Below are 72089 nucleotides of genomic sequence, written 5' to 3' on the forward strand. Positions count from 1 at the left end.
CATGAAAAGTAAACTATTGCAGAATAGTATTTCATATTATGTTGAACATAAAAAAAAAGAAATGGGTGTTTTTGTTCAAACAACAAAGAGTGACCCTTTAAAGCAAAGCAAACTAGGTTGAGACATGTAATAATAAAGTGTTCCCTTTGGTATTCGTGGCTCGTTAAACTCTATATGAAAAACACATCTTCTATGAAACGCGACCAATGGGCCACATTGAAGATGTGCTTATCTTCAAACACTCCTACATATAAGCAGGCCAAACTAGGGCACATGTGGCTCCTTTGATTTAGCAAAAGAAGCTTCCATCAAACAAAAAGATATTGTTCTTTAAAATTAATACTGTAAAATCAATAATTAGCAAGGCACGTTCTGGTAAGTCCCCATTTATGTATTTCAATATAGCTCTAACTGTATAAACAGTTGCTGTTTGTGAATGTATAGTTACAAAACAAAATGTGATGTGCCATTTGTCATCTAATATCGCAGACATGCAAGGATATATGAGATGTTCTCTCTATCATTCATGATAAAAAGCTTAATTTTTAAGTAGAGTATTTTTTTTAACATTGTGTACAATAGAACATTATCTTTGTACGTAACAACTTTCAATAAAGAAGGAGATATTTTTATATTACTGGCAAGACAATGTATTCATTAATATTTTCTTATTTAGTTTTTCACATATTGGGGCATACTGGATTGAATGTGTGTGTAAGAATGAGTAAAGTTTAACGAGCCACCAATACCAAAGGGAACAGATTATTATTACCTAATAGGTGGTTCTGTCCCTTTGCTAATAGAATAAGTCCACTTTGCTATAAATGTCTGTTCTTTCCAAAATAAATAGATTGGATGATAACATCCCAGTTATAGGATGCTTCTAGATCCAGACATCAATCTATTAATTCATTAAAGTGCAATTATGTCAAAACGGTAGGTATCAAAGGAAGACCCATCTACAGCACCTCGAATTTGTGGAAAGCAAGACCTGAAAATGGCCGATCTCCCGGGCAGAGACATTAAGAAAATGTATTGCAGGCAAAGTGGTTCATAGAATGATGTTCGGGGGGGGGGGGGGGGGGGGGGGGGGGGGGGGAAGCACGCATCATCCAGAAAATTTGCAGTCTCATTTCTAAATCAGAAACTTTAACCTGGTGCTCCGAAGATAACAGCAGGTAATATGCACATGAATAAACCAGGATCTCTGTATTTGTCAAACATGTCAAAAAGAATCTACATTGTCACTTCAAAGTAGCTTAAAGAGTATTTACCTTAAAAAGCTGAACGAAAAAGGTTAGCCTATTAAGTCTTTGTAGTTTTTCCCCAACAGTGCATAACAGCAATATCAGAACAGATACCAAAGCAATCAGAAATTGCTAAAAACCTATACGTTTAAGTATTTGAACCCCCAGGTTTGGAATCCGTGGCCTTTTTCCATCCTATGGTCCAATTGCAATCTGGTTTTAATTTAACGGGTTGTATGTGCTAGAGTGATGATTTTTTAAGTCATAAAGGTAACAGCTTGTCTAGAAGAACATAATGAGATTAGATTTGATTTTTACAACCCAAAGGGTATAACAATGGGAACAATTTGGCTACTGCTTCCTATTGGAAGAAAGCTTTGGACCCCTGGAAATGAGGCAACTTAAGTTCTGGTTGACTGAACAACTAGAGGACTTTCATTTGAATAAAAAACAAAGCATTGTTGTATTCTGGAAAATCTGTGCTTTATAGCTTTCGAAGGACTGATTTAACATGGAGATGGTGGTGATGAAACTAAAAGGTCCTTTAACAAGATAGGTAGCTTTTAAAATGCTTGCCTGTTAATGCAAAAAATATATGTATATATTAATTTTGATTCAAGGATAAATCCAACACTTAGTCCTGTGTGACTAAGGTGAATTCATGAAGTCCAAAGCCAAGAACGTTTATGCAGGCAAAAATTAGATCAAAAGAGAATATTCAAAACTTGCAAAAATAATGTCAGTTGCGGAGACTAGAAAGTGCCACTGGCAGAATGTTTATCTCCCCATGGAAGAAAGCTGCTTTTTGAACGTCTTATTGTGATCCACTCCCTTTGGACTCTTTGTCCAAAACATAAGAGAATTCTTAACCGAATGACCAAGTCTCTTGACTTTTTCTAAAGCACAAGGCAGTTGTAACAAGTGCCAAAAACCCACATAGTTTAGTAATAACTGAAATTCTTTATCAGTTAGTCCCTTGCATCTATGATTCTAGAACCCGGCGGTTCAGCACAAGTCCTCTTTTAGACTGGTACAGAATGCTTTATTGCAAAGGAGTCTATGCCCAACAAGTGCTTTGTTGAATGTCCCCTTGAAAAATGGCAGAAAAAAATTGCTTAGGAAGAGAAACTATGGTCAAAGATTGTAAACTGGATAGTCAGTAAACTGTAGCTTGATGTCGCACAGATGTTCACGAGCTGGCTTTTAAGGAATTTGCTGCAATTTAGCCATTGCCAGCATACCATTTTCTTGAGGTTTATCAGGTGGAGATGTCAGTGTGATGTTTCTGTTGAACTTGAAGAAACCAGAGGAAAAAAGACTTCCAGAGAGGTTTTCGAACTGGTTGACCAACACATGAATGTCTTAAAAGATGGACTGATCCATGGTATTACATATGTAAATTCTATGCAGTTTTGTTTTTGTGCATAACAGTACCAGGAAACACCAAGATCAATATGGAAGAAGAGGAGGATGCTTCAGGTACTGATTTTTGTGCTTTTAATTTCTCCTCCACCCCCGCCCCAAACACCCTTGTGAATCAAATTGGTAAATTAAGACAATTGATATGCTCAAGGATAGTATACCCTCTTTAGAATTTAGTGGCACTAAGGACCATGGAGCAGCCCAGCTAAATATCCAAATGAGCAATTTGGTTGAACGCCCAACAGTCTTCTTGGGATATGACAATAGCTCAACTAGCTCACGTCCAAAAGTACCTGTACGGTACCTTTCTAATCTTGCTGGGGAGTGAGTAAGTACCAATGCTTTACAGCCAAGCTTGGTAATTCTAAAGGGAAATTGCACAAAAGGAGGCAGCCCCTAAAGTAATACAGATAATTACTTCACCAGCAACAAAAATAGTCTCACCCACAGTGCAAAAGCTTGTGAACCAAAAAGAAGGCCCCTGGTACAAGCCAAAGTACAGTAGAGACAAATTAGCAGCATGGAGCATTTCTCATGGGAAGGTACTAAGTGAATCAGAATCCCAAAACTGCTTTACACACACAGCGCATTGCTTGATTCCAATTATAGGCAATAGGTAGCAAAAGGCGGCACGTTTTAAAATCCCAATCAATGAGCAGAACAATAAAATTCACTATTAGCCTGAAACAAATAAAAACACAAGTAAATTGCACAAAAATGGAAGGGGGGAGCAAAAGAAGTATATTGGTTAAAGATTTAACAGAAGCTGGTTAAGAAAATTATTGCAACACGTAGGGGCAGGCCCTAGTTGTTCAAAGGGACTGCTTTGTTCTTGAGTAGCTTTTCCAAGTCCTGCCTGTGGTGGGGGTAAGAAGATAGAATATTTGACAAAGTAATGCCTGAAGAGCCTTTTTTGCTCCAAGAAAGATCTAAAACCTTAAAACTGTAAAATACTTTTAAAAGATTGGTTCCAATAAATATAATCCTATCACTCAAACAAGATGTTAGGTAATCTTTCTGGGGTGTTGGATGGAATTGTGCAAAATCTCAAAGCAAGAGCAAGTGAGCAACGTAATAAGATATCTGGCAGGTATGCAGAGCAATCTTGATACTTGACCTTACATAATTACAAGTATAGAGACTCTGTAATCCCCATATGTAGAATAAAATCCTGTGAAGCCAAGAATACATAAGATAACTTTTGCAGGGTATCATTGCAATGTGTGCAAGCTTCGCAGATTTGGCCACAATCTTGTTGTGTAGACCATGCCAAACCAATCTAAATGTATTACTAGTTATGCAGCAACATTTCCTAGTTCACACCATGCGGTACACTGTCAAAATGCTGCAATCAGGTTGTTTCCAGGAAACAGGTATATAGGCTTGAGTACCTCTTATGTGCAAGGTAACATTTACTTAAATCAGATGTGAAATTAGGCTGTACGCCGCCTTTACAATTCAGTTTAAAAAAAATGCAGGCATTTTAAAGCTGTATTCCTTTGCAGGTGGTAGTACGTTAGACCCATTTGAATAATTTAATACATTTGGACCATCTGACATCAAATCAGTATGCACTCACTTGTGGCAAAAACTGTTTCAATTAATTACTTCAAATGTTGGCATTAAAACAGTATATTAAATCAACATTTTATTCCATGTACAATAACGTACATAAATTTCGTGGTCACAAAAGAGACCAGCAGTAAGGAAAGAGGTATATTTACAATGGCACAACAAAGTAAACCCATTCCCAGCCCGTTCACAATCATTCACAACCTTCTGATATACTGTTTTGTGCTTTCAGCCCAACACTGATGAGGCAGAACTTTTTACTAATTTTTGAACAAATACTTCAATGCTTTATAAAACATCAATCCCCATCCGAGTCAGTATCATTTAGATATTCTTCCTCAGCAAAGGTCCGGCGCGGTTCAACTGTCCACTCCTCTTCATCACAGTCTGTGCTGTCATCATAGTCTACATTCAATACATTTAATTCGTTTCCGGCGGCGGCAGCTCCAGCCTGACCAGCCAATGCATTCTCCTGTTCTTGTACAGCCAGTTCATTCTCCTGTTCTTGTACAGCCAGTGCATTCTCCTGTTCTTGTACAACAATCTCCTGGTGATTATCTACAGGCGCACCTTCCTTGGAGTCATCCTCGATATACACTTTCTGGTGGCACATTGGGCAAGTGTCTTGAATATATAACCACTTTCGAAGGCAAAGTGCATGAAAATAATGATGGCATGGAGTAATACGAGCTGCTGTTTGGAACTCATGGTAACATATGGCACACACATCATCTATTTCACTTAGTTGTGTCCCCTTTACTTCAGGAAGAGAGTTGATTTTTTTAACAGCAGTCCTACGATTCATAAAAGTCTTCCATCCATTCTTTGCTTGCAAGTAGATGTTGAAGTAAGCATGCAGACACATCATACAAGCCCGGATCTTACTGCCTGACTCAAACATCATTGTGTAAGCTCCATTACCAAACATGATTACCCCAAATACAAACTCAATAATATTGCCAGTTGAACGTACATAGTAGACATAATCATCAAGCTTCTCCCAAAGCACGTTATAGTACCCATCCACCATGAACAATGTGTAGACAGTTAGAGAAACAATTACTTTCAGACACAGTTCAACGCAAAATGCTGTCACCGCAAACAACCACGTATTTAGTGCATAGTAATGCCACAGCACATAGCTGAGAAAAATGGGAAGAACAAAAAGGCAAGTGGAGACCAACAACACTGGGAAATGTCTGCGAAATGAGGACACGTGGGAGGCACTAAGAGACATCAAAACAGGATCAGTCATTCCATGGACAAAATGCAAGATTGCAGTTAACAAAAGGCACATGTTTCGACTTAAGCGAACAAGCCGTTCCTCTGGTTTTAGCCCGCTCAAACCAGTCTGCAGAGCCAAAATAAAAAACAGCACAGGTGCCACAAAACCTAGTCTCTTGTCCTCCTCTTCTGTGGATCCAATAAAAGACAAAATCCCTAAGCCCAAATAATGTGCTATTGACGAAATCACAGCACTCATCCCCATGACAGTTAAGGTAGAATCACAGCCACTGATTATCAGATTGCACACCACATCCCAAAAGTCATTCCACGATATTAAGTAGGGTGTACTATTTTCAGCTATCTTCAGCACATACACCAACATGACAGCTTGTGCAGCAAGTCTAGTTAACCAGAAGACTCGCAGTACATCTGGCAGACGGATCCTTTTCCATGTATCTTCAATCAGCAACTGTAATCCATAAACACGATACATATGCTTTATCAGAAGATAAATGTACCTTGTGGAGTAGTAGAACTTTTTCATTTTCAGAATTAAGCACATGGCAGTCTGTAATGTCAAAACAAGAGCCGAAATTAAAACTAAAATCTTTTGTAGGTGCGGTGCTAATCCAAGGATCAAACCTGTTACAGGAAGCAACAGATTGAGGATGATTAGATGGGAGTAGTTTGACTGTAGCTGGAGCAGCGTCACATAACCAATTCCAAAGAACAGCTGAAGTATAGCAAGTGCCATCCACACTGAGGGTCCATTGGAGAGGTCGACGTCTAGCCCAAATGCTTCTTTGTAATAGGCATGGTAAATGTTCAAGTGCAAAGTAGTGTAATAATTCACAGATACCGAAGTGGCAGCAAGAAGAAATGCAAGGCTGAACGTATAAAACTTGAAAAGTGCTTGTTGCGATAATACCAAGACAACACTGGATAGGAATACAGCTAAAAGAAAAAAAAACAAAAGAAAATTGTTACGTCACGGGCTAAAACTTGACATGCCATTTATCACATAAAAGGTATAGCACAGACAACACCAGCATAATATTCTGTGGGAACTGCTGGCACTCTAATCACTTCAATAATTCCTTAAATATCATTTTTATTTGATTCAGGACACCAGAAAGGTCAACAAAAATTCAATTAAAAAAATTAAGATTTAAGAAATATAGCACCCATAACTAAAATTAGAGCAGTCAACTAATACAGTTCATTGCATTTGTGGTGGCAAAGATATAGGACAATGCTACTTTCGCATGGTAAATTTTGTTAACAATCAGTGGGTTATGAATGAAAGTGCCTTTTGAAACACTGATGGGTTTAGGCACTAAATAAGTCATTATAGAAGCCCACGTCACTCATCCTTGCATTCATGTATCTATCTGTTCATCAACTGAATCATTTTTGCATTCACTCTCTGACACAGCCCATGTCTTGTGGGCGAGATTGGGGATGCTGAAGTTCAGCATAGCTGTCTGCTCGCTCAATGGAAATAAATGTTTTTCAGCCATTTTACAATTTTAGTAGGGGAGGGGGGGGGGGGGGGCTCTCATCCAGCAGCAGGGTAGTGGTTGTTTTGCCAGCAGAGGCATCATTCCCACCAGCCTCCTTGCCGGACTCAGGATGTGCTTGGTGTACCCCAGCAGAGCAGGTAGTGGGGTGCAGTCAACTTCAGTCTCTGCTATGTCTACTATAGTGTGGAAGGCATCCACCCAGTACTGTTGAATAGGTGGGCATACCCATGCTAGGTGACAAGGAAGCGGGCGGGGTGACATTGGCAACTGGCACAATGTGCCAATTTCTCTTGGCCTAGTGTGAGTTAGTACTGCAAGGAGCAGTATAATCTCTTAATAAAAGTACAAACTCAACAACATAAGCAAAATAAATTAAAAAAGAAGGACAACAAACATGCTGTTGACTTACCATGACTGGTATATTTGTGTTATAACAAACCTAAACATAGCAGCAGCTGTCAATCTTATCAAAGGTAAGGTAAATAGCTATGGTTATTTTCAAGTTACAGCATAGCCACAACATTTAGAACCAATGAGTTAGCCATCATGGAATAGTAAAGCAATGATATGGAACGGAGAACAGCATTCTATATTGGTCTATTGGTTTACAGGAAATGGCCATGTGAGATGACATGAGTGGCAAGCAACATTAACACTGTCTAGAGACATGTAGTGTCCTCTTAAATATTAAAATAAAAAAAGATGCAAATAAATGAAGGGGGAACTATAAAAGGAGAAAACTGAAGGACTGAGCAATCCTCTCAGACAATCAAAAGCACTCATTTTCAGGTGGATGCACATGCTATCAGAAAATGCAGGTATTCAAAAAGGCAAGAAAGCCAATAGTGGATGTGGAATGAACCATTAGCTCATGAAGTACACTGTCACAGATGGAAGACGAGTCTACGTGACATTCAGAGAAACCAATGACAAAATAGAGCTGACCCATAAGCCTTTTATGGATATATATGGATGCATGTATTATGCAATGATTTAATTTTTAGTACAAGATTCTGGCAAAGAGCTAAGAAGAGATTCTAGCAACAATTATTACAGTGAAAATCTTCTACCCCTAGAGTTTGTCAGAGGCGGTAATCAACACCAAAATCCTTTCCTACAAAAGTAATCTAACATTTCATGCAACAAAATACCAGTCTGTAAGAGGGGTCTTGAACCTTGTCTGCACTGAGAGCTACTTGTGCTCAATGAAAAACATGGCGTTGTTTATATATATATATATATATAGGATATATTTTTAGAAATATAAATGCAAATCAGTCTTGACCCTGCGTCTCATGGGAACAGTCCAGCCCGAACTACCAGGCCAGGTCTTCCCTGGACGGGAAACAAGCTTCCTGGGACTGGTTTCAATGGATCACCCTCATCAGCCAGGATAGTTTGAATCCAGTGGCAAAGTGAGAAAGGGACCCACGTCTTGGCATACACTGCCAACTAACAGAAGGAGATGATGGACGGAGAGCTGAAACTTTTCAGACACTCACCTCCAATCACAGATCTGGGTTGAATCCATCATCGTTCTTTAGATCACATCGCCACCCCAGTTTGGACCCAGCCATATGCAAATCAGTCTTGACCCTGTGCCCCATGGGAACAGTCCAGCCCGAACGGCCAAGCCAGGTCCTCCTTGGACCGCAAACAAGCATCTTTTTGCAATTGTTCTTTTTGTCCTTGAAGATAGAGGCCTGCAGACTCCCTACAAAACTGTGCAGGTGGTGCTCAGCCCACCGGGAATCTTAGAAAACGAAAACATAGATACAGAGAGTTCAGAGTTTCTCTACCATGTTAGTCAAGCCTGAAAAACAGTAATTATCCGCAGATAGTAACAAATCAATGCCTTAATGTGGTCAACAAAATAATTAAGTCAGAAGCTTTTATGGTCAAATATCACTTTATCAGGGCGTGTACCTGTGAGGCTTTCAAACATTCCTGCAACAGATCTAATCTCTGTTCCCCTAAGCCCTGTAATTTATAGCATGGACTCCAGGCCGACAGGCCTAGTTTAACATTAAACCGTGGGTTAGACTTTTACCTTTACAGCCCCACTCCCATCCAAGGTCACCCTGAACACAATGCACAGCCCATTTTATATACCTTGGATCTCAGTGCACCTTGGGCTTTCATGAGCAAAATATGTTACAAATGCCCCCCATAAAACAGGTATGAACAGCAGAGAGTACCTGAATGGTGGGAATCTGCCAGCAAGAAGCATCTAAGCCAGGCACGGCAGGCACTAGTAAGAGCAGCGGGGCAGGGTGGGGACGGGGCTGGGCGATGGGGAAGGGAGGTCGACAGAGGACGGGATAGGTACAATTGAATGGATGGAGCCACTTGCCTTGCGCTCACTGCATCACCGACTCGGTGATGCGGCGGGCGCGGGGTGGGTGGTTTTATTTATTTATTTTATTTCACCTGTCCTGTCATCTGTCGACTCCCCGCTCACTGCCCTGCCCCAGCCCCACTGCTCTTTATATTGTCGGCCACGCTTGATCTAGGCACTAGTACAGATTGGTGCAGTTGCTTTACCGAAACCCATGTGTTACTTTGGAGCCACATGAGTTATTTGTTTATCTCAGAATGTGTCGCGTGAAGCGATCTGAACCCAGGTGTCTTATTGTGAGAGGTCTATGTGTGACATTGAAGGACTTTTTAGTGAGCGGCCTCTTTAGGCTACGACAACATACCCCTCACATGACATCTCACATTTAGTAGTCGGTATTAGATGTTTAGGAAAACTGCGCAATGCATCACCCCTTATTTATTTTTCATAATGTGCATAACACGTAGGTGAAGAGCCTGTGTTATTCCCTTCTGTATATGATTATTTCACTTACTCCCCTTATATCACTATGCTCCTTCATATAGCCCACTCCTCGTTCACTCAGGTGTTTATAAATTAGCTGTTATATGTGCACTATTTGATTCAATGCCTATTATACTCCCCATGTTTGACTCATTTTTTGATTTGTTACCTTTCCCTATAATTGTAAAGCGCTCCGATATCCTTCGGGATCAAGTTCGCGCTATATAAAACTTTATAAATAAATATATATAAATATATAAATATAAATAAATAAATAAAATAATTCAACCAAGCAAAAGCTTTCTAATGTAATAAGCTAGGCTACTCACAGGTGGGCTACTCAGAGGTAGCTGGAGAGCTACTGGTTGGACATCCTGATATAGAGAAATAACAATCAAACCTTAAATACTTATGGTCTCGAACATATGTTTTTTTTTTTTAAATCAATTTGTCAGGCCTGAGTTTCTCACAAGTTTCCAGTCGTTGTTGGCTGAAGTTGGCTGAACCGACAGCTATAGTCTCTCAGCGAGAGCGCGCTTTTCGCAGCCAGAGCTAAAAAGGACCAAAAAAAAAAACAATAGGAGAAACAGAAATTGAAATAAGACTTCTACACAGCCCGATTAATGGAAAAAGACACAGGACTACTCTGATGGATATAATGTCCATTCCAAGGTGGTGGCCATCTTGGACTGTCTCCATCTCTATCTATACAGATATTGTGGCTCTAATGCTGCGAAGTTGGAATCTGGCTGTATAAAAAGGGCCAAAAATCAAAAGGCATGTGTACTTGAGCGAACAGCTGCAACCTGGCCCAAACTACTGCAGATGCTGGAAACGTCTGCGTATTCGCAAGCTACAGATGGTCACACTGGCAATGTGTTGAACTTTAAGATGGATCACTACCCCTGCCTCAATGCGCTCTTCCCTTATCCTCACGCTCTCCCCCCCCTTCCCCCACTACTTTATCTCCTCCCCTAATGTATTGCCGACTGTTTGATTTAAAGTTTACTTGTTGTTCTTTTTCTGGTATATTGTTGAACCACATTGTTGCGCTTCCTTTTGTCTCCCCTGTCGTCTCCTCCCGCATCCTCCATTTATGTCTCTCCTTCCCTCCTCTCTCAATGTATTGAGACCAAACTATTTTGTCTGATGCCCGAAGTAGCTACCTGGTTTAGCTATAGGGGAGATGGGCCATCGATTCCCTCCTTGATCGTCACCTACCCAGTCGGTCTTTAGACAGACTTTCTTTCGTCTCTACGGTTGTCTTCCCTTATCCTCACTTTCCCTCCTCCCCTACCCCCCACTACACTCTCTCTCTCCTTTCTCTCCTCCCCTAATGTATTGCTGATTGTTTGATATATTGATTACCTGTTGATCTTTTTCTGGTATATTGTTGGACCACATTGTTGCACTTCCTTTCGCCTCTCGTGTCGTCTCCTACTGCATCCTCCCTCTATTTAAGTCACTCCTTCCCTCCTCTCTCAATGCATTGAGACTGAACTATTTTGTCTGATGCCCAATGGAGCTACTTGGTTTAGCTATAGGGGAGATGGGCCGTGGATTTCCTCCTTGATCGTCACCTACCCAGTCGGTCTTTAGGCAGACTTCTTTTTGTCTCTTCCCTAACTCCTATCCCCTCTCCCTTGAATATCTACCCTTGCCTGTTTCGCAGCCTACCCCCCTGTCCTTTGTGCCCTTTGACTAAGCACTCCTCCTCCCCTTGTTGGAGAAAGATCCAATATTTATACTCTGGAGTCTCAGCGAACCCGCTGAGTGAGTCCACTGCTCCAAGGGAGCCACTCACACTTGAGGTATGGTATGGCACCCCTTGCCAAAGTACTCCCTCTCCCCTTTTTGGGGAAGGATCCAGTGTGTAGGACTTGGAGTTTTAGAGACCCCTCTGAAAGAGTCCACTGCGTAAAGGGAGCCTCTCGCAACAGAGATAGGGAAGTGATACCACTTCCCCTGGGATCACAGCTTACTGGACTTGACGTTGCCTTGACTCGTTTACCGGTTTGTTTCCCCGTCACCCTTCCCCTCCTCTTCCCATGCTGTGTCTCTCACCCTCCCCTCCTCTTTACCTCCTTCATTATCTGTCTACTTTCCCCTGCTCCAATCCCCCCTCCCCTGAATCTCTCACCTTGCCTGCTGTTCCCCTTACGTATTTGTGCTTCTTGTTTATCTCGACCCTACATTTAACTATGTTGCCATGCTCTAATGAATTGTGTAACCTTTGTAACGATGTAACCTGTAACTATGATCTGATGCTCATGTAAAGCACTCTGATACCTCCAGGTCTAGCCAGCGCTATATAAAACTTTTTAAAATAAAAAAATTAGGCAGGGGTGCTACTACGGATTCTGCTTGACTTCCTACTGCATGCAGGAAAGTTACCCTTTTGGCATGGTTGCCCCCTCCCACTTTTTGCCTGACATCTGATGCAACCTGACTTGATGTGCCCTGGGTCCCTGCCAATTAGGCTCCCAGGGCGCGTGTTCTTTCCCAAGACTTTACCTTTGCATCCACAATTGGCACATCCCTGGCCACAGGTAAGTCAAGGTACCATGGGTACCAATGGCACTGTGACCAGGGAAGGCCTCAGCACCCATTGTGTCATCCTTAGATGCCCTGCACCTTAACACACCCACACTACCACTGCAGGCTGCGTGTTTTGGTGCAGGGAAGAGTTGACATGGCACGAATCCCTGTGTGCCATGACTGCAATACACTGCCTGAGGCCTAGGTAAGTCACCCTTCTAGCAGGGAGCAATAACTCTAAGGTGAGGGTACAGAAGCATTAGCTCTGTACCCCTACAGTGTCTAAGTTCATTCTTTGACATTTTAAGTTTAGTAAAGCCATAAAGAGAATATGTCTGATTTGGTCACTACGAACTCAACGCCATAAAGGCTTTACTAAAAACTGGTAATTTAGATAGCAACGGTCTCAGCACATTAAACCCAAACTGATGCCAGTGTGAGATTTAATGTAAAATGCACCCAAAGGGCATTGCAGAGATGTCTCCTGAAAATCTACCAGCACTGGTGTGGTTCCTGAATGATTTATGATTTAATGTAAAATGCACCTAAAGGGCATTGCAGAGATGTCTCCTGAAAATCTACCAGCACTGGTGTGGTTCCTGAATGAGTACCTGCCATTTATATGAGAAAAAAGGTACCCCCTGAGTTAACTATATGGTCCAAGAGCAAGTGGGAACGACAACAATCATCAAAGAAAGCTCCTGTCGGACCTGTATTACTTTACAGAATGGCCTCCAATAGGCTAATACTCAAGGCAGGTACACAACACAACTCTGACCAACTAATTATTCTCAAAAAAATTATAAATGTTATTATTTTAGGTGAACAAAATATTTTTTATAATATTTTTATATAATTTTTTTATTTATATCAATTCAATTTGTCGCACAATAAACACCATGTCAGTAGTTACTAACAAAGACAAATTGGAAATTACATTACAACATCGTGAAATGCATGACCTATAATCCCACATTCAACCATCCATAAGCCATACTATCCAGTCATAACCATCTCATACACGGGGCGTGGCTACGGCATGTTGCGAGATGGCTGCCTGATGAAGGAGCTCCCCAGGCCAGGCTAAACAATCAGGCTAATCCCACTCTAAATTCCTATCCTCAGCTCGATAAAAACACTTGTACCGTCAGTTGGACAGGTCCTGATCACGCGGCTGTGATCTGCACATTCGGCCTCCGGTGCAAGCTCTTGAACTGAGTGGTGACGATATACGACGGAGTTGGTGAGAAAATGGCCGCCGACATCTGAGGCGCGACCAAGGGACCAGATCCTATTAAGGGGACGAGGGGCCGCTGTGACTCGGCCGGCAGCATGACTGGCGTGACACCAGGCTGGAACGGCTGTGTAGAGCGGCGCTGGTGCATCTACCGGCCCGATCGCAGAGCAGCGTCGGCCAGAGTCCTGTGGAGCGGGCGGCTGAGCGGCTTTTCTGGGAGGACGTCTGTGATCGCTGATACAAAGGATGCCCCCACCCCAGAGTGAGGCACACATGAGGCAAGAGCAGTGGGGCCTGAATTGACTGGCATTGAGCTTGATATTCTGGTGCGGTCCGGGCCTCCTCAGACGCAGCGACGGCGTGGGGCCCCTGTTGCTGCAATCATTTTGGCCTGTGTGGGGGCTCTGGGCCTAACTTGCTCCCTCCATCCGGGGCACTCTCTCCTTGTACTGTAATTGCGAAGGAATGGGGGGTACGGAGGTCGGGGCAACGGGTATCGCCCAACTCACCGCTGGCAGTGAATATGGGGGGCTGATTTTGGGCTATGCGGGCCTTCTGGATCTGCGCTGCTCTTGCACTGCGGATGGGTCGGGGTCTTCTTCTCCTATTGGCACATCTGACCGGTGGCTAATACTACGTGTATCACCCTGTGGCTGTACTCCTGCCATACATCTGCCTATTACTGGGGGGGGTCTGACTGCTGACAGCGGCTGGGGTCAGGCTCGGCGCTGCCGCTGATTCCTCCTGCTTGTCCTGGAGCTCTCGCACCTGGGTGCTGGCCCGAATTTGCCAGCCTGTGCTTCCTGGGACGGTGGCGGAAAGGACTGGGCACACGCTTCTAACTGGGGCGCATGAACTCCTGACTCGACCCCCCCTTGCCGGTATGCGATCAGCCTAGGCCTACAATAGACAGTGCAACCTGCCACAACGAGACAATACACACCACGAAGTGCGCCACTACCTCACGACCATGGGTAAAACTGACCCCGAGCAGCCCAAGCTTCCATTTGAAATTAAGCGCCACACAAGCACTATAGAAACGCAAATGGAGTCGGGCACCGCCCAGGGCCCGACTGAGGATGTAGATGACCCAGAGGAAAACAGGAGGTCTATTTTACTGGAGATGCGCACTGGCCTTAAAAGTATGGACAGTAAAATCGATGCCCTCACGTCCAACTTAGATGCAGTCAAGAAAAAAGTGGATGCGCATGAAACCAGACTAGATGTGCTGGAAAACCGGCTGTCGGACACAGGACTCCACTGCTGAAGCGAGGACACAGATTCTAAACATGGAGAGGGTGCTGGAGGTCATTAAGATGAAGAATGAAGATTTGGAGGCGCGCTCAAGACAGAATAACCCTCGAATAATTGGCCTTCCGGAATTGACAGCGATCTCGAAAATGGAGACCTTCATTGATCATCTTCTCCGCAAGTTGTTTGGTTCGGCGCAGTCTCCGGTAATGATCGTATAGAGGGCGCGCCGGTCACTCGGTCCTCGACCGGCTCCAGGGACGGCAAGGCACCCGATAATAGCACGCCTCCTCAACTACGCGGACAGGGACGCTATTCTTCGAGAGGCGAGAACCAAAAGCCCCGTTACTCATCAAGGCAACACCCTGTCCTGCTTTCCGGACTACACCCCAACAGTGCAGACTACACCCCAACAGTGCAGGCCGCACGCAGAGAGTTCTAGCCAGTAAAAAGGATTTTGCAGTCTACCTCTTTTCGATATGCAATGCTATACCCTGCTAAATTGAAAATCACTCACAATGGTCAAACATTTCTTTACAGACTCCAAATCGGCTCAGATTGTAGTTCTATATAAAGATTGGGGTAGATATTGGGATGGGGAAGGGTTTGTTTTCTCAACCTAATTGGGAGTTTGTAGTGGGAGGGAGGTGGGCAGGGGGGGTACCGTGCGTCTGCAACCAGCCAATGTACATGTGTAGACATGAAAAAAGTTGTTTATTGCGATTGTATTGACACCAAGTTTGAGCACTGTGTTTTTAACTCAACGTACTATGACAGTCATATGTTTAATCCACTTGTGTACTCCACTACTAAAAAGACCTATGGATGAGGACTATAGACGGCTAACGTGGAACATTAGAGGGCTAAACTCTCCTAAGAAAACCTGACATGTGTTTGCATACCTAAATCGCCATGGTACCCAGATCGCATTTTTACAAGAAACACACCTGACCAAGGCCTCAGCTACAAACATTGCGCTCAAATGGGCGGGGTTCAAACTATCTTCATCATACCCATCCTACGCCAGGGGAGTCATCATTATGGTCAAGAAAGGAGTCCTGTTCACACCTCACAAGACTTCCACTGATGATGAAAGCCGATGTGCAATGGTCCAGGGTAAACTAGGAGACTAGTTAATCACTCACATAACTATGTACAGTCCCATAGCAGATGAACCAGAAATGTTTCAAAGTATGTACAGCATACTCAGATGCCCGAGACAGCCATAGTGTGGGGGTGGGGTGGGGGGTGGGGAGGACCTCAACACGTATCTAGACCCTGCTCTGGATAAATCTAATCCACAGAGACAGCCATAGTGTGGGGGGGGGGGGGGGGGGAAGGACCTCAACACACACGTATCTATACCCTGCTCTGGATAAATCTAATCCACATAGACAGCCATAGTGTGGGGGGAGGACCTTAAAACGTATCTAGACCCTGCTCTGGATAAATCTAATCCACAGAGACAGCTATAGTGTTGGGGGGGGGGGGGGGGGGGAGGACCTTAACACGTATCTAGACCCTGCTCTGGATAAATATAATCCACAGAGCAATTACAGCCTAAAGTGGCCCGGAGTGTTAACCAGGCTAGGTTGGAGTATGGACAGGTGGATGTCTGGAGACTGCGCAATAACACAGCTAAGGAGGGTATGCACGCCACACCTGCACATAACAGCTGGTCTAGGATAGATTATTGGCTTCTTAGTGAGGTTGCGACGGAGTGGGTGACTGAGGCCGCCAACTGCCCGCACACGCTCTCTGATCACAACCAGTTACAGCTAACTCTACGTATCCTACTTCCACACGTCACCCATTCACATGGCGCTTCCGATCGGAGGCACTACTTAACCCCCTGTAGAACTATACAATCCGCAAGGCAGTAGAAAACTACTTTCTAGACAATAAGGGCAATGTTGGTAGTGCTGCCACACTCTGGGAAGCGTTTAAAGTAATGAGTCGGGGAGTCTGTATGAGCACCACAGCAGGTATACTGAAGGATCTAAGAACACAACTCAGCAAACTAGAGGACACACTGAAAACCCTACCCCAGACACGCTAGCACGTATTCAAGCACTGATTCTGGAATATGGCGCGGCATTGGAAATTCACTATATTTCGCGCAGACATGTGGCCAGGCGATATGGTGAGGGCGGCAGACCGTGCCGCATTCTGCCTGGGAAAATCAACGCACGCGAGGACCATTATCATATAGATAAAATAGTCGATACCCAAGATAGGGAGCACTACACTCCACTGGACATAATGGAACAGTTCAGAAAGTACTATGCTAATACGTATGCTTCTTGAGGGGCAGGCCCAGAGTCCGGAGTTGAGGAGTATCTAGACGACATTGCTTGTGCGTGGCTAGCGGAGGGTCACCGGGAGTACTTGAGTCAACCGATAGATGAGGCGGATATAAAGGTCGCGATCTATGCTCTACCGAATGCAAAAGCACTGGGACCAGATGGTCTAACCGTGGAATTTTATAAAGCCTACGGGGACCCCCTTGCTCCATATTTTTTAGAGATGTATGCTGAGGCACACTATGCTGGCATACTGCCCCCGTCCCTCCAGAAGGCTCTCATCAACCTTCTAAAGAAAGACAAGGCCCCTGAGGCATGTGAATCCTATTGCCCCGTCGATGATCAATACTGACGCAAAAATATTTGCCAACATTTTAGCCACGAAACTCCAGCCATTGATGCAGTGTTTGGTTCTACCAGACCAATCGGGATTCATCCCGGAGCGAGTCACCTCTCACAACCTTCGGACCATGTTTGCTATGATGCACGTTCTCGACCCTAACTTGCGTGCTGCGGCGGTCATGCTCAACACGGCCAAAGCGTTCGACTCTATAGAATGGAACTATCCGTTTCGCATTCTTCAGCGTATGGGATTCTCCCTACTGTTTCTTGGGTGGGTCAGGATATTGTATACCGACCCATCGGCAAGAATTCAGGTTGGGGGATTAATGTCAGAGGCTTTTTCTATCGAGCGAGGCACCCGCCAGGGATGTCCCTTGTCGTCATTGCTCTTTGCAATTGAGCCCATGGCGTGCGTGATACGCCAAAGGCACAGAGAGACTGCTTTAAATTTCAACCACCGGCTAGTCAGTATCTCGCTGTACGCCGATGACATGGTGTTATTTCTGAGAGAACCGGCTTGATACCTGGAGCAGGTGCTACGGGAATAATTAGATTCGGGCTAATTTCAGTCAACTGGGATAAGTCCATTATTGTCCCCCTGATGGCAGTCACCCCTGCACCACCTCTGGAATACCCGATAGTATGGACAGCAGATCCTATCAAGTACTTGGGAGTCTGGGTTCATCGTGACCCAGAGAGACAGTTGTAAGGGAGAACTATGGGAGGACCGTTTGGCGCTGGATCACAAAATAGATACATGGACAGCATTACCGAGGTCCTTGGCGGATCGCATTGCTATTATCAAAATGGTAGAACTGCTCTGTTTTATTTATCTCTTCTTTAACATCCCAATAAAACTGACAGGGATTTTTTTTACTACACTACGTACCTCTGCTCAGTTTGATTTGGGCGGGCAAGCAGGACCGAGTGGCCTGGGACACCATCACTTCAGACTATGCCATGGGGGTGGGGGGGTGGGGGGGGGGGGGGGGGGGGGAGTGGAAATTCAGTGTGCCGGATATAGAGATATATATATATAGATATATATATATATATAGATATATATATAGATATATATATATATAGATATATATATATATAGATATAGATATAGATATATATATATATATATATATATATAGATATATAGATATATATATATATATAGATATATATATATATATATAGATATATATATAGATATATATATTACCTACTGGCGGTCGCCAGTAGGTATATATAGTTAGGATTTTTTCCCTATGGGATTTCTGAAAATTCTATGCCTAATAACTTTTGCGTTCGTGGACGGAATTGGCTGAAATTTTCAGGAAAATGGCACATTTTGTTTCTGAGCAGACCTTGAAAATTTGGGGGGGTTTTGAGGAGGGGGGGCCGAGAAAAAAGGGGGGTCCCAAAACGCCTTTTTCCCATGTTAATTTCCATAGGGCGGTTGGACTCACTTTTAGCCCGAACGGCTGAATGGATTTTCACGAAACTTGGCAAAATTGTAGGGACTGTTAGCCCGATGTGCCTTTGCTAGGTCTCAATATATGTGCTTCAGTGGATTTTGAGAAATTAACGTTTAAATCAAGATATATATCTGTAACAGCGCTCCGGGCAGCGATCCGGTTCGCGAACCTTTCGCGTAACGGAACTTTGCGATGAGAAGCTGATTGGCCCTCCGGTGTCTGTCAACATTCTAAACAGTCCGGAGCGGCCGCCATCTTGTCTCTCGGTAGGATCGAGAGACAAGAGGAGGCCAAAACAAAGGGGGAAATTACCATAAGGGGGCATAGTAGATCCTCGTTGACCCCCTAGGTTTCATGTGGAGGTTTTAAAAGGGCCTAGGAGGGTCCAAAAAAAAAAATTTTTTTTTGCGTGGTAAGCGCCAAGTTCGCGAACCGGATAGCTTTCTGGGCAGCGAACTTTATGGATAAAAGAATGAAAGACTTTTCTAATACTGTATGTTAATTGTTTGTTGTTTTTCTTGTTTTTTTTTGTTTTCTTTATTTATTTATTTTTTTTATTATGATTGTGTTTCATACTTTATTAAATTTTCTAACATTTCATTGTCAGAAATGTCATAATTTATTATAGGGTGTAATTGTTTTTCATTTTGAAGCAAGTTGTCTACTGCTTCAACACATTGTAGAAGTTCGTGGTCTCTACTGTCATCCATAAAGTCATCAAGTTTGTCTTGGCTGCTCTCCTTCAGTTCAATCGAAAATGAAACTTGCTGCTCGCCTTCCATTTTGCCTGAAATTTGGATTAAAAAAATATATATTAGTAGAGATAGGGCACTGTTGGGATTAATTTTAGATAGGCAGTTTTTATCAGTGAATTTATCTTTTGGCAGTGTATAGTATGAGAGTGGAAATAGGACTAAAAAAAAGTGTATGTGATTTAACCAAGACACTACTACTACAGAGGGATAGTGTATATGTAGCAGAAAAAGTCTACTATATTAAGTCATAGTGCACAATATATTAAATTATAACTTACCTTCACAAAGAAGTTGAAGTTTTTTGAAGCTTTTGAAATAGGAGGTACAACAAGAAGTAGTAGTCAAAATGGCTGTGTTTCCTTCTCTCCCTTTATATATATACAGGTATATAACCAATCAAATGTCAGGTAATAAAAGTAGAAAATGAAAGTAACATTTTCATTGGTTGTCAATTCCAACAATTCAGATGTGTTTTGTGAAGTAATTTACCTCACGGTACTTGGAGAGGTCTACAGGCTAAATGGCTAAATGGAATTTCAATGAAATTTGTGAGAATGGAAGGGATTGTTATGTAGTATGAGCTAATCTATATTTGGTGAGAGTGTTTCTAGTCGTTATTCTGTAAATTACTTTCCCGCCTTTTTTTAGGACCGCTTTCCGGGAAGCTGCCCGGTTAGCGAACCTTAAGCGTCACGGGAGTCCACCATTTTGTGTTTCGTTCGCATTAAGATACAAGATGGAGGGCAAATAATGTTTAGAATGGGTAGAAGGGGTCATGGTAGACTTATCTTGACCCCCTAGGTTTTCTGAGCGTGGCTGAGGAGGCTTATATGTGCGGAAAAAAAATTTTTTTTAAAAAAATTCCGCGAGGTTAGCTTTCGGTTAGCGAACCGGGTAGCGCTCCGGGGAGCGAATTTTGTGGAAAATTAGTGAAAAAAGTTAGAGAAAAATAATAATTGTGAGTGATCAGATGTAGGGTAGCTCTGAGAAGAGCTTTTGGGTTTATGGTACATTTAGGTACTTATAAGTAGGTACCAATGCAGAGTCTTAAATTCAGAATGAAAATTCTGTTGCCCTCATCTGAGAAGTGAACTCCATCTCCTCTGTAGATATCTTGCATGTAGTAACGCAAGTTATTGTTGTACAGAGAGCCCATTCCATGGTCTCTCATGTAAGCTGAAACAGATTTGTTTACATGCTTCCTCGCTTTCTCAATTTGTGGACAAAATTGGTTGGACCACCTCCATTTCTGTCTTTGGCATATATTGGAATATACCAAGGCAGTTTGAGGAAAAAGTGCCATTAATTGCTCCAAGGTGTCCTTTAAAAGCATTTCCAGACCTACCCCTGTCAAAGTGCCCAAATCATTACCTCCACAGTGCACTATTAACAGGTCAGGTTTTGGCAAATGCATAAAGGTTTTCACCAATGGTATCAATTGGTGACATTTTAATCCTCTTTGGCCCAACCACTTAATTTCCACATCTTGTAAATTGAGGTTGTGTAAATTTCTGCTCTCAGCATACCTTTGAGCCCAGTGGATGTAACTATGTCCAACAATCCAGACGTTAAACATGGTGGAAGAAGGTTGTTCTGCAGTCAGATGAAGTGTGGTAATGAAAGGGCAGTTGAAACAGTAGGAGTTTCTAAAGAAAAAAAACTGTGGATTTACAATGCTAATGATTCATTAGCAGTGATTGGTGCATTTCCATTTCTGAAAACAGAAAGTTAGGGTGCATGGATGTGTTCTTTGAAAGATGTAATTTGAATGGTCAAGGAAGAAACATTTAATGAAAGATTGCACTGGATACGCAGGTGCACTGAGAGTTCAGAGTTCAATTGAAACATTGTTGTGTGAATTTGCAAACATGAGAGGTCTTCCAGGAGGTGGTTGCTATGGAAACAAGGCAGACAGGGCAGAGGGGGGAAGGGTTTTGATTTGAAAAAAGTGAGGGAAGAGGTATGATTGGCTAATATGAGAGATATGTGAAAAGAATATCTGTATTTCTGTGCTTTCAATAGCTGCAGCCTTTGGAGTGCATCCTTTTTCTTCTGCTGAAGACAATTTGGTGTATTTCTGAGACTGTTTTCAAAACTCAAAAAATATTTGCTAAGGTGAGAAAAGATTTATTTAATTTAGATAGAGAATAGTATGATTTAAGGAGAAAATGATGAAGAAAGCTGTGTTTTTAAAATGTGGTTTTGTCTCTAGTGATATACTAATAGAATTAGTTTCAAAGAGAAATTATAATTGCATATTTGGTGTAACATTCTGGCATGCAGTTACACAAGATATTGTAATACATGGAGGCCATTTCATGGTCTGTTATGTAAGCTGAAACAGATATGTTGCTTTTAAAAACGATTTAAGAAATCAATTACATTTCTAGATATGTACTGCTAGAGCTTCATAGGTTGTTTTGGGCCATATTTATAAGGTATTTGAGTGTCTAAGATGTTGTGTTCGCCTTTTAAAATGTAAAGTGTTCCTCATGGGACAAGTGTCTTGTAAATACGCTCCCACTTGTGCTTGGCAAATTTAGATTTTGATTATGGGAGTTACCTAGCCATGTTAATAGTGTCCCAAAAATGGTGCTAGGGCATTCCAGAAAACACTTTCATGTGTCTCAAGGACATTTTTAGTCATTTCTTCATGAATGCAGGTATACAATTGATTTATATGCTGTGTTTAAAAACGAATTTTGAAATGAATTAAATTTCAGGATATGTACTGTTAGAGCTTCATAGGTTGTTTGGGGTCATATTTAGAAGGCATTTTAGTGTCTTTGAAGTTATTTTTCCCTTTTTAAATGGAAAGCGTTCCTCATGGGGCCCTGAGCAGTTCTTAGCCATGTTATTTAATTGGAAGTGGATAACATGGCTAAGAGCATTTGCTGGAAAATGCATGAATATCGCTGATTTTTCTGCTATATTCATGCATTGTGGCCGTTTTTTTCACATTGCTTCATAGGTTGTTTGGGTTCATATTTAGAAGGCATTTTAGTGTCTTTGATGTTATTTTTCCCTTTTTAAATGGAAAGCGTTCCTCATGGTGCCCTGAGCAGTTCTTAGCCATGTTATTTAATAGGAAGTGGATAACATGGCTAAGAGCATTTGTTGGAAAATGCATGAATATCGCTGATTTTTCTGCTATATTCATGCATTGCGGCAGTTTTTTTTCACATTGCTTCATAGGTTGTTTGGGTTCATATTTAGAAGGCATTTTAGTGTCTTTGATGTTATTTTTCCCTTTTTAAATGGAAAGCGTTCCTCATGGTGCCCTGAGCAGTTCTTAGCCATGTTATTTAATTGGAAGTGGATAACATGGCTAAGAGCATTTGCTGGAAAATGCATGAATATCGCTGATTTTTCTGCTATATTCATGCATTGTGGCCGTTTTTTTCACATTGCTTCATAGGTTGTTTGGGTTCATATTTAGAAGGTATTTTAGTGTCTTTGATGTTATTTTTCCCTTTTTAAATGGAAAGCGTTCCTCATGGGGCCCTGAGCAGTTCTTAGCCATGTTATTTAATTGGAAGTGGATAACATGGCTAAGAGCATTTGCTGGAAAATGCATGAATATCGCTGATTTTTCTGCTATATTCATGCATTGTGGCCGTTTTTTTCACATTGCTTCATAGGTTGTTTGGGTTCATATTTAGAAGGTATTTTAGTGTCTTTGATGTTATTTTTCCCTTTTTAAATGGAAAGCGTTCCTCATGGGGCCCTGAGCAGTTCTTAGCCATGTTATTTAATTGGAAGTGGATAACATGGCTAAGAGCATTTGCTGGAAAATGCATGAATATCGCTGATTTTTCTGCTATATTCATGCATTGTGGCCGTTTTTTTCACATTGCTTCATAGGTTGTTTGGGTTCATATTTAGAAGGTATTTTAGTGTCTTTGATGTTATTTTTCCCTTTTTAAATGGAAAGCGTTCCTCATGGGGCCCTGAGCAGTTCTTAGCCATGTTATTTAATTGGAAGTGGATAACATGGCTAAGAGCATTTGCTGGAAAATGCATGAATATCGCTGATTTTTCTGCTATATTCATGCATTGTGGCCGTTTTTTTCACATTGCTTCATAGGTTGTTTGGGTTCATATTTAGAAGGTATTTTAGTGTCTTTGATGTTATTTTTCCCTTTTTAAATGGAAAGCGTTCCTCATGGGGCCCTGAGCAGTTCTTAGCCATGTTATTTAATTGGAAGTGGATAACATGGCTAAGAGCATTTGCTGGAAAATGCATGAATATCGCTGATTTTTCTGCTATATTCATGCATTGTGGCCGTTTTTTTCACATTGCTTCATAGGTTGTTTGGGTTCATATTTAGAAGGTATTTTAGTGTCTTTGATGTTATTTTTCCCTTTTTAAATGGAAAGCGTTCCTCATGGGGCCCTGAGCAGTTCTTAGCCATGTTATTTAATTGGAAGTGGATAACATGGCTAAGAGCATTTGCTGGAAAATGCATGAATATCGCTGATTTTTCTGCTATATTCATGCATTGTGGCCGTTTTTTTCACATTGCTTCATAGGTTGTTTGGGTTCATATTTAGAAGGTATTTTAGTGTCTTTGATGTTATTTTTCCCTTTTTAAATGGAAAGCGTTCCTCATGGGGCCCTGAGCAGTTCTTAGCCATGTTATTTAATAGGAAGTGGATAACATGGCTAAGAGCATTTGCTGGAAAATGCATGAATATCGCTGATTTTTCTGCTATATTCATGCATTGTGGCCGTTTTTTTCACATTGCTTCATAGGTTGTTTGGGTTCATATTTAGAAGGCATTTTAGTGTCTTTGATGTTATTTTTCCCTTTTTAAATGGAAAGCGTTCCTCATGGGGCCCTGAGCAGTTCTTAGCCATGTTATTTAATAGGAAGTGGATAACATGGCTAAGAGCATTTGTTGGAAAATGCATGAATATCGCTGATTTTTCTGCGTTATTCATGCATTGCAGGCCTTTTTTTATCACATTTGCAAGCATTTCTTAGCCATGTTATCCAATGGGAGGTGGATAACATGGCTAAGAGCATTTGCTTCAAAGGTTGTTTGGGGTTATATACCATTTTTGGGAAATTATTAACATGCCTATCTAACTCCCATAATCAAAATCTAAATTTGCCAACCGCAGGTGGGAGCGTATTTACAATAAATTTGCACCATGAAGAATGTAAAATAGCATACTAGATACTCAAATAACTTATAAATATGATCCAAAACATCTTATGAAGCACTAGTAGTGCATATTTCCAGAAATGTATTGGTTTTCATTTAATGATTTACTTCATTGGTAGGCCTTCACATGTTTTTTTACCTTGGTTTTTTTTCAGTGAAAATCTTATCTGCAACCATGTGTTGGCCTCACCTCAAATAAACAAAACAGGTGATGGACTGAATGTGGATCAATGACACACATTCACCCCAGTCCAAAGATCTGGGCCTAAACAAACCTTTAGATAGGCTACATCTTATCGTCATCCTGAATTAATGATTTAAAATATTAGGGAGTGATTTATGAGTGTTGTATGCCTGTTTTGTACCATTGAGTGTCATTTTTGTGATGCAGTGCTGGTGGAAAATATTTGCTATGTTAAATAATTAGTACAGCATTAAGTTTTAGATGACTGTTATTTATTTACTGTTTGGTAATAGTGGTTAATAACATTTTATATTATATTTTTTCACAGATTCAACTGCAGATTCTTTCATAGTTTGGAAAATGCCTTCCAGAAGTCGAATACGAAAGGCTAGAAAACGTCAAAGACAGCAGGATGATGTTTTATTGCAGCAGTCCTCTTCCCCAAATACTTGTCAAAACACCAAGAAAGGTCCGGGTAAGAGCACGAAATCATTCTTAAGAAATATTTGTAGTAAAAAAAATTTTGCTCAAAAAAATGTGTCTCTTAACAAAAAGAGAAGTAATTTAAATGGAAAGGAGAGACCCATCACAAATGTTACTGGTAGAGGAAGAGATAACTCTGTGCATGATAGTAGAAGGAAACAACAGTTTAGGGACATTCGACAACGAATGTTCCGTAATAGGATATTAGTTAATTTATTGAAAAATATTAAAAAGAAAGGCCAACAGAAAGCGGCATTTTATAGGAAGAAGAAAAATGTAGAGAAAATTATTGATCATGCTTTTGAAATCAAGCGAAAGTTGTTTATTTTGGTAATCAATAGAATTAGGAAACTAAGCAAGGTAATTTCTGATTTCAAAACAAAAAGTAGATGGAAGAGAGTAGTAAATCGTACTAACTTTTGTGAAGTTTTTTCTGGAGAATGGATGCATAGTTCAAGTTCTGAGGCATTTTTTAATGAGGAGACTTATTTTCAGGATAATGATTTGGTGCATGCAGTTGACATCAGTGGTCGAGCTTATGAAGTGAAGGATGGTTGTCCAGTTGAAAAAGAACTACTTGTGACAACAGAGACAGAAGAGGCGCTAAGTGATGAGGTTTTAGGAAGACGTCCTAAGGGTCCTGTGTACATTTGGAAGTGTAGTTCTATTTGCAGTGTGCGACAGGTTTCCATCAATTTGCTATGTGATTTTATACGGACATTTAATAAGAAAAGTTTGAAGCAGAAAATGAAGTTGTTGCAAGATTTAGATCCTTGCAGAGTGAGACAAATGACAGGTTTGCGTGGTCATTCACTGGCTTGTCTTTCCAGGAGAGTATGCCAGAGTGTTTTTCATCATTTCAGGATGCTAGCAGTGCATCATAATAAAGTGAGAAAATTAGTGAGAATGTTGTATTATGCTAAGAGTCCAGCAATTATGCTTAAACAGTTATGTGCTGCTCTTTTGCATGGTTCTGAAATAGATGTGAAGAATCTTTGTGAAGAAATTGAGTTTTGTTACTTTGGTAGTAAAGATGAGAATGTTCAAATTGACCCTGAAGTAGAGGGTAATGTGGAAGATAATGTACAGGTTTCCAGTACAGATAATTTTCAGAAGGAAATTGCCACGTTTCAGGTGAAATCAAGTGAGAGGCCTAATTTCACTTGTGTATGTTGTCGACGCACTTATTATAAGAATCAGACTAAGGTAGTGGATTTATATGCAAAAAGTGAAAGGGAAAATAATAGTGAATGGAAGGATTTAGCCACATACTTGATGGTAGAAAATTATTTTGATTTGGGATCGGATCAACGTGTGTGTACTTATTGTTGTAATAAATTAAACCAAAACCAGATGCCTGCTAGGGCAGTTCATAATAATCTGGAATTGGTTGAGATTCCTTCTGAATTGAAGGATTTAAATACTTATGAATCTATTTTGATTCAAAGTATCCATCCCTTTCAGGCTATTGTAAGAATGGAGCCAAAGACAGGGAAATTGCCTCCAGCAGATTTACAGAGAGGATTAAAGGGAAGAGTTGTTTATTTGCCTCTAGATTTGAACAAAAACATTAACACAATTGGAATAGAAAAAGTGGAAGAGGAACCTCTGGTTATCTTGGTTAATGGGGTTCCGACAAAGAATAAGAAAATATGGCAAGATTTAGTGGATGTTAGGAAAGTCAAAAAGGCAACAGTGTATTTGAAGAAAAATAATAAGTACTATAAGAATGTATATGTTGCAGAAGAGGAAGTAAGTGATGAAGAGGATAGCGATTTGTGTGCTGGCCAAATTGAGAAAGTAGAGGCCTCTAAAAGTGAAGAAATATATGAACATTATAGTGTTCATCCTTTGCATTCCAAGGAAGTGATGGGGAATGCTATTGAGTTGTTTCAAATGAAACAAGCCAAAGGGAGTCCCATTAGTGTTTGGGAGGAAAGTTTGGAAGCTCGGTGTTTCCCACAGCTATTTCCCACAGGTCAAGGAGGAAGATATGATGAGCGACCTCGTGAAATTCCTGCGTCTGAATACCGGACTTTACGATTGTATGCAGAAGATCCTAGGTTTCGGCAATGCATTCCCTATTTGTTTCATCTCCTGTTTGAAAGCGATCTGTCTGGACTGTCATATGCAGTGAACCACATCTTAAAAAGTGGTATACAGATGCGAAACATCTCGGCAAGTGACTTTATGCATAAAGTCAATGTCCAAGACAGTATTTTGGATTCTCACTTAATTAATCTCATGGCGTGTCAGCGTGGTACTAATGAGTACTGGTACCGTCGTCATGGTGACTTAAAATGTATGCTGAGGAACTTAGGAACTCCGACATGGTTCCTCACTCTGAGCTGTGCCGAGTATGGCTGGGATGACTTACTTGAATTTCTACGAGAGGCAAATGGAAATATTGAAAACATTGAATTCAAGACACCTGGAGAACTGTGTTCTTTGGATCCTGTGAATGTATGCAGGTACTTCAATCATAGATTTGAAGCTATGATGTCTTTCATCACAAATAAAAAGAATCCACCTCTTGGAGAGGTGTTGGATTTCTTCTGGAGAAAGGAGTACCAAGCAAGAGGTGCCCCTCATATACATATGTTGCTGTGGATCAAGGATGCACCTAAATTTGGAACAGATCCGGATGACTTAGTGATGAATTTCATCGAACAGTATTCTACGTGTGCTGTTCCAAACGCAACGGAGAAGAAAAGTCTAAGAGAACAAGTTCTACGTTTCCAAAGCCATCGTTGTGGAAAGTACTGTCGTCGTAAATTCAGAAACAAGGACAAGTTCTACACCAAATGTCGTTTCAACTTTCCACGACCGGTGATTTCTAAAGGAAGAGTGAACAGTTTGATGTCTTCGCTGCGACATAATGTGACGAGGAAATCACCCAAGAATACATACAATTTGAAAAGGAACGAAGAGTCCAAGTACATCAATGACTACAACCCAGTGATTTTGTCCATGTGGAATGCCAACATGGATATACAGTTTGTGGCTGACAACTGTATGGCTGTGGCTCGGTATGTGACATCTTACATCACCAAAAAAGAAAAGACCGAACTGAAGGATATGTGGGAGGACATTTCCCATGAAAAGAGCCTCAGCAAGAAGTTGTACAGTTTCAGTCTGAAGATGTTGTCGCATCGAGAAATCGGAGCTTACGAATGTTCTGATCGATTGTCTTCAGCAAGTCTCTATGCCAAATCCAGGAGTCTCGTTTGGGCGAGTCTTGGTCTTGCTGCAACGCGAAATCGAGTTCTTAAACCTGTTCGGGAAATTGAGTATTTGGCAGAAAAGGAACCAAACAGTACCGACATTTTGAAGACCAACATGTTGGATACATATTATCCAAATCGAAGCAGTCACCTTGATAATATTTGTCTATATGAGGTTCTCCAAAATTATATATTCAAGAGGAACATCAAAGAAGATATTGAGAAAGGAGTGTATGCTGTAATTGGAAGTGAGGGATGCCTGGTCAAGCAAAGAAAATGCCAATTAGTAAACCATCGAAAATTAAGTGGCGAATCTCCAGAAAAAAAGGAGTTTTTCTATTTAGCACTTTTGCAACTTTTCAAGCCTTGGCGTGCAGAAGAGGAACTGCTTGGAGATTTCCTCTGTTACGAAGACTCTTTCAATGCAGCCAAGGAGTCCATAGAATGTCCTGCTTTTTCTAAATATCAAGAAATGCTAACTTTGGAAATTGAGCAGGAAGCAACGATTGCAGCCGAGATTGCCAGAGACAGTTCTCAGGACAGTCAGAGTTCTGTTTCATTGAGTCAAGATCCACTTGGAGGACCTATTATCGAAAATGAAGCTGCCACTGCTATGAATGAAGTAGAAAGAGCCATGGCACATGCTCAGGAGGATTCAGTTAACTTACAAGACTTGGAAAAACAACTCAACGTTGAGCAGAGGAAAATATATGATGAAGTTACCAAGGAAATTGAGCACGGATTAAGTCATGAGAAGAAAGAGTGCTCGTGTACGTCGTTGAAGCCTGTCCGACTGTACGTGAGTGGAGAAGCGGGAACTGGAAAAAGTTTCCTCATTAAAGCAATCTCTTGTTATTTGCAGGAAAGGACTGAGTCATCGCTGTCTTGTGTTGTCACCGCTCCTACTGGACTGGCAGCACATAATATTAAAGGTATTACTTTGCATCGTCTATTGATGCTGCCGGTGGAGCATGACAACAAATTACAATACAACAAGTTATCTGGAGATGCTTGCTGTGAAGTTTCAAGAGTTTTGAGGAAAATGAAACTACTTATCATTGACGAAGTAAGCATGGTTTCCAATGTCATGCTTGCCTTTGTGCATTTGAGAATGCAAGAAGTACTTAAAACTGAATATGATGTCTTATTTGGTGGGAAACACATTATTGTTTTCGGAGATCTTCTACAGCTGACACCAGTAAAAGGTCAACCTGTGTTCAAAATACTCACGCATGAAGATACCAGGAAGTGCCTAGGGAGCATTGGCAACGTCAATATATGGTTAAACTTCAATTATGCAGAACTGCATCAAAATATGCGTCAGGCAAAGGATGAAGATTACAAGAATATTCTACAAGATATTAGAATTGGAAAAGTGACCGAGCATGGGAAAGAAGCTTTAAATGCACGGTTACTGTCAAATTTGTATCCCAAACAAGATATTGTGCCTGAGAATATTTTTCAGAAAATTACTGAGAAGAAATCCGGGATATGTCTCATGCCAACTCTTGCAGAATGTGCCATCTTCAACAACAAAATGTTGAATTTAGAAAAGCAAGAGATTGTGAAACTTGAAGCTATCGACAAATTAGAGCATATGGGATCAACAATTATTTTGTCAGACAATTTGAAATCAAAATTGGATTCATTAGAGAAGACTATATCTAAAACAGCGGGTTTTGAAAAGACTTTGAATGTGTGTTTAAATTGCCGAATTATTTTGAGAAGGAATTTACATGTAGAAAGAGGTCTGGTAAATGGATCAATGGGTAATGTTGTTGATTTTGAGAAATACAGAAATAGAGATGGAATAGAATTTTTAAAAATTAAATTTGATGGCATTGAGGAAGTACAGCAAATTGGTCGTTGTTCTGCTAGGTTTTTGCTTGTTAAAGATTTATATGTTCGCCGTAAACAGTTTCCTGTTTGCTTGGCATATGCGGTGACAATCCATAAATCGCAAGGTTTAAGTGTAGACTGTGCATTGGTGAATATTGGCAGTTCTGTGTTCAAGGAGGGTATGGCATATGTGGCATTGTCACGAGTTAGAACTTTATCGGGATTGTACTTGATTGACTGTGATGTCACAAACATTTGTGCGGATCTAGATTGTGTTAAGGAATACAATAGGTTAAGAAGAGAGTATGCGCCACATTTGCCTCAATATCCTTTGTTTGAGAAACGTGTGGTAGGCCGCAAACGTAGAAATAGCAGTAATAGTAGGGAGGTTGTTGCAAAAAGACTAAAAGTCAATGAACCGAAAATTGTTAGCAGAAAGAAAGTGGATTCTGTTGAAGATGTTGTCGGTTTTCAATTTGAAAACAGTTCTGGTGTCAACTGCTATGCAAATGTAGTGGTTAATGTTCTCTTTTCACTAGAGAGTTTAAAAGAACAGATTCTGTTGAATTCTGAACAAATTTTATGCTGTTTGTTGAATTCTGTTTTCGAGAAATGTAGCAGTGATCGAACAAAAGTAGAAAGTGTGTCTGAAGTTCGTTATCTGTTAGATGAATGTTCAGGTCAAACAGACTTCTCTGAAAATAATCAGCAAGATTGTCAGGAGTTTTTAATGTATATGCTTGATATATTGCAAGTTGAGGGTGTAGATGTAGATCACCTGTTTGGGCTTTCTTATCAATGGCAGCATGACTGCGAGAACTGTATGGTATCAAGTACTACTAGTGTAGACTCAGAAAGATTTATATATTTAACTTTGCCAGACAGTAAATCAGTCTCCTTTAATAAGCTAGTAAATGCAGCGGATCACAACATGGAGTGTAGCCAATGTAAATGTGATATGATGTCAACATTATTTATACGTAGATATGGCCAGTATGTCATTTTAATGATGCAACGATGTAGGCCTGATGGAACAAAATTGTCAACTTTAATAAAAAATTTTGTGGCTTCTCAGCTGTCAATATCAGGGAGGACTTTTGTTACTGTAGCAATTATCTATCACGATGGTCCATCAACAACATCAGGACATTATACAGCTTACTTAAAGTCTGGAAACGGCTGGTCATTCTGTAATGATTCTGTTGTAACGTTCAAAAAAAAATTGCCGTTTGACCTTAAAAATTCTTACCTGGTGTTTTTAAAACCAAAATTTTAAGTAGAGGGAATGTAAGTCTGCAATGCTGTCTCGATTAAAAATTCAACTATATAAACCTAATGCAAGTAAGTCTGCTTCATAGTAAGCAGTATCAGTGTCATAGGAAAAGGAGAACATGACTGACAAAGAAGAGTAAGATATTAGTAGTCCAGGATTGTGAAAATAATCTCAAATATTTTATTTTTGAAAGTTGCGAAAATAGAAAATGTCGGGATTTGATTGGAAGAATTACAAGATTTGCGAATCGCGGCAACATGATTTGGCCTAGTGGAAACATGTGATATAATGAGAGAAGTTTTTTTTCTATGTAACATATTTCACGTATCGATGGAGGTTTTCTTTCAGAAAGTGGCGGGCTGAAAATATTTAAAGCACAACAGAGTGGATGCTGTTTATAGGAGATCCTTCGACGTCATTGAAAGTAAGTTAATTTTAAGAAGTTTTGAAATCAGATTTCTTAGGTTGTATGGGTTTTTTAAACACAGTCATTTTGATTGTGTTTTTTTTTCCCCGCTGTTACATGATGAATACCTTCAAGTCACTGATTTAAGTGAAATTTGATACATTCTGAGAACAGCAAAAATAAACCATTTAACATGTATAATTAATGTTATGCTTTTTGTCCTTATGATATACATTTAGAAATGTGTGGTACATATGGGTAAGGTGAGTTCTGTAAATATCAATTTTAATGCTTAGAGTGCTGTACTTCTGGGTAGTGTTTTTTTTTTATAAAAAAAAGAGGCCTCACCTCAAAGAAAGCTCTTGAAAGCACACATCTTATTTGCATCCTAAAACAATCATTTACAATGTTAGACACAATTTTATTATGACTTTACATCTTTTTTGCGCTGCTATTGCATCACTATTGTGAGACATTAGCAGTGCAAGAAAAACATCATGTTTCAAAATAGGCCTCAGTTCAGCAATATCAAGATACAGTTTCTTTCGAATATATATCTTTAGGATTGTGTAGGGAACGTAGAGAAGCAGAGACTTCTGTAAATGTCAAAGTTGTTGAAAAACTGTTTGTTTTTGAACCTTTTCCCTTGTCTTTTCTAATTTTTAAATACATGTTTTAATATTTTTTGAAATGTTTGTTCTTTGTTTTACAGATTGAAAGTATGAAAAAATATTTAAAAAAGGTAACAAGAATTATAAGGTAAATGTTTTCCACTCTTTTTACCCGCAATGCACTGCTGATGATGTCATTGACAGTATCTCTCATTTACTCTCTCTAGCTGTCTTTCTTTTTACATTATTCTCTGTTTACTTCCCTTATACTAACTCTTCTTTTTTTTTTAAAAAATATTTTTTTTAGTTCGCTTAAAGTTCGCGAACCGGTCAGCGAACTTGAAGCGAACCAAAAGAAATAGAGCTTGCCAGAGTGATAAACATTCTAGCAATTTTGTTTGAAAGGGGAGGTAGTTCTGAAAAGAACTGTTTTTTTTTGTTTTTGTTGTTTTATGTTTTTTTTGTAATTTTTTGAACATTTTTTGATTTTTTTGTATTTTTAGAACTGTTTTATGTTTTTTTTGTGTTTTTTAAGGAGGGGAGACAACAAAAAACAGGCTTTCAAAACGGCTCAACTGGAGCAAAAAAAAAGAAAATTACTTTTTGGGTGCATTAGGGCACTTATGATTTTCATATGCAATGTTCATGAGGTTGACACTCATGTTGCCATATGACAGCATAGCACCACAGTAAATACAAGACACCTTCATGTGCTGGAAGTTACGTTGGATGTTTGGCACAGTCTCTTGTGCCTCTCTTCCCGTCAAAGACAATGTGGATGTAGATCTTGCCACAGGAGTTGCCGTCGGATTGTCTACAAGATCCCTTAACTCAGCCCGGCTGTAGTTCAAGGGATGCCACCTGCTCATGTGACGGTGCATTGTATAGTTCCCCATACTGTACTTCTTTTCTGTGCCTCTCGACAATCTGTGGTCACAGATGAGGCAGGTGGCATATTTTGCATTCACTTTCTTGGTTCCAGGAGGGATGGTGAAAAACTGCCAGATGAAACTGGTTTTTCGTTTAGAAACCCGGGGCAACTCATCAACAAATTGTTGTCCCTCTCTCTCCTCTTCTTCTTCTTCCTCATCTTCCTCCTCTCTGTTAGTCATAATTTGACTGGGTGGTCCTCTCTTCTTATGGGGAGGTGGAGGTGGTGGTGGGGGTGCACCAGCTGCAGCAACAATGGAAGCCATTGTGGATCTTCAGATAAATGGTCTTTCTCTCACCAAGATGAAAGTCAGAGTGAGGAAATAAGGAGGGGTTTACTTGATTTGGGGAAAACAAAAGTTCTGAGCCAATGAAAAGTGTTATTTTTAGGTCACATGACCTAGTCATACATCATTTGGAAACCAAAAGTGAAATGAACCAATGAGAAGTTTGATAAACAAGTCACATGACCTGTTCCGCTTACGTTACGCGGCGCGCGCCGCGTCCCAGATCGCTTCCGGTTCGCGGTCCGGAGCACTTCCGGGAGCGCTAACGCGGCGCGTCATTAGACGCATTACGCGATAACGTGATACGTCGCGCTTCCGCGGCGCGTCACTGTTCCGCTAACGTAACGTTGACCGGTTCGCGGACTAGATCGCGGCATCAAGATGAGCTAACGGAAAGCTTCCCGGTTCGCGAACTAGAAGCGAAGAAAAAAAATATTAAAAAAAAAATTATCAATAAACATCTAAATATATTTTGGGATTTAAAGAATAATACATTTTACAGCTACAGATGTTAGCTTTTAAAAAACCAATGAAATTCACTGAAAAAACCATAGGTTATAGACCATATATAGTTAGAAATTTGCATTTAAAAAACCATTGAAATTCAATGAAAAAACCATAGGTTATAGACCATATATAGTTAGGAATTCGCATTTACAAAACCTTATTTTACTCGCATAAAACCATTGAAATTCCATATATAGTTAGTTGCGCTAACTATATATCGCGCACCCGCAATCCACTGCTGATGATGTCACATATTACATCATTCATGACATGGTCAGTGACATCACTGATGACATCACTGATGACATCTCAAATGACATCACTGATGACAACATCCAGTGACTGTATGTTTCTGTGAAGTTAAAATATGTCTTACATATTGAAGAATGAGTGGATGTATAAGTGTCTGGATGAAGGATTTAGTAGGTGCATGACTGACTGTATGAGTGAGTGATTAAATGTGTCTCACTGAGTGCATGGGTTAGTGACTAAACTGTCTTAATTTGTGCATCATTATGTCTGTTGTTCTGTAAACTGTTGCATGTGTTGATAAGTAGCTATATGAGTAACTATATGGGTTATTGATTGGTTACCTTAGTATTTGTATGGGAGACTGAGTGTGTGTGTGGGTGGCTGGGAGGTGTATGACTCTGTGCATAGATGTGTGAGCAGTTGATTCACTAGATGTATGGTTTCAAAAGTGCATGTGGAAACAGCTGTATGGGCAGTTGACTGTGTGCATGAGTGTATTGGTGAGTGAATGGATATCTCAGTGCTACATGTCAAAGTAAGTACATATGTAAAACACAGTACATGTGAGAGTTGACATATATAAATAACTGTGCATAAGAGCCAGTGAATGTGTGAGTGGCTGTATGGATCATTGTGAACTTGTATCAGGGATTGTATAAGAGAGTAAATATGTGTTAGTATATGTTTGAATAAGTAAAGTTTGCATAACTGTATAGTTGAGGAAATGGAGGTGTGATTGATTCTTTGCATGACTGACTAGGTGTGTGAGTAACTCCATGGATGAGTGACAGTCTGTGAGTGTCTGTTTACACTGATTGTATCTAAGGTTATATTAGAGTCTGAAGAGGTTCATCGTATTATCACATGAATGATAAAATCAGTGATGTGATCAGTAATGTCAAATGAGATGTCATCAGTGATGTCATCAGTGATGTCATTTGAGATGTCATCAGTGATGTCATTTGAGATGTCATCAGTGATGTCATTTGAGATGTCATCAGTGATGTCATCAGTGATGTCATTTGAGATGTCATCAGTGATGTCATCAGTGATGTCACTGACCATGTCATGAATGATGTAATATGTGACATCATCAGCAGTGGATTGCGGGTGCGCGATATATAGTTAGCGCAACTAACTATATATGGAATTTCAATGGTTTTATGCGAGTAAAATAAGGTTTTGTAAATGCGAATTCCTAACTATATATGGTCTATAACCTATGGTTTTTTCATTGAATATAGATATATATATATAGATATATATATATAGATATATATATATATATATATAGATATATAGATATATAGATATATATATATATATATGCAATATGCGTACTACTGGGTAAACAAACATGATTTCATACCTCATGTGGCAGTTGAAGACAGATGCTTCACCGGTCCCTCTTCACAGTATCATCACTCACACAAAGCGGGATATCCCTAAGACAGAAATAAACACGATAGACTCCGGCTATTGGGCAGCTTGCAGATAAATTGCCGATATATGCTCCAGCGATGCCACTAAAATACTATGTGGCGCTCTCAGTAACACAGGAAACTGGCCCCATGCGCTTGGCTAGAGAGGCAGGACTGAGCACCATGCAAGACATTTATCCGGGTGGCAGCTTCCTCACCCCGGAGGATTTGCAGTACATTACTAATCCCACACTGCTCTTTCGATGCACCACACATCGACTGACACGCTACCCAAACGCACTACCACACATATCCGGCTGAACCAATCCCTTCAATTACTACTGACTACTCCCACACAAAAAAAGTTAATCACAAAGTTGTACGGGGCAATACAGGCTGAGAAAGTCAGGAGGCCAGATGGGAGTTTAGCACGTTGAAATCACACCTATGATGTTGGTGGAATGGGAACATGACATACCATACGCCCCTTCGCTTACATAGATACGGTTTGAGAGACAACAGCGGATGCAAACGCTGTGGTAAGATGGAAGCTGATTTTATGCATCTCGCTTGGGATTGTGGGAGGGTGGCGTGCTATTGGGAGGGAGTGGTACAAAATGTACAGGAAATGTCTGGTTCAGAAATCCAATGTACACCACTGGTGTGTCAATTGAATTATGTCCCTCATGTGAAAGAAGTTTTGGGAAATTTGTACGTATCGCCCTGCTCCTGGTTAAGTGTGGAGTTTCCATAACATGGGACAGTACACAGGCGCCAAGTGTTGCGCAATGGATCAGAGACATGGTCTTTTGTAAAGAGACACTGGAATTATACGCGGAGGAACTGCCAATATCATCCAAACCCAGAGTCATATGGGAGCCACTGCGCCAGTTTCTACAGAGACACTCTACTGTTGATACGCAGAGTGCAGTGGAATGAACATTATACATGCAGGTGCCTTGTCAACTTCAGAGTGTATTGGTCGTAACAATCTGATATGTCATGTATTCCTTTTGTGGTGTTGATTGATCACGTTTTGTAAATGGCTGTTTTAACGCAGACAGTATATTTGTAACGCAGTATTGTTTATTAAATACAATTAAAAAAAAATATTTTAATCCATCTCATACATGCAGCACATTCACACAGAAAAAATGCATAATAGGGACTCCTATTTTTTTAATATTTTTATTGAAAAGTTGCATGACAGACAACATATCCATTTCTTATACAGTACATTTGCAAGTTACATCTGGCACCGTACTAGGACCGAGGCCGGAATGACATACATCTTAAACAATGGTTTCCCCGTCCCTTCGTCTTCGTAATTCCAATTCCACCACAGGCGATACACAGATCTCCCCCCATATGAATTCCACCGAGACCATTTCCTATCCCACTTCTTCAGGCACCCCCTAGCTACGTACACTTCTTTCTCAGCTACCATGCATCTGTCAAGCTCTCTCTGCCAGATCGCCACTGCAGGTGGCGTCACTCCGCCCCAGCCCTCCCTATTCCCCTCTTAAGCAATGTGAAGCCCAGTGTCACAAATTGCTGCTCCATCTCAGTAAGGTCTGTATCTTCCCATATATTAAGCAAGCCCAAGCGGGGGCGTCAAAGTGGGCATTTTCCCTAGAGCAGATTGCATATGAGCCGTGGCTCTGTCCCATTGTCTCCGCATCAGCGGGCAGTCCCATATCATATGATAAAAAGGTGGCCGACTGTCGGCAGCCCTTCAGACACAAGTCATCTGGTCGAGACACGATTTTCGCTAGCGTTATTCCCGTCAGGTATGAGCGATGTGAAATAAGAAGTTGAATTAGTCGAAATCTAAGTGTGATGGCAGCCTCTCAACGACATCAGTGCCAGGCGCCAATCCTCCTCATCAATCAGCCTAAGGTCCCCTTCCCAACGCTCCTTAAGCTTCCCGAAGGAATCGGGCATATTATTACTGAGTTTTCTATAGGTCAGGAAGATCGCCTTGGAGTGCAACTGCCCGTCAAGCAGTCCATCCTCAAGAGGGGACGATTCAGGTATGTCCTCACAGCTGGGGAACGCCGTATGCAAAGCATGACTGACTTGTTGATATTGAAAGACCTCGCCCGGCGCCAACCAGTAGGTCTTTTGTAACTCCTCAAACCTGAGAATCTTACCCTTTTTAACCAGGTCGTGGGCTGTTGAAATACCAATCATATCCCACCTGTAGAACCCCGGTGATGGCATAGCATACCGAGTTTCTGCGAATACCACAATGGTGTCGCTTTAGTAAGCACACCTGTCCAGCATAAACGGGAATTGGCTAACTTCCAGATCTGTCCTGTATGCGGAGTGGGTCCTATATACTGTTTCTTCCTAGTGTAAGAATAATGAGCCCCAAGATAACCGGATCGATCCATCTGATATCTATCTAGGGCACACGCCGGGTCATCTGGCGGGGCGTATCGCCACCTGTTTACAGACACCAATTGCGAGGCCCAATACTACTGCCGTATATCATGCAACGCGATGCCCCCATCATACCATCCTTTCATTAATTTCTGGAGCGCAAGCCTCGGGCCTTACCATCCCAGAGTAGTGTACGCAACTCCACTTCTACTGCAACAAAGTAAGTATCTGGAACCCTATGCGGGCAGTTCTGGAGAATATATAAGAATCGTGGAAGAGCCAACATCTTAAAAAGAGCAGCTCGGTCCACCAGCAACAGTGACCTCCAATGCTTAACATCAGCCCACAGCCTCGCCAGCGGGGGTGCCAAACTACGGCTAAAACAGAGCTGGGTCTGGCGTGACGAAAACTATCAAGTATTTAAAACCATCCTCCGAGACCACCAGCACACAATCTCTTGGGAGGTCTGTCCTTGGAGCACATATAGCACCGATTTGCACCAGTTAATAGCATATTCGGAGTACTTTCCGAAAATTGAAAAAATATTGAGGACCATGTGGATGGACCTGTAGGGAGGTGTAAGATATAGCAATATATCGTCCGCATATAGAGATATTCTGTCTTTGCACTCATGTGACCATCGCATACCCTTTGTCATTACGCCCCGCCGTATCCATGCTGCCAAAGGCTTTAGCATTAGAGAGAATAGCACCGGTGACAGAGGGCATCCTTGTCTGGTGCCTCTCCGTAGGGTGAACGGCCGGGGCGTATAGTTGTTCACTCTGACCTGCCCTAGGATATCGGTGTACAGCAGCCGCACCCACCTTATAAATTTAGGGCCCAACCCTGCTCTCGCCAGAACTTCAAAAGATAGGGCCATTCGATCGAATCGAACACCATAGAAGCATCAAGTGACAGTATGACTGCATCCTCCTCTAGATATTCCCGACGAGCCAACACATTATGGAGCTGGCGGATATTAAGAGCCGTGTTTCTTCCAGGCATGAAGCTGGATTGATCCGGGTGCACAAAGGAGGATATCACTGTTCCCAGCCGTTTGGAGAGGACCTTCGCTAAAACCTTGGCCTCAACATTGATTAAGGAGATCGGCCTGTAAGAACAACAATCATCTACCGGCTTGCCGGCTTTGTGAATTACCACGATAATGGCCAGCCGCTGGTCCAGCGGTAGAACCCCCTTCTCCCAGATTTATTGATACATTTCCCGCAGGTGCTGGACCATTTGGGAGGCCACTGCCTTAAGAAACTCCACCGGGGTAACGTTGGGCCCCATCTCCTTTCCAGACTTAATTTGGCCGATGGCCTTTCGAATCTCCTCATCGGAAAGATCCGCGTCAAGTAGCTCCCTAACTACATCTGAGCGAGTCGGTACGTCACTTTCTGCCAGCAATTGACGCAAATCCTCTGCTGTATGTGTCGTCAAGGGTGACTACACCGGTACAAAGTAGTCTGCAAACGCATCTGCTATTTCGCCGGGGCAGTAAAGAACCTCACCACTCGGCATCGTTAATCAGGGCACCCACCACGCACCTTGCTCCTTCCTCTCCAGCCACGCTAGAGTCTTTCCTGCCCTATCTCCAAGCTCGTACAGCCTATGGTGGGTAGCCGCCTGTTTAGCCAATATGTGTTCGAGCCTGAAGTTTGTATTCCTCCTTTTTCAGCATCAGGCTATGCAGTTGCTCCTCCGAAGGATGGAGCGCGTGCGCCGCCTCAAAGTCCCGAAGGGCTTCCTCTAGCTGCACCAGAAGCTCATGCCGTTTTGCAACGTATTTCACTTTTGACAGGGCATATCCCTTAAGAACCACTTTATACGCCTCCCATATGGTCTGCGCCGATGCCACTGACCTTACGTTCTCCTCCAGGAAGTGCCCAGTCTGCACCCCAAGTTCTTCCCTGATATCCGGAATTTTTAGCAACCATGGGTTAATGACGATGGTAAACAAACAAGTGTAGTGGTGTGGCACTCTGTGTGATGCTGGTTTAATCCAATCCTGGGGTAGCTTGGGTGCTGACCGGTTTGCTCCCTCTGATCAGTGGGGAGTTGTCAAATGTATCAAAATGGATGCTGTCAAGCTTGACAGGATAGCCAATCGCACTCCTTAGGGAGATTTATTAATCACTCCAATGTTTTAACCAAAGTTTTAGGGGAAAAATACTCATGAAGTGAGCCAAAGAAAACGACTTCTCATTCAAATTTATTCATCTATTCAAAGGTATCATTAGTACAGACTAAGGACAGAATACAAGTTACGTGTTCTTCCCGATTACCCGTTTGATAAAAATGTATTTCCCCTGATGAAGTGCGGACAGCACGAAATGCATTGGGTATTTGGAGGATTATAACACTGATTGAATGGATTACTTGAAAAAAATTTGGAACGTTTTGGAATTTCCATATAGCTGTGATGTAACAGCATATACTGATGATACCTTTGAACAGATGAATACATTTGAATGAGAAGTCGTTTTCTTTGGCTGACTTCATGAGTATTTTTCACCTAAAACTTTGGTTAAAACATTGGAGTGATTAATATATCTCCCTAAGGAGTGCGATTGGCTAGCCTGTCAAGCTTGACAGCATCCATTTTGATTAATGACGATGGTGCCACGCTGCTGCTTGTGAAGTCCACTCCCACGGGGGAGTGATCTGATAGACCTCGGGGATACGTCCTGGGCCGCCTAAAGTTACCCACTGACACCGCTTATGTCAAAAAATAATCAATTCAGGAGAGACTGCCATGCACATTAGAAAGGACTCCTATTTTTTGAATGACATACACTCAATCATCGAGGAATATATGATTATACCACGATTTCAATTACCACGCATGGCTTTACCACGCTGGTATTTACAACGTAGGATTTTACTACGCGTAGAAACGTCTTACCTGCACGTCTTTCTCTACGAGCCCTTACTTCCATCCTCCATAGAAACAAGCGTCAAAACACGTATACCAAAATAAAACAAGCATTTACAATGCAACGGTTTCGCCTCTGGAAAAGTTAGAGCTATTGGCATTGTAAATGACAAACTTTTTATTTATGTGTTGGTTTTGAAAACAGATAAATAAATGGCATTGTCATTTACAATGCCAATAGCTTACTCTGTCGCAAATGCGAGACGTATTGCATTTGCACACACACACACAACACAAGAGCCCCACACACACACACAAGAGCCCCCCACACACACCACACAACTGCCCTACACACACGCAAGAGCCCCACACACACTCGCAAGAGCCCCCCACACACTCGCAAGAGCCCCCCACACACTCGCAAGAGCCCCCCACACACTCGCAAGAGCCCCCCACACACTCGCAAGAGCCCCCCACACACTCGCAAGAGCCCCCCACACACTCGCAAGAGCCCCCCTGTATTTTTATGTATTCAAGCAGGATCCATGCCAAATCTGAAAAGTCCAATTTCCGTTCAATTTAAATTATTTTCTGGCTTGGAAATTAAGAATTAAAAACTATAAATTGACATTTATATGTTATAAATGCGGCACCATGTCTGCAGGCTGCTGTGTGCAAGAGTCTACTGTTTGTAAATGCAACACTTCGAAATGGAAGAAAATGTAATTGATGAGTTTATGGAACCAATATAAAGTTAACTCTTCAGTTTCATTTTTTCCCATTTCAAAGTGTCTCATTTACACACAGCAGGCCTCTTACTCCAAGTGGCTGGTAGACACAGTGTCATATTTATAACTATATTTTTTAGTGACAGAACATGAAAGTGTAGAAAAATGTTCAATATTATGAAATTGTTTTGCAAAACATTTTAATACACTTTAAATTTCTCCCATTCAAAACATTGGTTGTATGATTGTGTTATACATGTAACAGTGCCACATATGGCGAAAGGTATGTCCTGGGCCACTAATGCATACAACACAGACTCTCAGTCACCCATACACATATATTTGATTCATATGTTCGCATGTTCATGCATCCCCCAAAGACAACGCGCTCACTGACAAATATGGCAGCCCTGTCATAGTACCCCTAGTAAAAGTATTTTCCACAAACCCTAGTCTTTGGCTACATGGACATTAGGCATAGATTCAATGAAATTGGGGGTGTCTGGTAACACTGAAGTGGCTTGACCTTCAGTAGCTCACAATGATTTTCCCAGATCAGAAGTAGCTCTCACTACACAAAAGGTTGGAGAACCCCGGTATAGCTAATCAGATTTTGCATACTGGGAATTATTAGCACCTACTCGGAAAGGGAAAAAAAACACTCAACTAACACTCAAAATGCAACATTCTGTTCGCTAAAAAAAAGTTAGCATTGGCTTGGAGAGAATTTGTAATGCTCACAGCCCCCTGTGGTATTACTTTAAAACGATGTGTAGTTATTGCCAAGGTTAATGTCATGATGTGATTTTAAAATGATTCATTTGCCATAATGGTTCCCAGAAATTTCCTACTGTAGATTCCCAAATCCCACTGAAAAATTGCATTATGCTTTGCCTCATACTATTGGCAAAAGTGTGCATTAAAAAGTTCAGATTACCACTTATATTCACAAATAAATTCCTTGGGGGGGGGGCTAAACCCTCTGCAAAACTGCCTCAAAACCTTATTGAGTTTTGATCTATTGTGTTGGTCCAAATAGTTTTAAAATGCCCATTTGTAAACATTGTCCCAAAAGTCTTGCAGAAGCCTGAAATGACCCTGTAAAGTCATGTTTTGATTGCCTACGTTTTGTCTCATCATAATACAAGCCATGGGTGCTTAGAATACGCTCCTTACAGCAATTTTCCCCAAAAGCTCTTTAAAAGCTCTTGGAGAAAAATACTGCATTTCCCTGTTCCGATGTGTACATTTACAACTTGTCCAGTTTTAACGTGGTCCTGCCCTAGTGCACCTATCGTGCATCAGTCACTACAAATTTTACTGAAGCAATCCTTCGGCCAAAGTCCCTTTTTGTGGTGTGAAAAAAAGTTTATTTTATGATCTGTGCAGCCAAGAAAACTATTTGCATGCATCAGGAGAGGATGAAAGAGACTCTCTTGCACAAATTATTTTAACTAAAAACTGACAGATTATAAATCTATACACGGATATCAAAATCACCTTAGGCCTTCAATAAGTTAACAAGATCGCTACTGAGAGCTGGGTAAATTAAAAAAAATAAAAAAACAGTATGCCCAAGATCTTGCTTGCTAGTCACCCTTTACCCACAGAATTCTGCACAACTTCACTTGGTAAGAATCGACAAACTTGACTAAATTGTGATGTCTTTCATAGGGTTGAGTGTATCAACTGAGGACTAGCTTTGTCGATCTAATTTAATGCGGCACCAAATAGAAGTTCACATTTCCAATGTGTGGCGTGGTGTAAGGCAAGGCAGGATTTTGTAGATAGCTATTCAGTGAGCCATCTAGCTAACAGAGTCTCTCGATGGCTGCCTATGAAGCAGACACCATTTCGAATACAATGGTCTTTGTAGAACATGGAAAGAGACCACGTGGGGTTCTATACTGCTGACATAAAAGGAGCAAACAGCTGGGTAAAAGTAAGGCTCAACAAACTTGACTGTACTGCAAGGACATTCACGGATTTACACGTATCATCTTTGGTCTCAGAATGACAGGGCACCTTAAGGAGACATTAAAAACGTGAAAAACATCCACTTTGGGGCAGTGGACTAAGTCAAATTGGTAATTGGAGAATAATATGTGAACCAATGTGGTAAGTCAAGGCCATCTGAATACTAAGGTCACTGGCGAACAAGTAGAAGTGTGTAACCACTAAAGGAGAGTGAGAGGATGAAAAATATAAGCACAGCCTCTTTATCCAGAAAACTCACAACACAAAACGTGCTTAGGATGACAAGGGAGGAAAATTGATAGTTTAGCTATCTGCTTCGCTAACAGAAGCCACTTTTATTTTCGTTTCCGGGACTATTTTTTGTGCCTGTCCGACGCTGGCGACAGCCACTTTCCATAACAAAACAAACATTGCAACCCTATGCGGCTAGGGGTAGCAGAAGGTGACGCACAGGATCAGCCTTTTGCACAAGCAGAAAAATCTGTTCAGTCTTGCAGTATAAATTTAGAGCATAGGCTCGCTGTTACAGTTCGATAGTTGTGTCTGTACGTTAACCAGGAGAAGCGCGCTGTCCATCACGTGAACGTGAACAGAGAGGAGCACTTAACACCGGAACCCCTCAAGCCTTCTTTGTCAGACGACTGACATCCACCATAACATTCTGCTGTTGATATTTTTGCAGCGTTCCCTAAACTGATCAGTTAGCTTAGCACAGACATAAGCATCCGCTTGCTGCTGCTGGTTTAGAAGCTGTCCTCGTCACTGCACTGCGACCTGTCGGCGTTAATTAAGAGTCTATGTAGGTGATGAATGCTCACTCAGCTCATATGAGTGAGCACTTCCCTTTAATTGAGGCGGTCACAGTTTTTGTTACTATTCGTCTTAAAGAAAACAGAGCACCAGCTGCTGAAATATTACACAAAATAGAATCCCACGCTGGACTCGCAAAAAAACATGGCATTGAACAAACTGGAACCTAGACACTAAAAATTGAATTTTAAGAATCTTTGTGCAATGATATATGCTCATACCAGTTCGTACCAAGTGGCATGAAAGGGCCAGCTTTGATGCAATGACGTGGACTTAAAAACCTAATACCATAGAACCTTGGTCACTATAAAGCACTCTGACATGTCTTTGGATTCTGTCGGCGCTACACAAAAATCAGAAATCGAGAAACTGTAGAATGAAGTGTCGAATCTGGATGATTTAACCTCAGAGGCTTCACTAATATATTTATATTAAAAACAACAGCCAACATCGAAGCTCGACAGTTACACTGTAAACAACACGAGGTTATCGGGTACACTTGTATCGCATGTACTGCCTGAGCAACAGGTGGCCTCTGCAAATTTAAAGGGGTCGTGAATGAACACAACGCGCCTCCCTGGTGAGATATAATCACTGTTTGAAACAACAACAAGGATTTGCATGGAAATCCCGCTTTTCTCTGAGGCAATAAATCAGATCTCTCTTTGCAGTGCTTCAGACTGTCCTTGTTCTGTCGGCTCATCAGATTTTCCCTACCCTCCTCTGTTAGGACATTTCGGACCTCTTTCATTCAGGACACGGTAAAAATAAAGCACACTCACCGGAGTCGGAAGTCCCCACTTCCTCCTCCTCTCCGAGAGAGTGCCCTGTGTAAGTTGCAGTTGCCCTGCGGCAGGGCTGTGGCTGTCTCAAGACATAGCCACGCCCCTGCTGCAGCAGTCATTGAACACAGAGGGGGGCGGGTGTCGCACAGTGACACACCGAGAGGACGCCGAGCGAAAGCAGTTCTTTCCTATAGAAACAGCATAGCAGGACAGTGCCTTCTACGAAACAAAGCAAACCGGGGAAAGGACAACAACTGGTCCTCACGTCCCTCCTTGAAAAACAAGTCAGGTCCCGGGCCGGCAGCCAATCACAGCGCGGCCCGGGAAATGACGTCGCGGGGGTGTCCCGGGCCGGCAGCCAATCACAGCGCAGCCCGGGACACACGACATCAAGGGGCGGGATTTAAAAAAATAGTCAGAAACGCCCACGATTCGCGTTCTGACCGGGAGAAAGGGATTGACGCTGATGTCTTCCAACGGCTAGCCTCCATTTATGGAGCTAGCCAATTGAAGAAGGGGAGTGTTCAATTCCCCATAGTGTAAACAAAAGCTTTCGCCCTGGGCGTAGCACCTGCGGTGCTACGGCCAGGTCGAAACCTAAAAAGGACTGCTTTTTTGACGTACACGGCACGTCTTTGGGGGAGGCTCTTTCCTTTTTCTTCTAAAATTATGTTCGTTTTTTTTAAGTAACCTGCTTGTTATTTTTTGGGGGAGGGGGGGGACCCCCCAGCCCCCCCAACCCCCCCCCCCAACACCCCAACCCCACGCAGAACGACTGGAAGGAATACCACGTCTTCCCCCAACCCACGCAGAACGTGGTTAAGACGGTCGTGGAAGGCACCAGAGTTGAAAAAACGTTTGCGTGGTAAGTGTACCGTGGTAAACGTTATGCGTGGTGATGCCTTCGTAGTAAATGATGTTTCCCATCATCAATTATGTAATATAATTTAATCTTGAAGTTGTTCACTGGTGTGTTGTCATATAGGCTTCCCATACAGTCAATGGTCAAAGCATGTTTCGGTGGATTTAGACTATCACCACCTTCATCAGGACCATTTAAATTGTGTCAGACACGAGCTTTCTTTGATGAATGTGGCTACCTGCCATTTAAGTCACAAGTCATAAGTCCGATGTTCTGATAGAGCGCACATATCACCGTGAGGTCTCAGGGCGCTTACCACTTGCCACCACCAGACAAGTTTCTGGACCCCTGGGTAGAGAGCCTCCGCTCACTGAGTCCAGAGACAAAGCCGATCCTGGGCAGGTGTGTCACGCTTCCTCCCCCGGGATAGTCTGGGTCCACAAAGGTAATCTTCAAAGGCCTGTCGGCTTTAGACACTGTCCCCGCTTTGCTGCCCCCGGCAACTTGCTCGCACCAGTTCTGGCCCTTACTTTGGGTGGGACAATCGGCAGGGAATCCATGCTAGGTAGATAGGTGGCCCACCTTTGCCAACCCCACCCCTCAGGTGGGCGAGGCGAGGGGGAAGCACATCTCAGTCCCATCCATCTTAAAGATGAGGGGACCCAGCCAATTAGGAAGAGGCTCATAATCCCTCCCACTGGAGGGTGTCATAATGGGGGTGTCCCCACCCCAAGGAAGGGACCCATTGTTTCCCAATCTGCACACCCCTTTAAATCCCTCTAAATCTACTTCTTAGGTTGGCCCTGAACCATGCCTCCTCAAATCTGAGGAAGAAAGAAGGACCGAAGAGCTGTGCTGACCCAGGATGTAGAAGGGGACACCAACTGCCTTGGCCCCAGCCCTACTGGCCTGTCCAGTCTATGACCTGCCTACAGCAAGAACCCTGTTGAGTCCAGCAGCAAGCAACCCCCAGAGCCGGAGGACCTGCTCTGCAACCTTCCTACAGACTGTCCCCAGTGAGCACCGGATTTGCTCAAAGACTCACACCCAGAATCTGGATTCTGTAGACTCCGTGATTCTGCACCACTCTGCTCTCGATACCCACAGCCCAAGTTAGAGAGCCTCAACACCCCTAGGTCGTCTCCCCAGCGATCCTGACCTGGATCTGGTGACCCCGAACTCCCTCAAGCCTCCAGATGACACATGCAGCCTCAACCTGAAGGGTTCCCCCGACCGGAGCTAGTAAGAAAATCAGACTCCAGAAAATACCCTAGAACCAAATGCCCCACAGTATTGGGTGGCCCAACCAACAGTATCCAGGTATTCCACCAGACCCCAACTTACCTCTCTAGCCTTGAGGAAGCCTCCCTGCCCGCGCCTGCAACAAAGTATCCATTAGAAAGCACAGAATCCCTGTCTGTTTTGCACCTGGTTGCCAGAGTGCCGCTGGTGGTGCAGCTCCTGTGCTGACCTTAACCCAAGGAGGTTTGCTCCCACAAACGAGTGGCCTGCTCGTCAGCAGTACCTAACTGAAGGCCGCCTTAGCCCCATTGGCTAACATTAGGCCCCTGCACTCTGCACCCGGCCGTCCTAGTGCAGCTGGTGGTGCAACTAGAGTGCCCATCTAGACCTTGTGGAACATTAATCCTAACCCCCAAAACTCACCCTCATAAGTTGCGTACTTACCTGTGAAACCACTAACACTTTTTTCCCATTGGAACCTATGGAAAGAGATGTTGGGCCTAAAATGTCTAAGTGTTGAATTGTGCTGAATGAAGAAAAGAGAATTCTATTGCAAAGTATAAAAAGTGGTACTGACCTTGTATGTAGAGATTCTAAGGTATGGTATCTAGGCATACCATACCCAGCACTCAAAATAATCCGAAAGTAGCTAAAAAGGTAATCAGAAAGTACTGACTGTATAATTCCAACTGCATTTTTAAAGTGATACAAACCTGTAACAATTGCAATTTCAAGCACAACTGCATTTCTTTTAACAGTCTTGCATTTGAAAGTATATTTTACTCTACTGTGCCAAGTCTTGGTTGGTTCCATAATTAAACAAGTATATATTTTTTCATACTTACCTAATTGATCTGAATTCTGTCTCTTGAGTGTGTGTAACCAGCCCTTGATTGAGTGAATACAATAAATGCCTAACACACCCTCTAGATAAGCCCAACTGCTTGCTCACACTACCACAAAGAGAGTGGTTAGCACTTACCTGATTTAGCCTTTGCTATACCTTTGGGGACTCCCTGGACTTTGTATACACTATACCTTACTTTGGCATAGTACATACAAAGCCAGCTTCCTACACTACACTTTGCGACATAGCATTTTCCTTTATCATTTTCTGGACTGATAGTCATTATGACACTTTATTTCTCTCTATCCTAGCAGTTTTTGTAATCAAATACTATGCATTGTACCTTTTAAGTTTTTGTAATTTACAAGTGTCTAAATCTGCAACAGGACACATGTTGGGTCATTCCTTTTTTATTTGACTGAGATTTTGACATACTGGGTTGCACCTTATCTTGGGACACAAGGCCTCAGGAAACTGAGGTTTAACACCATGCTGACTCATTCACCCAAGGGTGGGTTATTGAGATGTATTTTAGGGTGTAAAATTTAGGGGTACATGGCGCCCACAGAAGGGACTGGAGGAATGAGATTCTAGACCTATGTGGACTAGGGATGTCAGTTATTAAAATATAATAATGGCCAGTCTTACTTAAGAGCAATCTGGCAGTCATTAATTTCTTATTTACACACATCATATACAAAAAAATCAATTTTCCTTGTGTCATTGCATATTAATATACTCGTGTGATTTTGTATCTGTTGTCCCCAAGTTAAGGCATTTATTTGTTGCATGTGTAAACTAATAAGATTTTGATACTTTAAGATAAAAAAAGTATAGTTGTATAATCCTATTTCACCCCCTTCTAGAAGGCGCAGTAAGTTCACTAATACATCACAGTAGCTAATGTTCTTTATGTTTTTTCATGAATTGCTGATTTAGGCAGCTTGATGAACATTCATGTGTTGCACCAACATTCTGATTCCTACAATTTACTCTGGATGAACAGCACGAGTGAGTAGAATAGTTGCTGACGTCATACTTTTGGGTGTGATCATCGAGTGGTCGCTTAACCCTCCCAGGCCAGTCATCTTACAGAATAACGATGACGAGTCCTCTACTTGTTGTGGGGTGTCATGTACCAGGCAACATCTGCTTTGCCCAATGTAATAATACTTTACATTCACTATCTTGTTTTACCAAGTTTTCACTTGCTCACCAAATTATAACTTCTCGTCTTAAATCATAAATGAACTCTTATGCACCTAGTGCCTCTGACCTTTCTGCTCCAGATACAACATTTAGATCATTTACCCTTTTGGCTTCTAAATCATGCAACCCTAAGCTCTATAACTCTTGAAAGCTGCTCTCAAATGCAACGTAGAATCGTTCTCATTGCTTCCCAATAATTTTTTTAGTGTTTGAATTCTAAGCCAAAACGCAAGAATTATGAAACAAATGAAATTACAAGTCACTAGTCGCTACGCGTGCCACCGTTCACACGCGGATAGTCTCGCACAGAAGGAGGGCTTACTATAAACTACATACTTGCCAACAGGGCCATTTCACACGGGAGACTCCCATTTATTTAAGCTAAAAATGTTTTTATTTTGCCGGTTTCCCGTCTAAAATTCCCGCTAGTTCAACATATGTCACTGAAGACAAAAAGCATTCCCCCGATTTTCTTTTTAAAAACTCTAATTTCTCGGTTGTAAAATGTAGACATGTAAAACAAGCACTGGCGTTGCCAATAGGTCTCGCAGTAGGAAAGTTGAAGCTATTGGTTTTGTAAATGACATTTATGTTTTGTGATTTACAATGCCAATACTTTTAACTTTAGCAAATGTGACACTTTCAGCATTTGTAATGCCACATGTTTTGTATTGACGTGACTTAGATGTATTGATATTACAAATAACAATGACTTAATTTTTTTAAATAATTAATACTTAAATAAAAGTGATTGTAATTTATAATGGCAATGGTCCGAAGTAGATAAAATAGTGGCAAAATAGAAAAACTGGTTATGCAGCACAATATCCTTACTGCAACAGCATTAACTGTTGCATGGTCATACACTTATAAGGTCCCAAAGGCGAGACCTATTGGCTATGAGCATGAGGATGTGTGCCACAGGACGTCGAAATGATGGCTTTGTTCAGTCCAGCAGTCATTTGCAGTGTGATGCTGAATGTGTGCCTATACTAAAGTTACAGTGATACAGAGAAGTACAGAGTGGTCCTGCAGAAGGTACGAAACACACACATCACGAAAGAGTAAGATGTTCTAAAGCAATGAACTAAAGATGCGTATCTTTAGGAGATTACAAGAGACCCTAATAAAAAATAAACTCCAATGAGCTGCGCAATCAGCACATCTTACAACAGTTACACATGTAAGATAATAAAAAAACAAACACAGGCCAGTCCCATAATCAGCATATCTTAATAATTTACAGACATATGGAGGCCAGAAGCCCAACAATAAGCACAGTTTAAATATGAGACACTGGATAAAGTGCAGGCATACACCTGACAATGATCAATAAAAATGTATGCTATGTTATGATGGGAGCACGCCCACTCTGAAAATTCTAGTAACACTAATTTTAGAGTATATCTTGCCATGCTTTCATTGTCTGTAGTAATGCAGCTTGGTTGCACTGATTGGATGTGTAGCTTGCTGTCCCACTCATACGCTCCACATCTCAACCTCCTTTTGTATTCCAAAACGGTGGTTGCTTGTTTTGCACTGCGGAGGGTCACCAATTCTTTCAAATGGGGCACTGTACATCACATCTAAGTATCCACACTCCAGAGGCGCGTAAAACAACATGAAACCGAGGTTGGAAGTCTGTATTCAATGGGCACTTGTAATTACGAAGTGACCTACTCCTACGGCATCAGTGTAAGCCACTGGGGCAACACCGAGTTGCCTGGCAACCATTCATAATATTGACACGCTATACCAGGACTTTGTCTTATCATACTATGGGTGTCGGCTTTGACATACATCCACACAGCTCAGCCAGCATGCAGCTGTTACGTTTGCGTGTCTATAGATAACAATACTTACACCAACATCTAGGACATGCCGAGATTTGGTTAAAAAGCATAGTCTGACAACCCTTGATAAAGAGGATCGGTGGGGAAGTGGAGTTCACGAAGCAGCGACGAAAGCTGCAGGAGGGGCCGCCACTGAAGCATTGCAGGTCACTCTTTCTAGCTGAAAAGCAGCACGCCATGCAGCACAAATGGAGCTTTCATCAAACACAGTTGTAAACAGGAAGAGAGCCCCCTTTTATTGGGAGCCTGGGAGAGTGGAGAACTTGTGCTAGTCCAGCTGCAGCACTTTAATTTAATGCCTTGCTGAGAAAAAAACATGGTACGACGCAGCACGCAAATATGAAAGATTGGCACAAATTTAGAACAAAAAAAATGATTTACTTTTTATCTTCCTGGCAGTCAACATCCAAGGAGGGATTTTGGGGATGAGAACTAAACAAAAGGAATTTTCACTGACACTGAATAGAACTCTTCTTTCCCTGTGCATTGCTTCTTCCAAGTTTCTTAGCTGTTGTGCGTTATTTAATTATGCATTTGTTATATTTCTAAAGTGCATACTTCAGATTGACTGGCTAAATGTTGGTGAACTATACTATAAGGGTTGGGGTAGAACCAATATTCCGAAGAGGGGAGATGGAGAAGGGGGCGGGACGGGTTGTGGCGGCCCTAAAAGTGATCGCGTGAAAGCGAAGGGGAAAAAAAATGATGAAATCGAAAGTGTTCTGCAGTGGCGGGCGCAAGAGAGGGGGGAGGGGCGGGTTGTTGCGGCCCTAAAAGACACGTGAAAGTGAAGGGGAAAAAAAGAAGAGACAGAGAGGAGGAAAGGTGGGAGGGAACACGGCCTGGGGAAGATTGACTGGCTAAATGTTGGTGAACTATACTATAAGGGTTGGGGTAGAACCAATATTCCGAAGAGGGGAGAGGGAGGCGGGTTGTTGCGGCCCTAAAAGACACGTGAATATGAAGGGGAAAAAAAAGGAGACAGAGAGGAGGAAAGGTGGGAGGGAACACGGCCTGGGGGAAGCTGGCGGGGGAGGAGAAATCCAAGTAAGGCTGTGTGCGGGGAGAGAGGGGAGGTGCTGGAGCTGGGGAACAGATGGCCGTGAAAGTTTATGGCCCAAAAGCACGTGCCTGTGGCCACGTGAACTCGAAGAAAAACGCAACAAAAAGCCCTTGGTTTCACGAGTATTTTGAGCACTTGAATTCTCTCCATTTCCCATTCCTTCGGAATAGAAAAGGCGAGACCTAAAAAATAAAGCGACTGATTTGCCACGTGGAAAGTCAAAGAAGGCCAAATTCGTGAGCCACTCCCCCAAACTAGAGTGGTTTCCCCCACTGCCCCCTACACCTAGGATTGTGACCAAAATGATCTCGGGGGAAGTTAAAAAACAAAGCCCTGGGTCCCTATAGAAAAAGTCAAATGACCTAAAGACAGTATATCGGGTTTTCAATCCAATGAAGGTGCGGTTTGAGAAATGCCTTCCAGTCATAACAGCAAACTGTTGTACTTAAGCTCGAAGCAGTCGTGCTGTGGTATAAATAAACACGCTGTAGTGTTATGAGCAGACCCTTGCTCCAGTAGCGCCCAGGGCGAAAAAGATGTTTGCTGCCCTTGCTATTGCTGGGGAATAACATGTAACAACAGACGCTTTTCACCGGCCAAACTCCAGCTGGTTACATCAGGTCAACAACTTGCCTCAAAACACGCATCTTCTCCAGGTCACCTGACTCCCACACACGTAGCATTGTGAGGCTAGTTAAAACCGTTTGCTGGGTTAGGGAGGGGAGTGTTGATGTGTGTCCACATATGGTTAGAGATAGATGCGTGGGGTGACAAGTTAGACGGCCGATAGGGTACTAAAACAGCGACTGTGGCACATTAAAAACTATTAGTAGCACTTTAAACGAAATCACTGGAGCCAAAGAACAGTGGCGCTGCTGTCTACTGGACAGTTCTTTTCGCCCATCTGAAGCTTGACTCCCTGGTCCTAGGCACTGCTCGCCCATACCAACAGCCGGCTCTCGTTTATCAATCAAAGGAGCATTACTTATCTACGAAAGCAAGGGTGTCTTAATTAATGGAGACCGACGCTTGTAGATCAAGAAAATAGATAAGCAGAGAACCCTATCGCCCCCTATCCCCGACTAGCATTCACTCTCTCCTCCCAGATGTAAACACTGCTTACCCAAGAGACGCAGCAGGATCTGGGCAGCGATATCCAGGCGACCCGCACTCGGTTCACGATACGAGTTGAAGATGGCGTCAATGATGAAAATGCAGGGAACCCGCAGCGCCACGTCCAGCACGGCGCGGATCCGGTCGCCCAGCGGCACGGCCGCCATGGGAGCGGGTGGGGTAAGGGGAGCCGCAGCGGCACGACTACTCCCCGGTGCCGCCCACCTCCCCCGCAGCCCGACGGGCCGCCTCCATATTATCGCCTTCCGCAGTTGCTAGGCCCGGAACGCCGGCTTCACCTCTCATGACGCCATAATTGGGCGCAGCCTGGTTCTCCTGTCACCGCTAGACACTAACGAAGGACAAACACGTCAATCCTCAGCTTCTAAAATGCAAAACCTACTTTCGAAGAAAGCGTAACGGCTAGAAACATTTAAATGTGACACAATAATTGCATTATTTTAGATTATTTATTGGCAATATGCTGAAGAAAAACGACATGGACTAAACTGTACAACTAAAAGGATACCGTTTTATGGCTCGGCGACTTTAAAAGAAATTAAGGTCATAACGTACACACCTTCTATAACGTAAGACTGTGGTTTGGTTTCCTAGCCCTTATAAACAAGTACACTTCAAAATGGTCGCATATTTTTTGCGTGAAAGAAAGTCACCTGCGGCACTTGCCTCTTTTTTATGTTGCCATTTTGAGATAGTTTATGAGTGATCAGGAAGTATTATTTTTTTTATTTAATTCGATTTTATATAGCGCGAACTTTATCCGAAGGTGTCAGAGCGCTTTACATAAGAACCAGTTTCAAAACATAAGGACTAAGGATTACATGCGTTACATAAAAGATAAATAAAGAAAAAAATTGCAAATGTACATGATGTAAAGTCACAGAAAGAAGAGACTGGTGATTAGAGTTCTCTATATACATAGGGAAGGGCTACGACTGGATATACTCTTTGTGGTGTTGCGCTCTAGTTTACCAGCGTGTACGCGATGACGCGTCACGCGGTAAACGAGAGCGGAGGACGCGCGCAGGCGCAGAGGACGGAAAACTGAAGAGCGCGAAGGCGAAACGGCAGTTGAAGACCGGAGCAGACGCTAGTTAGACGCTCGGCGCTCTATGTGCATTTCACTTATGTTAATGCTGAATAAACCTATTATCCTAACTCCAGCTGACTCAGAGCATTGTGTGTGGGACACACTTACATCATTACAGTGGCGACGAGGGTGGGATTGTCTGTGACTGCACCTCTGCCGAGTGGAGGGGGTTGTGCTGCTGCCACGCTCTATGCTTCCACGATGGTGCTGCTGTGCTCACTGCTCTCTGGGCCTGGAATGGGCTCTCGAGTTCAGGCTCCGCTCTCAGCAGGCTGTGTGTGGACAGTGGGGTGATCCCCGTCCTCGTCGCCACTGTAATGATGTAAGTGTGTGCCCCGCAAGAGGGAGGTTCCTCAGCCAGCACACTGGCAACTAAAAGCGACGACCAAGAGCCAGAGAAGGGCGAACAATTGACCAATTCACAACGAGAGACAGGGGACAACACCCCAGGCAGCCCCAGAAGCCAAGGAGACGCTGCAGGTGTAGCGGAAGCCCCCAGCGCGCCCAACAGCCCCAGGGCCCAAGCAGAAGCACCCAGAGGCGAACCGAAGATGGCAAACCAGTCCTCAGCGTTGATGGCTCCTATCCCTTTCCTACCCCGACCAGGGGAACCCCAAATGAAATGGGAAGACTGGAGGGAGTACTTCAGGAACTACATTGAGGCGTTAGAGGACGAGAATGGGGAACCGTATGCCCTGGCAAGGAAGAAGAGGTTGTTGCTCCACAACCTAGGTCCCGAAGGGGTGAGAGTTTTCGCCAACATAGTGCCCAAGGAGCGGGAAGCAACAGAGGATGACGTCTTCAAGAATGCGCTAGAAGATCTAGACAACCACTTCCGACCAGCAGTATGTGTGTCTATAGACCGTTACAATTTCCAGCAAAGGAAACAAGAGGCTGGTGAATCTATTGATGACTATGTGGCCGCACTGCAACGTCTGGCCATCACGTGCAAGTATGGAACACTGCAAGATGAGTATATAAAGGACCAGATTGTCATGCATACCACCAACAAATCGGTCCAGGACAAACTTTGGGCACAGAGCGAAACATCACTCAAGGACGTCATAGCCATGGTGAAGAAAGCCGAGATGTCCAAACGCTGTGCGGATGCCGCCAAACGTGAAAGCATACAGAAGCAGAGCGTCAACAAGATCGATGAGGCCTCGACCACATACAAACACAAGCATTTGCAATGCAATAGGTCTCGCATTAGGAAAGTTTGAGCTATTGGTATTGTAAATGACAATTTTTTTATTTATGTATTGTTTTTGAAAATAGCTAAATTAATAGCTTTGTCATTTACAATGCCAATAGTTATAACTTTCGCAAATGTGACACCTATAGCATTTACGTGACTTACATGTATTGATATTACAAATAACAATGACTTTTAAATTTTTTTCAATAGTTCATAATTAAATAAAAGTTATATTTAATTTATAATGGCAATAGCTTAAAGTTTTGTAAATAACTTTTGTGAAGATTATGTTCAGTGTATTTTATTGTGAACGAAATTCCAAGAACAGAAGTGAAATATTAACATCTTTTTGTTACATTTGTAATAAAGCTTGAAACATTGAGAGAGCATATTTGAACCAGGTGTTGTTGAATGGTCGCAGAGATTGATGCTGTGGTGGCGCTGAGTGATGTTGTGATGGCAAACGAGTGATGCTGTGGCGTTCAGTGATGCTGTGGTAGCACATAGTGATTTTGTGAGGGTGAGGGGGTGTGAGGGTGAGGGGGTGTGAGGGTGAGGGGGTGAGAGGGGGTGTGAGGGTCAGAGGGGGTGAGGGTGTGTGAGGGTGAGGGGGTGTGAGGGTGAGTGAGGGGGTGTGAGGGTGTGTGAGGGTGAGGGTGTGAGTGTGTGTGAGTGTGAGGTTGTGTGAGGGTGAGGGGGTGTGAGGGTGAGGGGGGTGTGAGGGTGAGAGGGGGTGAGGGTGTGTGAGGGTGAGGGGGTGAGAGGGGGTGAGGGTGTGTGAGGGTGAGGGGGTGTGAGGGTGAGGGTGAGTGAGGGTGTGTGAGGGTGAGGGTGTGAAGTCATCAGGATGAATGCCAGTCCATTATTTTATGCCTACCATGCCACACTAGACAAAGTATTGTCTTGTACAAATCATTAGGGCGGCCCGGGACCAGGGTTCGATTCCCGGCGCGGCAGGTTTCTGGACCAGGGTCAGCGGACTCGATAATTCTCTCGCCTCGGTGCCCACTCTGATCAGCGATCACACTCGGCAACTCTGGGCATTAGCTTGCCTCATCTTCACTAACGGCCCCACCAGACCGCCGGGGATGCCTGGTCTCACCCTGGAGATACCCAATAAGGGACCATCTCTCAGGGAAGCCAGGAAGGGTTTCGCAGCGGTCGAAGCGCCTTGGGACCCTATGGGTAAGTAGTGCGCTATATAAATGCCTATACATTTACATACATTTACATTTACATCATTACCGATCCAGCTCCTCATACAAACACTCCACCTCGAACTTCCAGGCGAGCCCCCTACAGAAGAGACCACAAGCAACCCAAACCTGTTTCAACCTACTTAGGCCCCATCAGTTAGATATAGCTTGTGCCCTATGGCACATTGACCCACGTCTGGGCATACCATTCGCAGTTAGAGAGTCAACTGCAACAAAAACAAGATGATAAATGTATGCTTGAATTTATTTCAGCCACTGGTAATCGCATAGGCCACATTCCAGTCCATTGTGAAGTGAAGCAGATGAATGGAATTTCTTCAAAAGTGACTGCATTGAGTTCATAATTCTTAGCCAGAGTTGGAAACCCTAAAAAGCTAATTAGAGCATGAAAGTTTAGATAATTCTATTCTCATTATAACCATGAGCATGTCACTGAAGAAGTTCTCTACATGGATAGAACCAATTAAACTCGCAGAAGGCACCCCACTGCATACTGAGCAAGAAAAGCTGAGCGAGACATTCACCAGGGATTGTGTACTGAATGGGACAAAAACAGCAACCCCAATGCCTTAAAAGACAACCATCAATAATTAGGCAATTGCATGTAAACACTACGCAGACAACATGATAAAGTGCCCAGGGCCGATTGTCAATCACTGACTTCTTGTCACAGAATGGGGTGGTGCCAGCAGTCTCATGGATCCCATCCCACTCTGGGCAAGTGAGGGACTGCTGACTTCTCTCACTAGCTGGCGTTAGGTCAGCCAATGAGGGAGAGCAGCAGTCCCAGCCCTCCAGGGATCTCAGAGGCAGAGCTATGCAGGTAAGTATGATTTAAATTTTAATGTTTGGTGCGTGCGTGTGTGCATGAATATTAGGTCGTGAGAGCTGTCAATGGATGTGTGTGTATCCATTCGTCTGTGAATGCATGAGTGTGAGTGAGTGTTTAAGTGTGCATTAGCACCCCGACCTCCCCCTCCCTGCTAAAAGTACAACCGGCCACTGGCCTCAAGCAACATGAACATTAAAGGACTCCCTGCACAAAGGAATCCTCCTTGCCATGTTCACTCTTTTGTTCCCTATTATTTCTAAATAATTAAACACTCATTTATCTTTAGATGTCAAAGCCCAACGCGTTAGGCAGTACCCACAAACACCCAAATGTTGGGACGCAGACCTTTGTTACTTCACTGACCTGCTGGGCAGCGGGGCGAGTCCAGAGAATAGAGAAAGGGCATCGGGAGACATTTCAAACGTAAATGGCGAGGCTGTGCATCCACTCACATCTCCTGGCACTTAAAAGGCGTAGACGCACTTACACATTTGTATCCATTGCATCACAGATTTCTCGTTGAGAGGACACCTGATAGGACAGTATTAGCGCTGGCGACCATATTCTTATGATTAATTGGCTATGACCAACACAGCCACAAACACAAGGACAGCCCGCGACAAAGCCAGGCCTCCCGCCTCGGGGAGTCCTGCCCGCGTCCGAGCCACTTGACGGCTCTTTGCGTTATCTGACATTTGCGAGTCTTCCTGAACAATGAATCATGACAGACCCGTGAAAGGGGAGCGCCTTCACAAAGGGCAACGTGTTGTCTAATGTCACCGCGCCTAAATCGCACCGCGATATTAAAAAAAAGCCGCCTTTGCAAATCCGTGCGAAACGTTCGCATTTTATGATGGCAATTAGAAAACAAGCTGCACCAGGCATACAGAGCGAGTATGAGGCCCTCCAGGTAAGAAACGAGAGTGCCGCCGCGCTGCCCGCGGCAACCCGGAAGCTCTTGGCCGGCCGGCCAATCCGCTCGCGGCCGACCGGAAGTCCCGCCTCCCGAGGTCCGCGAGCTGCCGGCGCATGGAGCGCCCTGCCGTCCGGTGTAGCCCGGGTCCCCAGGAGGGGGCCGGGGAGAAGGAGGAGTGTGGCGCCTGTTGCGGGGCTCCTCTGACCTGAGGGAGCCCCGATTTAGATGAGGAGACGCGCCGTGAGGAGCCCGGCCAGAAGAGCGCAGTTGGTGAGTGGGGCCCAGGGCTGATGTAAAGTGCGTGCGTGCCTGTGTGTATGCCTGGGGGGGGGAGCGCCTGTGTGTGTGTGTGTGTGCGTGCGTGCATGCAGATGGGTGGGGGCTGCCTGTGTGTGTGAGCAAGGGCTTTGCTCATGAGCAGCTACCAGACGCTCGCTCCCGAGGTGAAATCTGACCTCGTCAAAGCGCGCGTCTGGTAGCTGTCCACATTCCTAAATACGGGCCACAAAAGGTCTGAAGCAGACACTCTCAATGCTCACGCATTGAGAGTAGGTCTGCTCGACCTAAAAAGGACTTTATCCATATAATCTGCACATGCTCTAAACTTCACAATGCACAAGTCACTTTACTTAGAAAATCTCTAAACACCAGAGGTATCAGGACCTGTAGCACTGCAACAATGTCAGAGCTAGACCCATCGGATCCACAATTGAATTGCACATTGAATAAATTATTTAACGTCTTCGAACAGGCCCTAAAAATTGACTCAAAAATATCCAGCCGGAAGGTGGCAATTTTTTTCTCCTCAGGAGTAAAGCAAGTGACTCAAACTTTTAAACAACAGATCAAGTCTGCTGAAATGTTTGGGATTTTGCCAATGTAAATAGACTGGGATCCGGAGTAACAATTAGAGAATGTTTAATCAACAGTGTTTAATATTTTATCAGCAACACATTGCTGTTACGTTTTAAAAACTGGCAAATTTTATTGATTGTTTTATATGTCCTTTTATATTGTTAAGGTTTTAACTAATTAAACAATAAAACTTACTTTGCCTTTGAATATGTGGGCTTCAGAGCAGGGAATGAGAACACAGAAATAACCCAGCCATGGGCCCGATTCACAGAACTAACTTAAGACAAAATCCTAAACTTACTACTTTTGGTATTCACAGAAGTTAGGATTTTGTCTTAAGTATGTCTTAAGAAAGACTTAAGACAGACGTAAGACAAAATCCTAACTTCTGTGAATACCAAAAGTAGTAAGTTTAGGATTTTGTCTTAAGTTAGTTCTGTGAATCGGGCCCCATTTTCTTGCAGACTCTTCCCCAAACTGAGACATTGTGCCACCAAAACAGCTCTGTCACAAAATCAATTCCTTTAAAAACGTCAAAACAGTGCGGCATGGCAGCACATATCCTCGTACTTCTCACCAACCACACAATGCTTTATTTCCATTCAAACACCACATGCAATGTATGTGCACATCTCAATGCAGCACCATGAACATACCTTGACAACTAGCCTGCCACTGCACAATAAGCCTTTCGTTATTTTAAATCACCCTTGCTCTACTCAATGTCAGCCACAACACATCATACAGATCAGCATTACAACACACACCACTGCTTCCAACACTGCACCACAAAATACAACCCATTGCCTCACACTACAGATAAACTGTAATTCACACTACTGCCACACACATGTGGTCAGCCTATGAAAAATGAAAAATCAAACCCTACATTGCATGTAATAACCTTTGACAATCTATAGAATCACATGGCACACCCCAAAATTGAAAACCATCATCGCTTAATAATAACCAGTAAAGCGCACCCTTGCCACACAATAACACAACACTTTTGATCCACAACTCCACACCAACTAGACCTCCCTACCCTTAAAGGCATGAATTGACCCTCAGCCATCCACAATCACTCTTTTATGCCATACAATGCTTACTGGCCCACCAGGTAAATCAAAACATGCCTAATACACCCACAAAAACTAACAGATGCCACCCCCAAGCCAAATTCACTCACCATGTAAAGTAATACAACCAAAACACCAGAATCCCTCATTCTAACTATACCACACCTCTTTCGTTCAAGTCATACAGTATACCCCACAGGACAACTACACACTTTCCTACTCAAACCACATGTTGGCTTACCATACCACATAACCACGCATACTAACCACCTGGCAAATAAACTACATACTGCAATATATGACAACACAGAGAAAACAAAACCACATACCATCACAACAACAACAGTTTGCTTACATTGATTTGATTTTCACCACCACCGAGGTCAACGAAAACAAAATACATGAATTATTAATATACACTTTAAAACAATTTTAAAAAACTCTTTAAAAACTTGAACAAATTATGACAAACAGATTTATCAGGAGCCGACTTGCATCACATAATTAAACCTTGAGAGGAAGAGACATTATATCTAAAACAAATGGGCTTTATGACCCAACACTGGGCCTCTACCTGGTTCAGGTTTGGGCAGACTGACAAACATGAGGTAAATCTTGTACTCCTCCATTACACAAATCACAGATACCTGATATAGGTATATTCCATCTGGAGGTATAAACTTTAAACCGCAATAGAAGAATGCACCACCGTTCTCTGTGATCTAGCTGAAAGTGTAGATATAGCTTGGGAGATTTATATTCTATGCTTTTTACATATTGATCATAGGTTTGTATTTGCGAACAGCGTTCTACATCCAATTTGAAGCTTATATTTGGTGTCAAGTTCTGTAGAAAGAGCTTCAAATGTGCTGGTGTCCAGGATTGTAATAGTGCTACTGTGCAGTGAGACACATTAAGAGCTTTATTAAGATTCTGAATAAAAGTGTACTGCGATGACTCATCTCTGAACTTCTCCAATTTCAAAATGTGCCTTAGAGATCTTGAGTTGGTGTGTAAAAGATTATATAAACATCTTAATATGTTGGAAATGGATCTAGCATATATACTGGCTAAAGAACCCATCCCTTCTCTGCTGCTCAGATCCGCCAGAAGCCATATCAATGGTTATTTAACTAGCCCCACAATGTATGCAGCTCCACAGCATAGAAGACACTGAGCCCACAGAGCACCACAACACACAATAGCAAGTAGAGGTATACAAGCACAACTCATCAGAAGCATATGCTTGACACAACATTAGGGGACCCATTAGGATGACGGGCGCCATCCCATTGTGGAAAGGGACCTCCCGCCATAAGGGCGGGGGTCCCATGGGGGAAATTAGGATGCGCCCGCCACAGTGGCAGGCGGATCCTGTATTTTTACCATTGAGGCGGGCGGTGCTGAAAGCACCGTCCGCCGCAATGGTAAAAATACATGTTATTTCACCACTGGTCTCTAAGCGCTTCCTAGCAAAAGAATGGGTCACTAGCGTAAAAGGGTCTAGTGGCAGCGGGAACGGCACTTAAGCCGATGCTAATGTCTGTCTGAACAAGTAGGTCTTTAAAAGCTTTCTAAAGGAGAGCAGAACCGATTCCTTTCACAGGTTCTCCGGTAGATCATTTCAGATCTGAGGAAGGAGGACTGAGAAAGCTCAGCCCCCTTTGGTTTTAAGATTATACCTAGGAGAGGCTAGCCAAAAGGCCTCGGAAGAGTGTAGAGCTCTACCGGGCACATACTTTTCCACTCGATCTTTTATATATTTTGGTGCAATCCCATGAATAGCCTTATGGGCTATACAAAGACTCTTAAATTGCACGCGCTGTTCAACAAGCAGCCAGTGCATTTTATGTAGTAATGGAGTGGCTTACGTTCTCCTGGGGAGTTAAAATGAGCCTAGCCTAATCATTTTGCACAACTTACAATCTCCTAAGGAGCTTCTGGGGAATGCCCAAATAGAGGGCATTACCATAGTCGAGCCGAGAGATGACAGTGGTGGAGACAATGGCTTGTAATGCAGAAGTAGAGAGGAGAGGCACAAGCCTTCTCAATTGCCTAAGTAAGCCCGTGCAGATGCCCACGACCGAAGAAACCTGGCCAGCCACAGACAAATCCGATTCAATTTTCAATCCCAGGCTTTTTACAACTGGCCCCGTAATTGGGACCACACCCAGTTCAGGAGGCCAAAAAAGATCACACGATGGGCTATTTTGAGTTGGAATAATGAGCACCTCGCTTTTATCCGGCTTGACTTCGAGGGAATTGGCTGCCATCCAGTTAACAGTAAACCTAAGTATGTTGTGCATTTCAAAGCACAACATGACAGGCCCCGCGCGGTGCCTGCTACGTTGTTCTCTGTAATGCAGGGGGGGTACCATAGGTACCCCACATGTGCACCTCCCACCACCCCGGAATCCCTGGGGGCCCGCAACGGGCCCCGCAGGTAGACTCTGCATGCCTATCCGTGGCAACATTGGAAAATGCCCATTGTAATATGGCTGGCGGTGTCTGATAGACACCGCCACCATATAGAACCCTTTACCGCCCCAGTCGAAAAGCGGCAGATGGTCTTTCCATCCGCCACGGACACCCCAGCCATGATAATATGGCGGGTGGTCATTCCAGCATGGATGGCGGGCAGATTGCCCCGTCAGTCCAGCAGTGGCTACCGCCGGCCTGGCGGGGGCGATCCGCTCGCCATCCTAATGGATCCCTTGGCTATTATACCCTACAATAATGAGCAGAGCGACTCACTATATAAAGATTGAAGACCAGGACGCACAACACAGGCCATGCAAATAGCACAGCAAACATCACTGTTGCACATCAGATTACTTGCACCATGAGGCAGTGCAACGCACACCATACACAGCGAATATACTACTTATATATGAACCCACTACACATCAAGTCATATACAGCATAGGGCAACACATCATGTCCCACACACCACATGGATAAAATGCTAACTCCTACTTACTTCACCATTCATCATTCTACAAAGACACACTGCAAGTTACACACCAGGGCCTAGTCACAAACTGCACTTTGTAGTACCTCATAGGAACTAATGTTAAAATAAATTCAATTAAGTAAAGTATTTAAACATGTAAATACAATGTATTTAATGTAAAAAAGTCAACAAATAAAAAGTCATTATTTTTTCATATTTCATATTTTATTAACTATTTTCAATTTAAAAATTAAAGTGACATTAATATTTATTCAAAATAATTAAACGAATTGAATGCTATACGTTTGTTTTAATGATTGTTAATACATATTAAGGTAAACTTACTTTCCTTTAGGTGGGATTTTTTTAATTTATAGTTCCCAAAAATAATTTTAGTTTAATTTAATACATTCAAAATAATTACAGTTCGAATTAAATATAATGTTATTAATGATCTAATTGTATTACAAAATTCTGCATTCAAAATACATATTTAAATGTGATACTCACTAATATGTAACATGAAATACATTTTTCAAATTCTTTAAATTGTTGAATAAACGTTTGGCCCTGGTGGCCAAGAACGCCACCTAGGTGTGGAAAATTTGCTAGTAGTAACTTCACACTCGTAAATAAACCTTCAGCCCCTTAATTCGAGGGCCGGAGATATGTAAATCTGCACTTTGTAAACATTTCACATAAATCGTGAATAGCCAAAAGTATGACATTTACCACAGAGTGTAAGAATGAACTTACTAATGCAAATGTACTCATCTCCACATTTACCTTTGTCAGCAGCCCCTGCCATCTTAACCAACCCCATTGATCGCCAGCAGACACGCCTGTACATTAGAGAAAATCAGTCAGGAAGTAATTACTGGGATGTGATGTATTTCGGGACCAGTGCAATCAGCGAGTTGAACAGCGCCTAGAAGCGTGCTTCGTGAAGTGTGTTGAATGTATGTTCTCGACTCAGATTTCTCTCGAGGGCCGTCTGGTTTCGAAGGCACCGGCCCAGGGGCGTAGCTAGAGATTGTGGTGCCCGGGGCTATCCCTCAGGGTGCCGCCCCCCTGTGCTGTGGAAAATGGACGGCGAGCACTTGAAAGAGGTCCGAGAGACATGTAGTATTGCCGCTAATAGTTACCACGATCAATCATGCAAGTTACATGCACATTGCACATACATGACACGGTCCAAGGCAACACAGTTGAATACACACCGGTGACCAGCAGTACAAAGGAAAACACACAGACAGCATGATCTATCTGGGGACTCAGAAAAACTGCATGTGACATCCATCAGAGAGCTGCGTGAACGATTACCTGATAATCCCCTCAGCACAATGCAAACATGCATATACATGACACTGTTCAGGGATCCATCATCTACAGCTGACATTAAATGACTAAACATCGTGGTTCCCCCCATTATAGCAGTGGGGACGTGCACAAACGTGATGTGCTCTGACTTGAGGTACAATAATGCAATGACGAACTCAGAACAGCATGACCTACTGAGGGGGGGGTGGGGTGGTACACATATAGCCTGGCCTTAGAACAGAGTCACACCAGTCTCAACAGTCAGACCCACTCCATTGCAGCCAGAGAGTTTCTGCCAAACTCCTAGTGCCTACTGCTTGGTGCCGCTCTAAGTTGCAGTGTGTGCAACAGCTAAGTTCAATTCAAGTCAAGGGAGATTTCTAAGATCTGTCTATCTTGTCACCAACCTAGCATAAGCCTGCATTAAGTGAGTCTGACTGGTGGCCCACCACAGCAGAAAATGCCTCAATGGTAAAGAAAACGAGAAAATAACATACTGGGACCCATGTTCATGGATGCTTGTATCCTTTCAGGCGCCAACCATCACGTGTGGTATTAGGGGGCAAAACCGCTATTTGCATAATTTTCAACACGCTTGCTGGGTGGACTTACCGGTCTGCTCCTCTCCTTTCGTTCCTGTCTTCAGACGTTTCAAACAATCTGCTGTGGAGATACCTGTGATGCACTGTAGAAGTTCCTCTTGGGTTGGCAGTGGTCCTCCACTAGACCCTGGGACGGACCCACCTCTTCAAAAAGGTTTTGAATTGGGGTCATCAGGCTCTGTGTAGTCCCATCCTCGGCGCTGCACCTGTACAAAGTGTGGAGGCCGGCTAGTGGTCATATGTGTAATAATGGCATATGGCTCTCGTTGTCGCTGTGCCAAGGATGCTGCCCAGAGTGCCTCAGGAGAAGGTGGGAGTGGGGAGTGCAGGATTTCCCTTGAGAAAGAAAGGGCTGAATCAGCCTAGTAGTCAGTGTGTCATGGGGTCTGGGGCAAGAAATGGAATGACCCCCCTTCCCAAGCTGTTTGAATGAAAAAATACAGGAATAACCATGATGCAGAGGGCTCCTCGGGTCTCTGGGCCCCAGGCACTACCGGAAGCTACGCCCCTCAGCTCAATGAGCACGAAAAGGGCATTTTTGGAGACAGCCACTCTGGCGCGATGGATTTAGAGGTGTCCAAAATATGCATAAACAAATGGATTCCATCAATGTGAAGTGACAAAAAATATAATATTAATTTCTGTGAATTGTGGGAAGATTCACTCTTTCATAAGGTGGTAAAGATGAGAGCACAATGTGCTTGTTAAAATACCCCTCACACACTAAAAAAATCCAATAGTGTCATGCTTCATCATTGGGGTCTTCCCGTCCCTCTACGGGGCGGGGCGTGCTACGACCTGGCGAACTACGCGGGAGCACTGATAATGTGACATGGCTATGTGATGGTGCAAGGTGAGGTGTGTCAGTGAAGTGTAGGGACCTAATAATGTGTGGGAAAAACAAAAAGTTAAAAATCCTCTGGCTAGTGGAAAAAAACAATTTATTCACTTCCCTAGCTGGGGACGTTAAGAAGGGGGTTTTGGGGTAGAGCAAATAGCCACTACCTGGTCCAAAATATGTCCAGGACGGTTGGATTCTTGCCCGTTTTTTTTGAAGTTCCCATAAGACAAGTTTAGCCACAAGTAATCTAAAATAAAATATTTGCATAGCTAGTGGTCATCTGACATGCATCTTTCTCTCCTGGGTCTATGGTGGACACCCTGATAGAGTAAGAAGGGGCAAAACGTGGGAGGACCTGCAACATGATGTGTACTGGGCACCCAAATGAGGCCCACTTCAAACAAAAACCACCGCAGGCGCTATCGGCCAGCATTGTGTGCATGTGGTGCGGTGCCCTAACCCACCTCACCCATCAGGATGCAGAGCTGCAGCGGAAAGGCACCTGAAATCAAACACAGAAATGCAAAATAAAGCGGTGTATGCTAAATAAGAACACGCCCCCATGTTTCCATGACACGATGAGGGCAGAGCACATCTCCCTTAACACCCTTGACACCAATCCATGCAGTGTCAGCACGAGAGCACATCTCCCTGCCCTTCACTTTGGGAGGTGTCGGAACACATCCATCTTGCTCTCCCTACACCCTGGGCATGCAGCAGTACGGAACACATCCACCTTGTCCCCCCTAAGCCGCATTGCCTGGCGTGTCCACCTCACCCTACTGTACGGCAGTGCCACAACACACCCCCCTACATTTCCCTTAGTGCCTGCAGTTCCAATCCACACATCCTTCCTTGCTCCCCCTACCCTAAATCATGTATGCTAAATATATCCGATGCCCTCTATGACAGCGTGTGCAGTGCCAGGACAGGCCAGGCCGCTGCCTTTGTGTATTGCACTGTTTGGACAGGCCGCTGTCTTTCCTCCTGTATTGCACTGTTTGCTACCTCATGTATTTTGTTTGCTCACAATTGTCACTTTTACCTCATGTAACTTATCGTCTGCTTTTGTAATTTTGTTCATTTGTAATTTTCTGTTCCTATTGTGAAGCGCTCTGACGCCTTCGGGTAAAGTCCGCGCTATATGAAAACGCATAAATAAATAAAAAAATAAAAAATAAATGTGCCTTCGCTCTCAAGACACAGCGATACAGAGAAAACACAGTGCCTTTGTCTCCATCCCCCAGCGCCTGCATTGCATAACAGCTCTTGTTCTCACTTCCGACAGTGCAGAGCAACATCTCACCTTTTATTTTCCCTCTACTGCCATAGCTGTCAATGTTTCAGATTGCGATGTGTGACATTTTCATAACTTTAGTGAAATTATGAGTGACATTTCAACGACTACGAGTGACACTTTCTCGCAAGCGAAAAGCATGCAATAAAGAGGAGGGAAACTACTAAATATCAGAAATTACAGTCATTTGGGCAACATAAATCGCTAATTAATTCTTGAAACTGTGCAGAGCATCAGAAATTTAAAAGCACTAATCCTAGTTATGAGGGGCCTCTGAAGGGTGACGTGAGTCGTGACGACCCCCCACACGATGAGAGAGAGCTGGGAGCCCTAGCAAAACACCACAGTAAGTCATTGAAAATAAACCGTCTCAGACATATTATGTACAAATACTTGCACCATTTATAAATTAAGCACCGTGTACATTATGTGTATAATGTGACCACGTAAAAAACTCTCAACTCAAGTACACAATTAATTAGTTAGATTATCTGACTGATCTAGCTGCAGACTATCGCTGACACTGACTCATTGAATTATAATTGAATAATAAGTTAATTACTTACAGGCCGAGTGGGTCACGCCCAGCTACTAGTGCTTTCAATGACCGACGGTGCCCACCATTATAAATCTAAGAAGGATTGAGACAGAGCAGCCATGCATGCAGATTACTGTCTGAAATAAATGAAAGGATCAGATCTTGCATCGTCCGATGCGGATGACCGACGATACCGCAGCTGAGCCCTGGGCCCTCAGCCAGCAAATTAATGTTAACTATTATAAACTAAAACTACTTAATACAGGTGCGCAACGGTGCCCCGCTACCAGGGCTAAAATTCACGGACTAACTGCAGTGCACTGTGTGTGAGACTCTCTGTGTGACACGAACACCAATACCACTAAAAGTCAGTGGCAGAATGCAGGCTGCCTGGCCAATGAACTTACTTGTCTGTAGTGGGGTCTCACAATACTCTGGCAGCTGGCACTAGTGTCTCACGCTCTCTGAGTGAGCCGGCCGTGTCAGGGCCGCACATCACTGCAGGCAGCTCTCTCCCAGGCCTCTCTCATGCGAGGCCATGATTATTAACACGGAGAGCTGGCGTGCGAGATCAAACGCGGCAGTGAAAGCGGTGCAAGATCACAGGCCCCTGCTTTCCCTCCGGCTGATGATATATCCGGTTCTCTGTCTCCTCCCTTGCCTGCCTTCACTCTGGTGCAGTGTGAGGCCTATCACCGTTAGTTAGTCACACTTCTCGAGTGCGCAACGCCAGGCGCCAAGACCGGACGCACCTCTTTTTGCTCCCCAGGCCGCCATCCAATAGGCCAATACTACTACAGTAGACGCCCCTAAAATACTGCCGCCTGGGGCGGACCGCCCCTCCCGCCCCCCCCCCTAACTACGCTGGTGCACCGGCCTTTACTTTCCAGGTTCTTAGAACCAGGGACGTTTTTACAATGCTCAAGAGTTTCTTGGTTTCTTGCTGCCCGTATTCAGGAAACAATGACCGCAAATTCCCCTCGAGAGATGCGCATTGTTTTCAGAGCCGCGCTGTTATTGGCGCTGCACGCATGGGCACCTCCCGGGTCAGATTTCTTTTATATTGTTAAAGCGTCCACAGGCCCTTCGAATGTGAATCCACTGCTCGGCTTTGTCGGGCGCCTGTTCCTGCAGCCTGGCTTTCTCCCAGAATTATGACGATGTGTTTAAAAGTTCTCAGAAAATAACGCTGTGCCTCTTCGAAAGAGCATATGAACAACAAGAATGAAACGAACTGCTGCACGCGCACCAGCGCGAGACACCGCAAAAACGATCCCGTTCCCCAGGTTCAGGCGTGAGTAGTGCACGAGGTTGGAGAGCTCGAGACGCCGCCGTGAGCGTGCACGTAAGCAGGGGAGGATCGCCGGAGAAGACATGGAGCCTGATGCCGATGCCGAGACTGACCTGCTGCGGAGGGAGAGTGACACGCGGAAAGAGCCAGGTGAGTGGGGGTGTGTGGTATTGGTGGGGGAATGTGTGTGTGCATGTGTCTGAGTGTGCTGCTTAGTTGTGTGGGGTGGGGGTGGGGGGGGGTTCTGTGCGCTCCTGTGTGTGTGTGTGCGCGTGATTGAGAGGCGAGAGGCTGCCTTGCTGTGCACAGTTGGAGCAAGAGATGTGCACGGCTGGGGGGGCGGGGCCAGGGGGCGCGTCCACGAGGTGTAATCGGCGCTCGTGGCCAGATCTAGGTCGCTTCACAAGGAACTCGGTAACAATAGGTCTAGCGAGACCTAAAAAAGGACCACAGGGTGACCAGAAGCAGGATCCAAAAGGGGCAGCGAAGCAGACGGGACGACAGTTTGCAGACAGCAAGTTCTCATGCTACAGGTGCGGAAGCACTGTTCACTCAGCTCAAGACAAACGTTGCCCGGCTTTTCGCGCCAGATGCGCGTTCTGTGGCCTGGTCGGCCATTTTGAAAAAGTATGCCGCAAAAAGGGAAAAAGGTCCACTGTAAAATGCGTGGAGTCGGCACCATCAGAATTCGGAGTGGAGGACGATCTGGAGGACGGTGACATGGTGCTGTGTATAGAAGGTCAGGTACTGGACGTCAACGGGAAACGCACAGACAAGCCACGCACGGACATGTTCATAGGCGGAGTGAAAGTGCACGTGGCCGTTGACTCGGGGTCTCCCTGGACGATCGTGCAACGGTCCATTTGGGAAGGCGACTTCGTACCCGTAGTAGGGCCTGAACTACGCCCGCCGGACATCCGAGCCATATCATACACAGAAAACACGATTCCCATGATAGGCTATCGTCCACTGAAGTTCGAGTTCAGAGGGAGAACAGCAACCTGCAAACTATACGTGGCGGAAAGAGGACCCTCCGTACTCGGTTGGAGAGACGCAGGAGACCTAGGAATCAAATTAGATCCTGGCGGCAAGGAACAAATCCTCCTAAATGAAGAACAACGCACCACCAATGGTGAGGAGTGGAAATCGGCCTACCCCAAGGTGTTTGACGGAACAGTAGGGAAACTGGACAAATTCGTCCACAAGATGATACTCAAGGAGGGAGCAACTCCAGTGTCCCACAAAGTTAGGAACATCCCCTTATCCACCATTGAAGCTGTACAACAAGAACTCCAAAGGCTGGAAAGACAGGGCATCATAGAGCCCATAGACAGTTCTGAATGGTTGGCCCCCTTGGTCGTAGCCAAGAAACCCAACGGCAAGGTCCGTCTATGTGTGGACTTAAGCGAACTCAATAAGTGTCTTGTGGTGGAAAAGTTCCCCCTTCCTAGAATTGAGGAAATGCTGGCGAGAACAAAAGGTGTCACCCACTTCTCCACAATTGATCTCACTTCGGCGTACCACCAAATCGACCTGCATCCCAACAGTAGGAAGTACACCTCCTTCATCACGCCGTTTGGGTGCTACCAATTCCGCTGCATGCCATTTGGCCTGGCGTCGGCAGCCGCGGTCTTCCAAAAGTTGATGCACCGGTTGTTCAAGGAAATACCAGGAGTCCAGTATTTCCAGGACGACATCATGGTAATGGGGTCCTCCCAAGAAGATCACGACAAAAAGCTAACCAAGGTCCTCACTGTACTGCAAGACAGGGGTCTCACGGCGGAATGGGACAAATGTAAGATAGGGATGTCATCAGTCACCTACTTGGGACACGAGATCGGTACACACGGCATATCACCCAAGGAACAGAACGTGAGAGCCATCAAGGAAGCCAAAGCCCCGAAAACCAAAGAGGAGGTACGGTCGTTCCTCGGCATGGCCGAGTATTATAGTAAATTCGTGAGACATTTTGCTACCAAAACGCACAGGAT

At 43.3% G+C, this 72089-nt stretch overlaps 1 protein-coding gene across 1 annotated transcript; it reads right to left on the reverse strand.

The window, feature by feature from the left end:
* Positions 1 to 4304: 4304 nt before the first annotated feature.
* Positions 4305 to 54376, reverse strand: RNF139 (ring finger protein 139). Its single transcript, XM_086966194.1, has 2 exons — positions 54059 to 54376; positions 4305 to 6422 (listed from the first exon to the last, which is right to left on the reverse strand). The coding sequence occupies exons 1-2, from the start codon at positions 54213 to 54215 to the stop codon at positions 4540 to 4542; spliced, it is 2040 nt and encodes a 679-aa protein (XP_086822320.1). The 5' UTR covers positions 54216 to 54376; the 3' UTR covers positions 4305 to 4539.
* Positions 54377 to 72089: the final 17713 nt, after the last annotated feature.

This window comes from Lissotriton vulgaris, chromosome 4_1, assembly GCF_964263255.1.
Source record: "Lissotriton vulgaris chromosome 4_1, aLisVul1.2, whole genome shotgun sequence".
In the NCBI taxonomy this organism is placed as follows: domain Eukaryota; kingdom Metazoa; phylum Chordata; class Amphibia; order Caudata; family Salamandridae; genus Lissotriton; species Lissotriton vulgaris.

Bases quoted from the DNA above. Each gene is read 5' to 3' on its own strand.
- RNF139 (XM_086966194.1), bottom strand. From the start codon at position 54,215: ATGGCGGCCGTGCCGCTGGGCGACCGGATCCGCGCCGTGCTGGACGTG. The intron at 6,423-54,058 runs GTAAGCAGTGTT...TTTTTCTTTTAG, and splicing joins GATCCTGCTGCGTCTCTTGG to CTGTATTCCTATCCAGTGTT.